At 47.8% G+C, this 63,261-nt stretch overlaps 1 protein-coding gene and 1 pseudogene across 2 annotated transcripts; one reads left to right on the top strand and one right to left on the bottom strand.

Annotated features, from left to right (window-relative positions):
* Window positions 1–7,666: 7,666 nt before the first annotated feature.
* PGF (placental growth factor) lies at window positions 7,667–21,828 on the bottom strand. 2 transcript variants are annotated; one of them, XM_006865522.1, is made up of 7 exons: window positions 21,751–21,828; window positions 20,361–20,403; window positions 14,566–14,762; window positions 13,722–13,798; window positions 11,358–11,387; window positions 11,182–11,244; window positions 7,667–7,991 (listed from the first exon to the last, which is right to left on the bottom strand). In XM_006865522.1, the coding sequence occupies exons 1-7, from the start codon at window positions 21,823–21,825 to the stop codon at window positions 7,964–7,966; spliced, it is 513 nt and encodes a 170-aa protein (XP_006865584.1). In that variant the 5' UTR covers window positions 21,826–21,828; the 3' UTR covers window positions 7,667–7,963. The 2 variants fall into 2 exon arrangements, with proteins under 2 accessions (XP_006865584.1, XP_006865585.1); XM_006865523.1 differs by lacking the exon at window positions 11,182–11,244 and having other exon boundaries at window positions 21,751–21,825.
* A 13,718-nt stretch (window positions 21,829–35,546) lies between these two features.
* Window positions 35,547–36,547, top strand: LOC102827148 (annotated as a pseudogene).
* Window positions 36,548–63,261: the final 26,714 nt, after the last annotated feature.

Genomic DNA, 63,261 nt, shown 5'->3' with positions numbered 1-63,261 from the left:
TCTTATACTTTGGACATATTGTCAGGAGGGACCAGTAGCTGGAGAAGGATATCATGTTTGGTAAGGTGGAGGGTCAGAGAAAAAGAGCAAGATCCCCAGTGAGACAGTTTGGCCAAGTGGTAGCATCCAGGGGCTCAAGTGTGGCAACAATTGTGAAGCTGGTGCATAGGGTTGCTATGAGTCGGTACCGACTTGATGGCACCTAACAACAACAACAACAGGGGACTTCAAAAAGTTCTTTGGAAAAATTCCATATTTTATTTAATTTCCCATGAACTTAAAACAATTTTTTTTTTTAATTTTTATTATGAACTGAGTGATAGATTACGTGGGAGATCATCGGCTTTACACCATCGTTTCATTGAAATGATTACAATCTCCTCCATGCAGCATTATTCAACAGTATTTGCTTTCATTCCCTCTGTTTTTCTTTTTTGAGGGGGTGGGGTGAGGAGATGTACACAAAAACACTTAGGAGTATATAATCATTGAAACAACCAAAGGGCACATTCTGCAAGTCTGCCTTTGGCTGCTAGCACTCAGTCTCTCTCTTTCCATGAGTCTAGAGTCCTCAGCTGCTCCCTTTCTCCTTGTCCTTATCTCTGCCTCCATCTCTGGTGTGGCTGCTTCTCTGGATAGGGCCCCACATTTTGCTTGTGCTCTTCTCCCTTGATAACACTGGGGGCAGTTTTAATAACCAGAAATTTAATCTCCCACAGTTTAGGATGCTAGAAGTCCAAATTCAGAGTGCCGGCTCTTGGGGAAGGCTTTCTCTTTGTCAGCTCTGAGAAAATGTCCTTGTCTCCTATCAGCATCTGTAGGCTTGGCGATCTCCATACACCTTGTCATCAATCTTCCCTTGGAACTAAAAGATTCACAGTACGGGGACCCCAGGACGGACTCCACTCCCAGCTCTTCTGTCTTGGTGGTAGTAGGTCCCTCTGAGTTCAGCTCACTTTTCTTTCCTTTTATATCTCAAAAGAAATTGACACTAGGCATAGCCTAATCTTGTAGATTACATTTGATGTCATTAATACCATAGAACTGAAGATTTACAACATGGTAATTACATCAGATCAGGGTTATCACCTACTACTCTTCTGTCCATTTGTTGTACTGCAGTGGCTTGTGTGTTACTGTGATGATGGAAGCCATGCCACCAGTATTTTTTAACACCACAGGGTCACCCATAGTGGACAGGTGTCAGCTGAGCTTCCAGACTAAGACAGACTAGGGAGAAGGAGCGGCAGACCGCTTCTGAATGTTTAGCCACTGAAAACCTTATGATTAACAGTGGAACACCTGAACATTGAATATTGTAACATGATGAATAGCACCAGAAGATTGTCAGATATAGCACCGTAAGATGAGTCCTTCAAGTTGAAAGACACTCAGATATGACTGAGGAAGAGCTGTTTCCTCAAAGTACAGTTGATCGTGATGATGTGAATGGAATAAAGTTTTCGGGACCTTCATTTGCTGATGCGGCACAACTCAAAATGAGGAGAAACAGCTGCAAGCATCCATTAATAATTGGAACATGGAATGTACAAATCTAGGAAAATTGCAAGTAGTCAAAAATGAAATGGAGTCAAAAATATCATAAAGGTTGATATCATATGCATTAGTGAGCTGAAATGGACTAGTATCGGCCATTTTGAATCTGACAATCACATGGTTTACCATGCCGGGTATGACAAATTGAAGAAGAATGGTGTCGCATTCATCATCAAAAAGAGCATTTCAAGATCTATGTTGAAGTACAATGCCATCTGTGTTAGTATATTATACATATGCCTACAAGGAAAACCAGTTAATACCACTATTATTCAAATTTGTGAACCAACCACTAGCGCCAGTGATGATGAAATTGAATTCTACCAACTACTTTAGTCTGAAATTGATCAAACATACAATCAGGATATATTGATAATTGCTAGTGATTGGAATGTAAAGGTGTGGGCGGGGACTGGCCACTCCCTCGAGTACCAGGAGGGCACAGGGAAGTAAGGGAGAACCAAACTCCCTTGCTGCCCACAAAAAGCTTCAGATGAAGTGTCAAGTCAGGCCAGCTGACAGCTTCTCCCTCACTGCTCCTGTTCAACTTCCTCTTCCAGTGGGCACTCAGTCCACCTCTCTGTCCTATCCTCTAAAGCTCAAGATTTCAGGATCATCATCCATATCTATTTCATTTGGTTTCTCATGTTCTTTCTGTGGAAGGTCTGCTCAGTGCATCTGCCTACTCTGCCATCTTGTCTCTCGTTTACTTCTTTGTTGTTGCTATTAGGTGCCTTTGATTGGATTCCGACTCCAAAGACTGCAAATCTTTACAGGAACAGAAAGCCTCATCTTTCTCCCATGGAATGGCTGGTGGGTTTGAATGCCAACCTTGTGGCTAGCAGCCCACGTGTATCCTACAGCGCCACCTCGTACTTCTTAAGTAATATAACTTAACCTCTCTAGCTAACACAGCTCTTCTTATTCTTTTCATTCCTTGAAGAATAGAATTTTCTTTAGCAGGTGGGGAAACTGGGAAGACCTTTGTATGCTATTTTGCCCCATCACACACGCATCTCCTACAAAGTGCCTGGTCCTAGGAGACTAAAAATATTTCTTGTGAATAAATGAGTAACCAGGTTAACCAGCTGACATCTATAATTAAGACCAAATTATTTACTTCTTTCTCCCTAGATCAAGCCACCATAATTGCTTGACTGGATTTACCAGTCTCCTGTTGTTGTTGTTGTTAGGTGCTATTGAGTTGGTTCTGACTTATAGTGACCCCATGTACAATAGAACCAAACACTGCCTGATGCTGAACCTTCCTCACAATTGTTCTTATGTTTGAGACCACTGTTGCAGTTACTGTCTCAGTGTGTCTCATTGGGGTCTTCCTTTTTTTGTCCAGTCTTCTAAATGGTAAGGAGCCTTGGTAGTGCAGTGGGTTATGAGTTGGGCTGCTGACCACAAGGTCAGCAGTATGAATCTGCCAGCTGTTGCACAGGAGAAAGGTGAGGCATTCTGCTCCTGTAAAGATTTATAGCCTCAGAAACCTTATACAGAACCGACTCCATGGCATATAACCACCACCACCACTTTCTAAGTGGTATTCATACCTCCAGTCAAAAATGTAACTGAGGTCTCTTCACTCCTCAACTTGAATGTTTTTCCTCATATCATAACAAAATCCAAACTTTTTTCCCCGGCTGCAAAGTCCTTCATGATCTGGCCCTTTGCCACCTCTAACATCACACCTTCCGTCCCTTTCTCCCTACCCATAATGCTCTAGCCATAGAGGGATTCCTTTCGGACCTTTGCATCAATTATGTCTTCTGTTTGGAATATTCTTACACTTGATCATCACATGACCTATTCCTTGCCTTTTAAACTTCACCATAAATGTCATTATCATAGAGAGGCTTTTTGTGACCTCATGGTATAGAGTATCTATTTCATTTCCTTTTCATATTTTCTATTCTGGCTGCCTATTGCTGTATAACGAACTGCTCCAAAACAGTTTATTCTTATTATATATTTCATGATTCTGTGGGTCAGGAGATCACACAGGGCATAGCTTGTCTCTTGCTGCATCATGTCTGCAACCTGAGCTGAGCATCTCTCTCTCTTGTTTCATCTCTCTATATGACTAGGCTGGGCTTCCTTCAAATATGGTGACCTTAAGAGTAGTTGGACTTATTACATGGCATCTCAGGGATTCAAGAGACCAAGGAAGAAACTGCCAATCCTCTTTAAAGTTAAGCTTGGGACTATTATATCATCCTTTCTTATATACACTATGATTAAAGAAGACCGTGTCAGCTTTAGACCATAGAAGAATTGATGCATTTGAGTTACGGTGTTGGAGGAGAATATGAGAAGTAACATGGACCATGAAAAGAACAAACAAATCTGTGTTGGAAGAAGTACAACCGAATGTTCCCTAGAAGCCAGAATGGTCAGACTTCACCTCTCATCTGGAGGGATCAGTCCCTGGAGAAGGACATCATGCTTGTTAAAGTGGAGAGTTGGAGAAAAAGAGTAAAATCCCAACGAGATGGATTGGCACAGTGGCAGCAGCAATGGGCTCAAGTGTATCAAAGATTGTGAGGCTGGCACAGGGCAGTGTTTCATTCTGTTGTCCATAGTGTCGCTATGAATCAGTACTGACTCAATGGCACCTAACAACAACAATAACATCAGCTCAGATCCAAAAGGAGAGTAAATAAACCTCACTCTCAAAAGGAGTGTCAAAGATTTCAATGTAATCTTTGATATGTCCAAACCATCATCAACTCTTCCTTATTTATTTAGGTACTTATTTATGTAACTTGCTTATTGAGCAAACTGGGATGCAAGCAAATCATTTTTTCTGCTATCACTGCTTCCAGATGAACTAGGTAAGTTCTCCTTGCCCCCCAACAATATCTCAGGCAGATCATCCAATGTTCCCAACATTTTCATTTCATCTAGGTCGGTTCGTCCAATTGAACACAAATTCCCTTCCTGCCCCGAGGTATGGCCTGGATTTGGGCAAGGAAGTGGGAAGGGGCATGGTCTTGTACTTTTTTTTTAAACACAGGGTCTGAAAGGAAAGATTGGGGCCAAGTTCTCAGCTGTGGCCACGTCTTCTCTGGGGATGAATGTACGGGCATGACAGGCACTTGGATGCCAACTCTCTTGTGAGCATGGCTCAGGGCCACCACAGCACACTTCCCTGATGTGGACACTCATCTCCAGCTCTATACCCCCTACTTAGCTCTTGCTCAGCCTACACTCCACTACCTATGTCCTGTGAGTTCTCCTTACTTGCAGGCTAGAGGTTAAATAAGGCAGCTTGATAGAGGTTAAATAAGGCAGCTTATGTGATTCACATTCTGCCATGTGCACGGGACCCATGGGGAACTCCTGCTGGATGTCCCCAGGGGTCTTCTCTTTCTCTCAGTCACTCTCCAATTTTCCACCCCCAACTCCCCATGGGCTAATCTGAACAACAAATCTAATGTCAGGGAGAGAGAAGAAAAGGAACCAAACCCCAGGATTCCTATGACCCATCCCCTTCTCTCTCTGTTTCCTGGTCTTCTGCTTGTGTGGACTTGGGAAAGGGTCACTGGTATGATGTTTGGGGACAGAAAAATTGCTACAACTACCTCTTAATAAATCCTGTAGACAAATATGTTTATTATTTTTTAGAATGTTGGCTACTCAAGACCCCTTTCTCCTTAGCTTTGGGTTCTGTCACAAACTTAACAGGAAAAAGCCATCTAGTAATACATGATTAAGGTCTGTTTCTTCCACTTGAATGTAAGTTACATGAAAGTAAGGTCCTTGTATGCTTGATTCACCACTGGGACCTCAGTGACCAGAACAGTGCCTCGAACACAAATAAGTGATGAACAAAAGAAAAGGGTCTTTGGGAGTCTAAATTATCCGAAAGGGTTGTGGATTCCTTTCCTACTCATTCCTGCTGGGAGGTCCCTAGCCATGGGTGTGGACTTTTGCTTCTGGCCACCAGGAACTACCTGCTTTGTCTAAGCTGTCTGCAGGGGTCACTGGCCTGGGTGGGGAGACTGACCTCCATCTGGGTAACCCTGTGGAGCTGAAAGTCTTGGAGATACTATTGGGGCTGGACTAGGGTCCCTGAGGCTGAGCCAGAGGCCTGACCAAGGGGTGGAAATGCTCTTCTCAGCTTTCAGTCGGCCAAAGGCCACAGCTCTCAGCTCACAACAGCTGTAGCCAGAGTGCAGAGAAGCAGAAGTATATTTCTTCTGCAAAGTGAGTGTCCCCAGGGTTTGCCCCACACCTCCGCTGTGATCACCAGCCAGAAGCACATTCTGACCAGAGTGTCCTCCAGAAGACTCCCGCCCTGGATAAACAGGTCACCAAGAGCAGCTGCCTCAGCAGGGCCACCCCACCCCATCCCACTGGACCCTCCATGGCTTCCCTCCAAAGCTCAAGTCTGGTCTCTGGCCTCCTGGGTCCCTACAGGTTTCTCTGTACAACTCAAAGAGGAAACAGGACAGAGGAGAGGGTGGGGAACTCTCTCCCCACAACATCAAAAGACAAGTACACACACTTTGGGGGCAGTCTGGTACTAAATGGTTTTGTTGTTGTTAAGTGCCGTGGAGTCGGTTCCGACTCATAGTGACCCTGCACAGGGTTTCCGAGGCTGTAAATCTTTACGGGAGCAGAACGCCTCATCTTTCTCCCGTGGAACCACTGGTAGTTTCGAACTGCTGACCTTGCGGTTCACAGCCCGATTCGTAACCACTACGCTACCAGAATGGTTTTAGAATAAAAAAAAAATTAATAGAGTATTTCTTCTTGCTGTTCCACGCTAAGACTTTAAGGAGGAAGGCAGAGGAAGATGGGGAGTAAAAGGGAAGATCAAATGAGCAACCTTTGGCCCTGGAAACCTGAACATGCTGAGGGGATGGTAACTCAGTGCCTTGTGGCCCAGGTCAGGAGATCCCCTCTAAGAGGCCTGGGAGTTCCAGCTGGTCATGGTCTCAAGGGCTGGGTACCAGGCTGGCTTTGGAGGCGAAGGACTGTGTGTCTGAATCTGATGGTGTGTCCGGAGATTGGGGCCAGGTCTCTCCCCAACTTTGGAGACAAGACTACCTCTTGTGAGTACCCTGTTAGGGTTAAAGGAAGGGTGGACTCTGGGGTTTTCCCTAAAACATCTGGTAAAGTTACCCTGAAGGCAGGCTTGGACCACTGAGACTTGAACCTGGGCCCCACTCCAACTTCATTCAGCAAGAGGTATCTAGCTAAGCCCACCCACATTTTCGGGATGAAAAACAGAGGCAGAGGGAAACCCAGTGTCACTGGGTGAGTTAGGGACAAAGCCCAGGCCTCTGCCTCCCAGCTCAGGGATCTTTTGAGTCTCTCAGATCTCAGGAAAGTCATGTCACTTTTGGGGCCTCAGTTTCCTCAGATGTCAAAGGGAGGAAGGGAGGAGGAAGCTAATGTATAGTCATGTGATGTGTTTTCTCACAGCCTGATGAGGCAGGTACTACTTTTGGCCATGTTTTTCAAATGAGGAAACTGAAGGTCAGACAACTCACCTTGTTTCCATTTCCTCTATCTGTCTTTCATTTTCTGCAACTGCCCACTGTTCCCAGCAGATACACTCCCCTGGGTAAGCTGTTTCAGGACTAGAATACTTTATTCAAGAGAATCTGGCTTGGCAGTCAGACAGCCCTCCAGGGGCAGCTTGTGTCGTGGGGGGAGGGGCCCAGGACCCTCAGGGAACCTGTTCCCCTTGCCATATGTCAGGGCCCTCTCCCCGCAGTGGAAACCCATCCCCGTTGATGGGGCGGCTCCTTGTCCAGCCCAGAGCTCACCCTTTGCCTGTGTCCCTGTGAGGGGCAGCTCAGCAGTGTCTTGGTCAGAAAGAACAATGTCCCAGCACAGGCAGTGACAAATGTGAGAAGAGACTGTAAGGGAAAAGGAGCAGCGTGGCCCCAGGCTGAACGTTTCTATCTCTGCGGTGACCATCTGCTGCCAGGAAGAAGAGGAAGCAGCAGATACCTCCAGCCTTCCCAGCTTCCATCCAGCCAGAGCCACAACAACCCAGAAAAGCCTCCTTTACCCTCACCAGGCCAGGAGCGCCCATAGCGAGGGCTGCTGTCCATGCACAGCCCAAGGCCCCAAACAGAAGGTGGGCGAGCCCCAGGGACTCTGAGGCCTGGCTGCCTCCTCACAAGACCACGTGTCCTGCTTCTTCTCAAGTGGAAGCATCCCCTGGTCTGTGGTCACCTTCTTTCTTTCTCTCACGTTCTGTGTAAGGCATTGAATTCCTGAGGGTCCTGTCTTCCTGGTCCCTCATCTTGGAGGAGTGAGTCATTCAGCAGGGATACAATTGGCTAATAAATAGGGTGCAGGTGCCAGTAGGGAGGTAACTGAGTGTGACGGTAATAAATACACGAGCCGGGAGTGGGGTCTCTCTCCTCCAAGGGGCTGGTTACCTCCGGGGTACAGCATCGCCGCACCTACCAGGGACCAAACACAGACGAGGGGTCAGCAGCTGGCCGAGGCTGGGGTCCCCTCCTAAGGGTGGGGGACAGACCCAGAGGAGAAGCGTGGACAGGGAGCGTGGGGAGAATGCAGCCGCCCTGAATCCCTGCTTGTACCAAGGCAACTAAAAGCTAAGAGCTACCCTTCACCAAGCACTTACCCAGGGGCCCGGCCCTGTGCTAAGCGCAGTCTCTTTTATCTTTAACAACACCCATGAGGAAGACACTATTATTGCCCTTCTCTCACAGATGAGGAGACTGAGGCTCAGAGAGGTTAATAAACTTGCCCCAGGTCACACAGCTAGTCAGCGGCAGAGTGAGGATTTGAACCCAACCTGACTTCATGCTATGATGCCTAATGTTACTTTAGCACAGCCACCTTCAAGCAGGGAGATACATGAAGATTGTCCAAATCACACTTCACATGGGTTCTGCTAGTTTTAAAGAAATTCATTTGCTGCCGCCATACCTACTCTGTCGTAAAATCGGCTGGGTGAGTTAGTGCCTGTGGTCATCCTTCCCACTGCCCTTCTTCTTTTAGAAAGAAAGAATGGCTTCTTGCCCATTTCAAGTCCTTAAGTGCTTTGCCCTAAGGTAAAAATATTCAGAAACACTACACATAAGAACAATTTGAGCTATTGGTTGGTATAGATGTTGAAAAAGAAAAGAAATAAGGCTAATGACTGGGTAACCAATCATGAGTTGGTTTCCAAGTCTTTGTTTTCAACAAAATTGATAGATCCTTAAAAATAATTTTTGCTGGCAGATCACTATGAGTTCTTTGGCAAGTAATTTAGAAGGAAACCAAGTAACTGAGTGACGCTGGTAAAGCAAGACCCCTTTATAGTCCCACTGACATGTTTACGTGAACAAGCTTCCTCAAGCTTTCCATCTATAAAAATGGTAAACAGAAATGGAATTAATGTTGAATTCATGTTCCTTAATGGACACATTGACTAACTGAAAAGAAAGAAGTGTCCACATCCTTCTCACTGGTTTCCCAATAAGATTCACTCGTATGTTTCACATTTATTAAAATGTGCATTTGTGCTGTTTTGATCAGTTGATACTACTAACTATTTTGATAACTCATTAAAAAGAAATTTTACCTTAGAGCTTTATGCTCACAGGAAATCTACAATAATTCAAATTTACATGCCTTCTTTGTGGCAGAAGAATATGATAAAAGATCTTTAGCATAAGAAACATTAAATTAGGCTTAAATTCTGTGGGGGAAGTGAAGTGGAAATATACAAGCTCAAGACAAAAAGAAGTAATGTAAATACGCAATGTGTGTTGTTAAGTGCTGTACGGTCAGTTAGAATTCATAGCAACCCTGTATATGGTTTCCAAAAAGCGGCTGGTTGCTTTAAACGGCCAACCTTGTGGTTCAACCCGATCTTGCGGACCTGTGCTTTATCCTACAGTGCCACACCAGAACTCCTAAATATGCAATGTCAACTATTAAAGAAGAGAGGAGCTGTGGGTTAGACAATGGGCTGTTAACTGCAAGGCCAGCGGTTCAAACCCATCAGCTGCTCCTCAGGAGACAGATGAGACTGTTTGTTCCCATAAAGACTTACAGTTTTGGAAACCCTATATACTTCGGACATGTTATCAGGAGGGATCAGTCCTTGGAGAAAGATACCATGTTTGGTAAAGTGGAGGGTCAGAAAAAAGAGGAAGACCCCACAATGAGATGGATTGGCACAGTGATGGAAGCAATGGGCTCGGGTGTAGCAACCATTGTGAAGTTGGCCAAGGACCGGGCAGTGTTTTGTTCTGTTGTGCAGAGGGTTATTATGAATTGGAACTGACATGATGACACCTAACAACAATGTGAATGGCAGGAGATTTGGTTTCATGTACTTTATTGGGTGGGGAGCATGGTGGCCCTGTAGGATGAGCACTGAACGATGAAACACAGGGTCAGCCAATCCTCTGGAGAAAGATGAGGTTTTCTACTGCTGCAAAGATTTACAGCCTCAGAAACCCCATGCAGGGTCATTATGAGTTGGAACCACCTCGACGTCACTCAACAGCAACAACAGCCACTTTTTGGTTGTTGCTCAGTTTTTAAAAAACTGGATAATGGTGAACCTTAAATTAGGTTAGCATCTAGATTCCATAGGATACACCTGAAGAATTATGTAAATAGTTCTATTAAAATTAAAACAGAAATGTTTATAAAAGATCAGAAATTATATCCTTTGTACCTATTTATAATTATGATGAAAAGGATCAAGGCCAACTTTAAAATGAGCAAGAGAGCATATGGTTTTTTTAAATTCTTTTTGGATGTCCCCAAATAAGATGTGTTAAAGATGTTGTCCTAGAAAACAGGCCAAGGGACACTGGCATCTGGGTCTGCCTGGACGTCTGACTTCAGTGCTATCTCCTTCCTCAAATCCCCACTTAGGCCCAGGGCAAAGAGTCCCTGTTTCCACAGAGGTATGTGTGGGTGGAGGAATCTCGGTCTGTGTGTGTGTGGGGGGGGGGGGGGAGCAGCTCCCACCCAAAGATGTGAACTATTTACTATACACAGGAAATATATTTTTTTTAAAAAGCAAAAAACTACTCTTACAGATTTGGGTTTAGACTTTTCCTTCTCTAATTCTTCTCTCCCAGACACACACACATGGGATTCCAGCCTGCTGCCACCAGGTGAGATACCAAGATGGGGAGGGTAAGAGGAAGAAGCAAGGAGACCTCAAAGCCCCCTGGGGTCCAGTGGCAAGGTGCACCTTCCCTAGATAATTTTTCAGTTGCTAGAATTTTCTCCTCGAACATAAGTACCATAAGAACAGGAATCCTGTGTTTTGTTTATTGATGCACCTGGCATACAGTAGGTATTACATAAGTGTTTGAGGAAAGACCATATACTTGGCAGATCCCTTGCTCCCTCATTCTACAGAGAGAGAAAAACTAGCCTCAGAAAAGTGAAAAGATGTGTTCAAGGCTAAGCCCGGACAAGAACCACGGGTCCGCAAGGCTTCCTGAGCCCTAGAACCTCTAGGAGATGCAGCTCCTTGCTCTGACCCTGAGCCTGACCTTTCCCCCTCCCGGATCTCTACCCCCTGCTAGCAGGCTGGCTGGGGCTCCCCTCTGGCCCAGCCACTTTGCCATCCCTGGGCCCCACCCCACCCCCACCCCCCTGCACACTCACAGATGGCAGTCTGTGGGTCTCTGCTTCTCTCTCTTCCTCTTCCCCCTGCCCTTGGGTCTCCTCCTGCAATAAGCCAAAAGCGTCAGGACAAGGTAGCGGTGGGGGTGGGGTGAGGGGAAGCCCATGCTAGGACAGAGGCTGGTAAGAATAGCCCCAGCCCCAGCCAGGCCACTTACCTTTCTGGCTTCATCTTCTCCCGCAGAGGCCTGGGAAAACAGAGAGAGGGGCAGGGGAGAAGCAGGAAAGTGGTCAGTGGGGGCTTCCTGTTGCCCCCATACCTCCCTTCAGACATCCCAAGTCCCGGACTTGAAGTTAACTCTAGGGCCACTAGGGGGTAGCATGGAGCTAGACAGGGATCTATGGTCAGAGGCTTCTAGGCTTTAGTTCCCACTCTAATCTCTAAGGACCCCAGTGCGAGAGGGACTTACTTCCCTTTTGGGACCCTTTCCATACCCTTACACACTCTTTGGATTGTTGACATTAAATCAGGGTACTTCTGAATCTGTTTTCTGCTGTCCCACTAAGCCTGTCTCTATTTGCTTCCTCCCCTTGCTCCAGCCCTGCCTTCCAATTGCATTCTGGGTGTTTCCTAAAGAGTGGTAAATGGCAGGTCAGGCCATAAATTGGGAATGGTTGCCTTGCTGCCAGGTAAGGCTGCCTGTCAATGCACCCTCCCCTCCCCACCCTCCAAGGCTGTGTAATGAGAGTGGAGAAGGGGAAGGGGAGTTGAGCACAGCCCACAGCCACCAGCCATGTCCCGAATTGACCTCCCAGTGCTGTGGCTGTTGACCCAGAAGAGAGAAGAATGGTGTCCCCACTGCCTGGCCCATTGGAAGGGGACAGACCTCAGTATCCCCTGAAGTGAGTGGAGGGAGCATAGTGTAGCTAGGTAAGAGTCCGTCTCAGGGTCACGGACTGCTACCCGAGGCTGGATGCTTCACTGGGAGCCAGGGCAGGGAACCGAGGCCTCTTAAGGCTATCTTCGCTGTACTTCTGCCACCTTGGGCAAATCAGAGACACTCTCAGAGCCACAGTCTCTTCCTCTGCCTGCTCCAACAAGAGTGGCTGAGAGCAACAGTGATGTAGAAGAAGGTGAAAGGTCACCATCCAGCATTGGTCCGGAGGCTTAATCACTGAACTACTGTTACATGGCTAAACCCTAACTGGGAGGAGTGGGAGGAGAGAGATGGAGGCTGTGCCCCCAACATTGATTCAATGAAGATGACCTGGAGCCTGGGCTCAGGGCCCAAAGGGACATTGTTGTTGTTGTTGTTGTTGTCAAGTGCTGTTGAGTCGGTTTCGACTCATAGTGATCCTGTATAGTGTTTCCAAGGATTGGCTGGTGGGTTTGAACCATTGGCCTTGTGGTTAGCAGTCCAGTGTTTATCACTACACCAATCCTAAAATAGTACTGGGGCTCTTAGAGAATGTGGTAGCAGCCATGAGAAAAGGGCAAACTTAGGGGTCAGCAGGACTGGGGTTCCAATCCCTCCTGCCACACTTACTAGCTGTGGAAAATTACATAACCCTTTTGTTGTGGTGGTGAAGTGCCATTGAGTCGGTTCCGACCCATAGCGACTCTGTATAGGGTTTCCAAGGAGCAGCTGGTGAGCTTGAACCGCCAACCTTACAGTTCAAACGGCTTTGCGGTCTGACGCATTAACCCACAGCGCCACTACTAAGCCTCAATTTCCTCATCTATAAAATGGGAGTGACAATAGTACCTACCCCCTAGGGTTGTTAGGGGAGCAGAGACCTTATCTATTTTGTTCATCATTTTATCCCAAGCATCTAGGACAATGTTTGACAAGCAGTAGATGCTCAATAAATACTTGTTGAATAAATGAGAAAACACCCCCTAATGTGTGAGGTTGGGCACAAATTAGTCAGCCCTTCTCTTCTCCCCCAGAAAAGAGCTCAGTTTCTCTAACCTCAGCCCACTTCTCTCTTCTCTGAAGCTAGCTGGAAATGCCAGGATTGCTGTTCCTAGTAGCTAAGGTTCAGAGTGTTCCTGGGCTGAGGTGCTGCAGGGCAAGAGGGGGTGGGTGTCCTCAACCTTGAAGAAACCACACTGCCTCATCTCTTGTGTCCCTTTCCTCCCTCCAGGCCTTGTCCTGCTTTCTGTTCCTCAGCCCACTCTGCCACTCCCATGGGCACACAGTCTGGTCCTGAATGGGGTCCACACTTGCAGTATCTTTGCTCCCTGGTGCCTCTCCCTGGAGCCTATGGCAGGTGGGGAAGGGAGGATAGACTCCCAGCTCCTGCAAAGGGATCCAGGTTCCTCTTCTCTGAGGTGTCTTGACAGCTGCACTCCAGCTGCTGGGAGCACCACTCAGGCAGTACCGGCTCGGGTCAGGGACAAAATGAAAGGCAGTTGCTATGCCTTGGAGTGGGTTCCCAGTTTTCTACTGGGAAGGAGGTGCCGCCCACAGCAGGGATGGACAGCCACGGCTTGGACCCAGGATCCCCTCAGGCCCACCTTCCCTGAGACTTCCAGGTGTGTGTGGGGCCTGTCCCTGCTCCCCTCGGTGAGGACCTACCTGCACTCACAGAGCACGTGCTGAGAGAATGTCAGCTCCACATAGGACAGTGGGTCCCCAGAGCGGATTTTCAGGAGCTTCAGGGAGAGAAAGGTGGATGCCTGGGTTGGGGATTGTCCCATGGGTTTCCAACAGCCCACTCGCCCCCGCTCCCCTGTGGGACAGTCCTGAGCAAGGGAAAGGACATCTCTAAACCTTCACTGTAAGAAGAGGATAGCACCTGCCTCAAAGGACTGAATGAGGCAAGCGCCTGGTACAGTGCCTGGCATTCCAAAACCTCTCTCTCTCTCTCTCTCTCTCTCTCTCTCTCTCTCTGTGAGTGTGTGTGTGTGTGTGAACCTAGCTTGCTTGCTAGGGCACCAAGTAGCAAACAGAAAAGAACTAAAAGAAAACCCAGTTGCCATCAATTACCTTCTGGCTTGTGATAGCCCCATGCATTCTAGAATAGAATTACATTCTATAAGGTTTTCAATAGAAGCAGATCATCAGACCTTTCTTCTGAAGCACTTCTGGATAGATTTGAACCACCAACATTTTTGTTAGTAGCCCTGTGTTTAACTGTTTATACCACCAAGAACTTCTCAGTATAAACAAGGTCGTTAAGGTGAATAGATTTCTTTTCCAAGGACTTTCAAACCTCCTGGATTTTGGGATAGGGCTAAACTTGGATAGGGCTTAGCATGGTGTATGGCTCAGAAGGCAGGCTTGGTACTGGGCTCATGAGGGCAATTAGGAGTCAAGTTCTAGGTCTGGTCTCTTTCTCTCTGGGTCCCTTCAAGGCTTGGTGACCTTAGCAGGGACGTGGGCAATGGGGTGATGGGAGGCATCTGGAGTCCTTCCCTACCTGCATGGTGACATTGACTGTCTCCACGGGCACACAGTGCAGGGTTTCATCACCACAGCAGCCTGTGCAGCGCAGCAGGGAGACGCAGGACGGGCTGAATATATGCTCCACCTCGTTAGGGTACTCAGACACGACGTCCACCAGCCTTTCCAGGGCCCGGCAGTAGCTGCGACCCCACACCTCCTGGAAGGGCACCACTGTAGGGAGACATAGACCACAGGGTTAGGCCAGAGGGGATCCTTTCCCCAAGACACTCTGTCCCCCTCCTCCAGGAATCCCCAGTCCTCTCTTCACTGGCCTTGAACTGAGCTCGTGAGGATGATGGCTGGACCCTTAGTTCATCAGCTGGATGGAAAGCTCAGTGATATGGAATGTCCCCCTGTCCAGGGTTCTCTGCAACAATTTTACGTCTAGGCGCTAGAGCCCTGGCCTCAGTGCCAGGAGCTATGAAGAGTATGCACCTGGCAACCCCCAAGACCCTCAGGGTCTTTCTCAGGCCCGCCCTGGTGGTGTCTCCTCTATCTTGAGGAACTGGAGGAAACCAGCCAGTTCTGGAGTTTCCCAGGGAGGGCTGACTTTCCTCTTAGTCTTCTCAAAAACCTCTCACAGTGCTCCGATTTCCTGCCTCACTGGGTGTCAGCAAATCTTCCCGTTAACCGAGACTTCACTGTGCCCCACTCTGACCCTTGTTTTCATTCAGCCAGCCCTTACCTGAGCCAGCACAGTATAACAGGAATTCCCATCTTTAGGCTTACCCTCTTCATGGTCCATTTCTATCCAAATCCTATCCCTCATTTCTCCTGGCCCACCTCCTCTTGGAAGCTTTCTCCAACATTCCAGTATGAACAGATGTTCCTCCCTTGAACATAACATGGTCCCAAGGGCTTGTCTTATCTCGGTCCTTGGTGGCTCTTATCTCCTTTACGACCTAATCGAGCCTCTGTGAGGACAGGGACTGAGGTGCCCAGTAAACACAGGCTAAGTAACTACTGATTGGTTCGAGGATAATTCACTGAGGAGAATCAGTTACATCCTCAGTGCCCACAATGTCCCGGTGGTCGTGAATGGAATCTTTTAGAAGCTGATCTGGAATACCTCAAAGAGTGACATCACTAGAGAGTGCAGACCACACCAGGTGACACTGTTGGGGGGGGGAAGGTGACACCAAAATGACCATCTACAAAGATTTTTGTGTAGTGTTTCAGCAGAAATTTATTATGTTTTAAAGAAGTGTCCCCGTAGTTAGTTATAACAACAAAAACATTTTTCATAAACCCAGCTTGCATGTATTAATATACTTATGTTGTTGTTAAGTGCCATCAAGTCAGTTCTGGCTCATAGCGACCCTGTATAGGGTTTCCAAGGAGCGGCTGGTGAGTTTGAACCACTGACCTTGTGGTTCACACCAGGACTTCATCAATATTCTAACAAGGCTAAAATTCTATGCTAATTTACTTTTTGAACCTTCTAATGGGAATCCTGGTGTGGCGCTGTGGGTTAATGCGCCAGACTGCAAAGCCATTTGAACTTCAAGGTTGGCAGTTCAAGCTCACCTGCTGCTCCTTGGAAACCCTATACACGGTCGCTATTGGTCGGAACCGACTCAACGGCGCTTCACAACAACAACAAATCGGTTGGAATAGACTCAACGGCACTTAACAACAACCTTAACAACGACAACAACACTGTTCATTCATCTGCATTCACTACAAGCACATGTTTTGTTGCTTTGTATAACCACTGCCTTTGTCAAATTTCCTGTTGCCTTAGCTCCCATATTGTGTTAAGTAGTACTTGTGAACCTCTATCAAGAACTTTTATTGAGAATGAAGCAGTAATTAAAGGAATAGAAGAAGAAAAAATTTCAAAGGTTTCCACGGTTATGAATAATGTAACTAATAAGGTTAAAAGATTTTTACAAAATGATTTTATTGTTAGTGTTCATATAACCCAAGAAAGAAGACATGTAAGCAATTTACAACTATATTTATCACATATTATTCTATAATCAAAGCTGACAATAAACATTACGAAGGGAGTCCTGGTGTGGCGCTGTAGGATAAGCACTGGACTGCTAACCACAGTCAGCAGTTCAAACCCATCAACCACTCCTTGGAAGCCCTATACAGGGTCGGAACTGATTTGACAGAACTTAACAACAACAACCACACAACAACCAGGATTCTCTATGGTTTAGTATTGGAGGAAGTTCATGGGTGGGGTGACATCATTAGTTATGCACTGGGTGACACTAGTCCTCAAATCCCCTGTTCCTTGAGGAAAATGCCTGAGACCAGGTTCTGAACAAGCACAAAGGTAGTGAGTGGCTAGAGCCAGCAGACCTGGCCCCTGGCCCAGGTCCTATGCTGCCTGTGTGGTCTTAGGGAGGTCCCTAAACCTTTCTGGGCATATCAGTTTCCTCAGCTGGGAAAAGAGAAGGTTGGGAACAGATGGTTGCTAAGGTCTCTCCAGCTCTGGCTCATGGACTGCAACCCAGCCCAGCCTTGAGACTATTGCACAGAAACCTGTCCTGCCTGGGTCATTCTGTCCGCTCATTCCAGACAGTCACTCTCTGCTGGTGGGGAAGCGTAGGGGGGCTGGGTCACCTAGGGACCCTGAGCCTCTCTACCTCAGAGCAATGGCCTCTCCTAGAAGCTCCCCACTTGTTCCATGGCTTTTCCTAGGAGGCAGAAGGGGTCAAAGTCCATTCCACTAAGCCTAAGAGGGTGTGAGTCCCGGGTAATCTCAGAGGAAAAATAAGCCTCGGCCCTAGCAGAGGCCCTCAGGAAAGGTTGGGAGCTGGTGGAAAATACCCAAGAGGCGGTGTGTCCACGTGGAGCTGGCCGAGGTGGCCAGAGGTAATAAACTGTGCTTATCTGTGTGTCTGTTGCTCAGTTCGGCCCTGCTCTGCTTAGGGGGCACTAGGGCTGGGCTTGTGCTGGAAAGGGGCCCCAGGGCCCTCCCCTGACTCCACCTCTCCAGGCTGCCGGGACACTCCTACTGGACCCAAGTGGGAAACAAGCCCTCTTTCCCCAAAGGCAGGCCTGAAACCAGGGGAAGCCTGCCTTTGCAACAGCACCCCCTGTCATCAACTCTGCGAGCTCTGTGTTTAGTCTAAAATTTTCATAAGTATTAAATTAATGTGACTCTGGACGTTTAATCTCCTTCTTGGAGAATTTAAATAACACCAGAGGAAAGCACCACAGGAGGCTGGAGCCCTGCCTGGGACCAGTCTGCAAGGAGAGGGACAGCAGCACTCCAGCCCCCTACCATGGCGCAAACAGACACCCACCCAGCTGGGCTGTGAGGGCCTTGGTGACATTAAGCAGAGGTGGCAGTAGAAGGGACTTCCTTTTCTCAGCTTCACTCCTGGCCATGCAGTCTCTGTCTGTAGGACCCAGGCTCCTGAGACCCACCACTTCCTGGGTGGGTCAGGTTGGGGAAGGACTGAGAGGGAGATGGGCCTGGGGCTGGGTCACCTGGCAGCCACTAGGAGAAAGGATGAGCCATCCCCGAGGCCCTGTCGGGTGTGTGAGAGAAAGAGGGGGATGGGCCAGGGGCCTGGCTGAGGGAGCTAGCAGTGACCGCTCCCAGATGTGGGCTGAGCCCCTCAGGAAGAGCTCTGCTCAGCCGCTCCTGAGAGCACTTCCTCTGGCCCCAGACCTGCTCCAGAGGCGGGGGCAGGGTGAGGGAGTAAGAGCTACAGCCCAGTCGGGCGCCTGGCCAGGCCTGGGCGGTACTCTGGGGCCACGAGTGGGCTCTTAGCTCTCTCTCCAGCCCTATGGGTAAGCCTCCCATCTGGCTCCAGCTGCCTATAGCCCAGAAAAGAGGAGCCCCAAGAAGTTTAATCCTAAAAGCAAGCTCCTGAGGAAGTCAATGGGGCGGGGCCACAGGGCTGGGCAGAGCTGCTGGCCACTGTCCCGAGCCTGGCAGGTGTCCTCCCCATGGTTACGGGCAGCAGCGCCGCCGGCTCACAGCCAGCCTGCCTGCCTAGAGGGACACCCTGCTCATTGCCTGCTCAGCCACTGAGCCCTTAGGAGCCTGCTCTCTTCTGCTACATACACGGGAAAGAGAAGGTCTCTCAGGGCCTCAGGCTCCTCGTCCGTAAAATGTGGAGACAGATACCAATGCCCTCCTAGTTCACAGCCTTGTGGTCAGGGCAGAATTGTTATTGCTAAGTGGGGTTGAGTCGATTCTGACTCATAGCGACCCTGCATAGGGTTTCCAAGGAGTGGCTGGTAGGCTTGAACCTCTGACCTTGTGGTTATCCTACACTGCCATACCAGGACTCCAGGATAGAATTACAGTATGGTCATCCATGTCTGAGACTAGAAAGCCTTCCTCCTCAATATGGACCCCGTTGTCCTGGTGTGGAGCTGTGAGTTAATGTGTCAGACTGCAAAGCCATTTGAACGGTAAGGTCAGTGGTTCAAGCTCACCAGTTGCTCCTTGAAAACCCTATAAAGGGTCGCTATGGGTCGGAACCGACTGGACGGCACTTAACAACAACAACATGAGCCAAATCAACTCGATGGCAGCGGGTTTGCTTTGCTACTTTGAGAGGGTAACACTTTCAGTTTTGATCACTGGGAGCTAAAGCTCATTGGAATTCCCTGGGCGGTAATACTAGCTCCCCATTGATCAGAATGACAGGCCCTCACCCTGATCCCTGGGGTCCTCCAAGGCGTTACAATACCTTATCATCTCAGGTGTCATTGATTCTATTGCCCCCATATGACAGATGAGAAAACTGAGGCTGAGACTTCTCTGATAACCACTGCCCAAACTACACAAGGGGTGGGAGTGTGTGTGTGGGGGTGTCTCTCCAAATCCCAGAGATCCCAGAGAGCATACTATTGTGCCAGTTCCAACGGGCATACAGAGGTGGGGGTGGGCCTGTGAAGTCAAGAGCAGCTACATCGCCCACCTCCTCAGGTGGCCACTGGACTGAGACTCCGCTGAAGGAGCACAGACAGATCTGGGAAAGGCTGCTGCCAGGCAGACAGACGGGTGGGCGGGCAGGCGATAAGCCTGAAGAGGGTGTTCCCAGTTCCCAAATGGCTATCACGCGTGTGCGTGTGCACGCCCCTACACGCCCCCTCTCCCACAGCACCGTGGAAAACCTCGGCAGTGGTGTGTGGCCACTTGGCACGTCTCAGAGAGTCAAGGAGGGTGGAGGAAGGCAGGGGCCCTGGCATGGGCCTCCTCCCTTCTGTACGTATGTCTCTTAGGCAAACGTCTCATTGCCCTTTGAAGATTCCCTCTTGATGCAACCCTGAGTGGGGAATGAAGCGGCAGAGTAGGGCCAGACTCCTGTTCTGTTTGTAATCAATGAAAGTCTGGTCAGATGCCTGCAGCTCCGTCAGGGCTGGGTTGCTGGGAAGGTCCCTTACCCCTCCCTGACACTCTTGACTGCTTGCCCACTGACTCCAGTTACCAGACCCCCACTCTGGCCCCTGACATACACTTCCTGACTGACCCTCTAAGACCTGATCTGTCCCCTCACAACATGCTGGGACTAGAATACCCAGCCAGTTCAGCCCTGGGTATTCTAGTCCCAGCTTTGTTCCCTGTGTTCTGGGTGATGCTGACCTGAACGCACCTACTCTAGCTCTCTGGGTCACAGTGGGGGGAATCTCTCAGGTCTTATCAATTTCATTAGCCAGGATGTCTAGCTGGTAGACTCTCCTCAGCTTAGCCTGCACTCACCCATCATGCTCAGCATCTGCCTTGACTTGGGAGGAACGAGGAGAGGGGCTCAGTGAGTAGGTGCACCCCTAGCCCAGTCAGCTTACCTTCCATCTCTGATGAGCCATTCCCAGCAGACAGGGCCCACTGCTGTGAACAGAAAGATGCAGAGATTAAAGGGACTATCTTGGGGCTCTAGTAGCAAAGTGGTTACGAGTCGGGCTGCGAACCTCAGGGTCAGCAGTTCAAAACTACCAGCTGTTCCACGGGAGAAAGATGAGGCATTCTGCTCCTGTAAAGATTTACAGCCTCAGAAACCCTGTACAGGGTCACTATGAGTCCGAACCGACTCCACAGCACATAACAACAACAAAAAAAAGTCTGCACGCTGGCAAGACAGTAGTGGCCCCTCTAAGCCTCCTCTCACTGGCTCCACACAGGCTTTGCCCAGTCTCATATCTGCCTCTTTCCAGGAGCAACTAAAATCACTTGGTGAGTCTTGCCTATCTGTGCCCTCAGTTTCCTCATTTGGAATAAGGTAGGTTACAGTGGCTTTTTAGAGGTCCTTTGCCTTCTGTGTTCTAAAGGTTTTGCAATCCTTTGGGGGGGTCTCCCTTCCATTCAGACCCCAGCCCAGCCCTGCTGGGCCCTATACAGCCTGCCTTGGCCTGTTGCCAGAGCCCAGGGGGAAGCGATCAGCTGGTGGGAGCTGAGGGGCTGGAGCGGTGGCGCCAGGAGCTGGTGGTGCCGGTAACGTTACACCTCTGGCCAGCCCCTCACCAGGCAGGCGGTGGCGGGCTTCTGGGCCCCTGGGGCTGAGGCTGGGGACTCCCAGGGCAGTGGGGCAGCACAGTGGGAAGGGAACTCATTGGCTTTGTCAGGATTTCACTGCCCATGCTGGCTCCCAGCCAGACTCACCCAGTTCCTGGGAAAAGGGCCCTGCTGACTTCCCAGGCCCCACACTCAGGACCTCCGGCCACCCACCCGGGAGACAGGACACAGTGAGACCCCTTGTCTTGTCTTGTCCCCAGCCCACCCAGGAGACCAGAGCCCAGCCCTTCGCCCTGGTGGGGGCAGGGCCTGGCTTCCCCTCAACCAGGCTGGGTCAGAGGTCCTGGGGGGTGCCTGTCTGGTCACATCGCATCGACCCTGACCAAAAGGCCAGGGACCTGTCTGAGATTAGTGAAGAGATGCTTTTAGCAAAGCTGCTATGGCTCCAGGAACCAGACAAGAGACCTCTCTCCCTTCTCTGTGGCTTCCCCTCCCCCACCACGACAGCTACGGGGTGGGGTGGGGTGGGGGGCTGGGATAAGGGGTCACCCATCTTGAGATGTCCTCTTCAGGGACGAGGGTCCAAACTGGCTTCTGGGAATGGATGGGGCATCCTTGGAGGTGCCGCTCCATGGAGACGATCTGTGATCCCACAAGTCCCTACTTTGGGTGCTTGCTGGGAACAGGCAACTCAGGACAGCCAGGCTTGGGATGGGGCGTGCTTACCTGGGGGGGCACAGCAGGCAGTGCCAGCCCAGCCAGAAGCTGCAGGAAGCAAGTGAACAGTCTCATGGCAGGCATCTTCTCAGATTTCCCAGGCCAGGGGGCTCCGAAGAAAAACCACCATGCTCATCCCGCAGGGAGCCCTTGGTACAGGAAGAGAAGAGCCCAGTGGGGCACCACTCACTGCTGCCCCAAGGCCCCTACTGGGGGTTCGAGCATCCTTTGGACGCTCTAGGAGTCAGGAGCCCGCAGGTGAGGCTGTGCTGGGGCACCTGTGGGGAGAGGCCGGTGGGACGGGGTGGTGTGGGGCAGGAGTATTCCTCGGAGGCTCCGTCAGGCACCCAGCGCGAGCCCAGGTCCTCCCGTGGCTGAGCAGGAGTCTAAAGATACAGTGGCCTCCTCAGACAGCAGCAACCTTCTGGGACTGAAGCTGGTCGGCGACTGGGTTTCGGGGCTGGGAATGGGGGCGGGGCTCCAGGCCTGTCCCGCCCACGGGGGCGGCTCCCGGCGGTCGAGGCGGGGCGTCGGGACCCGGCGGCCCTGACCCCGGAGCGCGTAGAACTCCCGCGGAGCCCAGCCCGCAGCCTTCTTCGGGGTCACTGGCTGACCGATAGAACATCACTGCCAGCCAACCGAGAGGGCCACAGACCGGTTCGGGCTCCTCCGGGCGCCCATGTGTGGAGCCCAGAGCCCGCCTCTGAAGGGTCCTGACTTCAGTGCCATCTGCCAGGAACTGCGGCCCCACCTCTAGGAAGACAGCAACTTAGTTTGGTCCTTCTTCAGGGTGACACTTTATGCCATCCATACAATCTCTGGGGGTGAAAGGCTTACTAGTCGCCTTTATAGTTGAAGAAATTGAGTCTTCCAGCATACCTGTGCCTTTTTATGTTATATAAACAGACACTCGTGAAAAATGTGTGTGTTCAAGAAACTGGCAAAGATGAAACCCAAGCCACCTAGCTCCAGAACCACCTTACCCCCCAGGCTACCGGCTTCCTAACCAGGCACTCAGGCAGCAGGGTAGCTCAGCTGTGGGTGGCCACCGGAAACACCCTAGGGCACTTGGTGGGAATTGGGATCAGTTTCCAGGGGAAGCAGTCCACTTAGGGCTGTGATGAGTATAGTGTTTCCTCCTGGTCCCTGAAGCAGGAGGAAATTCTCCAATGTGACAGAGATCGGCTGACAGGGTGTGTATCTCTGCGTGTGGGGGTCCAGACTTGTGGTCTGTCTGTGGCTGTGTGTGTACACTGTCCGCTGGGTCTCTGGGAGTATTTGGAAGTGTGTGTGAATGTGTTTTCCAGACATGGTGACTTTGCGTGCCTGCCTGTATCTCTGACTTTTCTGTGTGTGATCTTGCAGCTCTGTGCACCCTCTCACAGTCCTCATCCCCCTCCTCATCCTCCATGCCAGGATCCTAGCTCCAAGAACCTGGATTCCCATAACTGGTTGGCCTGGGGTGTAGAGCCGGTGGGTGGCTGCAAAGGAGGAGGGAGGTGTGGGAGGCAGCCCCCTTCCAGCTCACATTCCATCCAGGAGCAGAGAGGCCAGAGCAGACGCAGATCTGACCCCAGTAACCTCTGCGTCCACTGCCTGCCCACCCACACTGGCTGCCAGAGAAGCTGCCTCTCTGCCTGGCCAGCCCCCAACTCGGAGGTCCAGGAGCCAGGGGCCAGTCACCAGCTGGCTACGCGGAGGCTGCAAGGAACGTTCTGGCGAGCTCCAACATGCTAGGGCTCTTGGGGCAGACAGACTCCTTCCTGGGCCCAGAATCTTGGTGGAGGGTATTTAAAGATCGCTGTGTGTATAGATGGGGGTGAGTAGGTGTATGTTTGTGATTTCTGGATCACGTATGCTTACCCTTAGCATGTGTGTATGTACACGTGTGTTTATGTATCTTTATTTGGATGTGAGCATGAGTGTGCATTGTGTATGAGTGTGCACAGATATAATTGTTGTTGTTAAGTGCCGTCGAGTCGGTTCTGACTTATAGCAACCCTGTATAGAGTTCCTGAGGAGCAGCTGGTGAGCTTGAACTGCCGACCTTTCAGTTCAAACCAACCTTGCAGTCCAGTGCTTGACCCACAGTGCCACAGCAGGATACAAGAAGTATCAATATTTTACATGATTGTCTATAACCGAATGTTTTAAGCATTTATGCATTGTATGTTTGGCTTATAAGTATATACAAGGGGGCTTCAAAAAGTTTGTGGAAGAATGAAATGAAAAGATAACGGATTTTTTTCCATCAACTTTTTGAAGCCTCCCTGCACAGGGATGTGTATGTGTATGTTTGCATTCATTCATCCCTCCATTTATTCAGCACTCATTGCTTGAACCCTGCAATGTTCAGACACTGTCCCAGGCACACAGGAGGTGTGGTGTGTGCGGGAGTTTCCCTGGAAGTTTACATTCACGTGTGGAGAGGGGTACGGATGGCTGGGGAAGACAGCTCTCTCCTATGATCCTGAGTGAGCTCAGTACTTGGGGGGATGTCTGTGATTCCTGCAAACTCAGCTTCAGCCTTTTTGTTAGTTAACTCGGAACTGTATCCTTCTGAACCCAGTGTTCTGGGATGTGAGATGAGTTAGCTAAGGTAGACTCAGTGGCAGAAACAATGACTACAAAATCCACTCAATAGAAGGCTTTTCTTATTCACATATAGTACAGGGCAGATATTCAAGGCTCTGCTCCTCTGTATTGTGGCTCCACTACTAACTAGCCATATAGCCGCAAGTAACTTCCTTTGGAGTCCCCGGGTGCTGCAAACTTTTAACACGCTTGGCTACTATAACCAAAAAGTTGGATTTTCAAGTCTACCCAGAGGCACCTCTGAAGAAAGGCTGGTGATTTACCTCCAGTATAAATAAGCCGTTGAAAACTCTATGGAACAAAGTTCTACTCTGACAAAGGTGGAGGAATCATCATACACAACGGGGTTTCTAAAAACTTCTGTTACTTCTCAGGGCCCTTGTTTGCTCCATCTGTAAAATGGGAATACTAACAGTTTGTATATTCCATACGGTGTGTGAGAACTGATAAAGCACCAGGGGACAAGAAATGGTAAATGTTGGGCATGATTCTTGTCAGGAGAAATAAAAACACTGTGGTTACAGGGCAGAATGTTTGCCAGCATGGACACAAGTCAGAAGATAAGAATCTTATGCTTCTTCCAGGTGTGAAGGAGGGATTCTTTCTCTCTACCTCTATCTCTCTCTCACATACACACACACATGCACACAGAGTAATTCTCCGTCATCATCCAGGTCATCTTCAGGGGTCATTTGTTGTTGTTGTTGTTGTTGTTGTTGTTATGTGCCGTGGAGTTGGTTCCCACTCATAGCGACCCTGTACAGGGTTTCCGAGGCTGTAAATCTTTATGGGAGCAGAAAACCTCATCTTTCTCCCGCGGAACAGCTGGTAGTTTTGAACTGCTGACCTTGTGGTTCACAGCCCGATTTGTAACCACTATGCTACCAGAGCTCAAGGGTCATTGTTGTTGTTGTTGTTGTTAAGTGCCGTCGAGTCGGTTCCGACCCATAGCGACCCTGTACAGGGTTTCCGAGGGTGTAAATCTTTACGGGAGTAGAAAGCCTCATCTTTCTCCCGCGGAGCGGCTGGTAGTTTCGAACTGCTGACCTTAAGGTTCACAGCCCGATTCGTAACCACTACGCTACCAGAGCTCCTTAGACCTCAGTAAATCCAAATCCTAAGGGAACAGCAGAATGGGGGTCCATAATTCAGCACTGAGCTGTTTATCATTGCTATTATTTGCTCTTGTTTCAGGGAGAGAATTAATATTTATTGAGCACCTACTATGTGTACCTGGCACTTTAAACACCTTAACTCATTGAAATCTCACAGTCGCCCCATGAAGTCAGTTTTAATTATTCTCATTTTGAAGATGAGAGAATGGAAGCCCAGGAAGTTGAAGTAACTTGCCCATAGTCACTTTAGCTACTAATTAAGGGGCAGAGATGGGAATCAAACCTAGGTCTTTCTCCACAGTTCTCTCCATTAAGCTTGAAGACAGGACCAATACGTCAAATCCTTTCAGGTCTTTCCCTTACTGGGGCAGAGTGGGGCTTGACTATCTGATTGGTTGACATGTGGGAGGGAGAAGCCCGTATCCCAGGTCTGGAGCCAACCCTCTCACAGGGAGTCAGGCAAATGCAGAAAAACAATAGGGTCTACGTCATAGAAATATTGGATCATAACAATGACCACCAAAACAGCCACAATCACGAGGGGTCCAGTCTTGCATGGCTCCTTCAGCTGCCTGGCTAGCCCGTGGCTCACGATGCCACCCACAGACTTTGCATTAGTCACGGTCTTAGTCCTATAACACCTGCCCCAACCCATTTTAACTTCTTGCTTTCGGATTCATTTTTCCATTTTGGTCTAGCCTGTTCATTGTTCTTGCCCTCTGACCTGTTTCCCAACAATGACCTTTTCCTTCTCCCTTAGTGACCGTTCAATGTCTGTCTCTGGAAAGATATCTCAGGTGACCCACATTCTTCTTTTGATCCTGTCCTTGAGCTCCAGATAAGGCCAGAGGTGGGTGACAAGTGGAGCGTCCACCTTCCTGACTGACTGAGAGAACAACAGAGGGCAGCCTCCTACAGGAGACCTTCTGGTCCCTTTATAAGTTGGACCTGCTTTGTAGTCCACAGCTACCCTAAGTATTCCAGTCTAGGATTCCTGCAAATCCACCCAAGACTTGGCTCTGTGGTTCAGCTCCCTTTATCCAGACTCTTTTCAGGCAGGACGCAGTGATTTCCTTGACCACCAACACTGGGTGAGATACCGTCAACCCGGTTCTTAGAGAACCTCAGATCACCCCACCATCGTAATATTTGCCAAATTGCTTGTCTGTTTCCCCTCAAAGACTGTAAAATCTAAAGGGTTGATATTGTGTCTCTTATTCACCTTTATTAGGAGCTCTGGTAGTGTAGTGGTTACGAATCAGGCTGCTAACCTCAAGGTCGGCAGTTCAAAACTACCAGCTGCTCTGCGGGAGAAAGATGAGGCTTTCTGCTCCCGTAAAGATTTACAGTCTCGGAAACCCTGTGCAGCGTCACTATGGGTCGGAACCAACTCCACGGCACATAACAACAACAACAACAACATTCACCTTTGTAAACAAGTACCATGGGCAGTGCTTAACATACATCAAACCAAAAAGCAAACAGTTGCTTTCAAATCAATTCTGACTCATGGTGACCCAATGTGTTTCAGAGTAAAACTTAGGGTTTTCACAGAGTTGGCTGTGATCTTTGTAAAATAGACTGCCAGATGGTATTTCCCAGACACCTTTGGGTGGATTTGAACTGACAACCTTTAGGTTAGTGGTCAAGGGCTAAACCATTTTCCCCAGCCAGGAACTCCCTAGCTAACACATGGTAGGTGCTTGGTGGGTGTTTGTTGAGTTGGGCCAATCCCCAGAGCACTCACCCCTTTCTGTTCAGGGACACTGTCCCAAGACTGCCCATTTCACAGGTCTTCAGAAGTAGTCCTCTTAGACCCCATACTCAAGACCTTTCAACTTGGGTGGGCCTTTCTGGTGGGGGTAAGTGTGGGAGAACAACCTCTTGTTACTGTGTAATCATGCACTGGGTTGGTCACCGCAGCCCCACCAGGTCCCAAGGGACAAGGCTCGTGCCCAGAGCCCAGTGGGAGGCCAGGGTGGAGCTGAGCTGAAAGTGGGCCAAGAGAAGAGCCCATGGGTGACCAAGTGGGTTGCCAGGAGTGGGAAACAAGATGGCACCCGCCACGAGGGCTGAGAACAAGGGAAGCCAGGCAAGGTGCCCAAGGCATTGTCCCAGTCCTTTGGGGCGACATGTCGTCACCAGAGGATTGGAAACCTGTACTTTGGGAACTTGGCAGCCAGGGCTGGGTTTTTCGTGTTTTCTGTAATTATTTCCCTTTTATTCTCCCTTAGTATTTAGTAAAGCCCTTTGTGAAAATGCCAGCTGGTCTCAGCTGTGTTCTAATGACAAAAGAAGACTCTGTGCCTGCTTGGCCCAAGGCTTTAATGGTGGGGCCTAGCTTAGTGACAGCAGCAAAGTGAAGGACCACTAAAGAAAAAGAGAGGTTCTGGGGGCCTCAGCTCGCTCCCCTGTCCAGCTGGCCACCCTGATGAGTCTCCTGGGCTTTCCAGAAACCCAGAAGGGTGGAGGACCAGCCAGTCACGGTGCCTTTGAGGGAGGGCATTTGTTTGGGTCCCAGATGTGTCCAAAGCTCTCATGAAATCCAGAGGCCTGGCACCTGCTGCGCTTTGGTTCCCCAATAACGGGAATGGGAGCACCCCACCCAAGCTGGGTACTGCTTGGCAAACTGCTATGGAAGAATTGGGCTCATGAACCGGGCGCCTGTAGCTGTCTCCCCTTCCTGCCCTCAGGAACCTTCTCAAGCTTTCCCCTGCCTGTCTGCTGCCTAGTGGGGACGGACTCTCAGCAGGTCCCTTCCCACCTGTCTGGGACCCTCTACATCCTAATTTCCTGTGGCTACACGCCCCTCCCCTCCTAACCCGCCTCTCATCCCCTTGAGTTTCTCAGCTGCTCTGGAGAACAGGCTGGGAGACCTTTCTCCTCAGGAACAATCACCCCATTCTCTCTGTTGTGTAAGTGATACACCAGGAGAGGAAGCTATTTGCAGCTAATTGGCTGTGATGTGGAACGGGGCCTTCTGAGAACTGGAAAGCCCGCCATAGCTTGGGGCCGTCCTGCCTTGTGCAGACAGCTGGAATGGTTCTGGATGGTTCGTGGACTCCATTCACCTCCCTCCCCCTCTCCACAGGCTGGGGGGTGGGTCCAACTGGATGATGGCAGTTGGCAGCTCCTGCCATAAAGTGCCTACTAAGTGCCAGTCTCTGCTAGATGCTTTGCATACTCAGTGTATGGAAATCTCCCTGCTACCTGCAAGGGAAATATTCTCGCTCACATTTCAGATGAGGAAATAGGAGATGAGAGCGGTGAAGTCATTCATGCCAGGTCCCACCATTAGCAAGCAGCAGACTGGAGTAGGGTGGACATGGATCAGAGGAGCTGGGCAAGGAGGATGTGTCAAGCAAGGATTAAGAGTCTGCCTCTTACAAGCTGTGTAACCTTGGACAAGTCTTTTCACCTTTCTGACTCCTGGTGTGGGGCTGTGAGTTAAGGTGCTGGACTGCAAAGTCTGTTTAAACTATCAGGTCAATGATTCAAGTTCACAAGCCACTCCTTGGAAACCCTATACAGGGTTACTATGGGTTGGAACAGACTCAATGGTACTTAACAACAACAACAACAACCTCATATCAGAGGCTGCTTGTGCATCTTAAAGGAGAAAGTTGAAGGTGGTCAGGGAGCACAGTGTCTGGCATGTTGTAGGGACATGCAATCGTTTCCTAGGGAAGGGCGAGGGGGAGGAGGTGGGTCACCAGAGCCCTGCCAGACGGGGTAGAGCCAACCTCAGAGATCCCCTTTTCTATGGAGTGGGAATCTGGAGAGAGAATGAATGGAGTGAAGGGGACACCCACATCCACTGGACCCATTCTCTGAGCCAGACACCAGAGGAGCTCACAGACCATTATGAATTAGCATCTGAAGAACCCCAGTCAAGTTCACGCACTATGGGAACCTAAGAGTGGGGAAGATGATGCTGGGGTGTGTGTGTGCATAGGAGTGGGATCAGAATAAATACTGGGCCTCCCTGGCCTGGGAATCTGGATTCCCCTGCCCCACCCTCACCACTCTGAAGGAAGCACCCAAGTCCAGTTAGAAAGGGGAAGGGGAAGGAGGCCCTAATGCCCTAGCCTTCAAGGAGGCAGTGTGACAAAAACCTGCAGGGAGCTCCCCAAAAGGGAAAGGAAAGTCATGTTTGCCTGCCAGGCAGGACTGGGGCACATGTCTACATATGGGGGAGAGGTGTGGGGAGAGAGGGACACATCTTCAAAGGTACAGAAGGCAACAGCCAAAAGATCCCTTCCCAGCCCTCACCCTCAGGACACTGTCTGGGAGGGAGCCAGTCTGGCCCTGAAGGCCTTTGTAGGAGTCTGGGAGCTGGCAGTCTCAGCTTGGCGGGAGATACAATGCTTACTCTGATCCTGAGATCCCACGGGCTTCTGTTCTCATCAGGATCAGCGTTGTCTCTGTTATGGACCCCAAGGTCAGTAGGAACGGTATAGACTAAACATTCATAACTGGAACAGCGTGGGTCTGCATACAGATCTGTTCCACTTTAATGTCATCTCTTGGCGTGTCAGCCCCTGGTCAAGTTGTCATTCTGCACTTCAGAGAGAGGGGCTGGTACTGTAAATCAGCCAGACTGAGGATTTGTGGTGGTCCAGTGAGGTGGGTGGTTTCCCATGCAGAGGCCTATAGCAGGGTAATATAGCAGAGGCCTATTCTCAAGCTAATAATGGGGAGAGACGGATATACCTCCTCTGTGGGTCATTTATTTGGTCCTCCTCAGTGCCAGGCCCTGAGCACAGTGCTGGGGACAGCAAGATGCCGAAGGCTCTCAGGAGCTTCAGATCCTGTGGAAAAGGCCTTTTGTTGTTGTTGTTGTTGTTGTTGTTGCTAGGTGTTGTCAAGTCAGCTCAGACTCATGCCAAATAAGATGTCGCTGCGTCCTGCATCATCTTCCTGTTTGTTGGCATGTTTGGGTCCACTCTTGTGGCCATTGTGCCAACCCTCTTCATTGAGGGTTTCCCTCATTTTTACTGATCCACTACTTAACCAAGCCATCAGGTCCTTTTCTGGCGACTGGTCTTCCCTGATGCTGTGTCCAGATCTCTAAGGAGCATTCAAATTGTATTTCTTCTAAAACTGATTTGCTTATTCTTCTGGCAGTCCATGGTGTATTCAATATTGTTGGGCCAGCAGCACATTTTAAATACATCAATTCTTCTTCTGTCCTCCTTTTTCACTGTCCAACTTTTACATGCATAAAAAGAGATTGGAAGGCCTAATGTTGTGCAAAACAAAACCCTCAAGAACTCCTCTGATAAAGACTTAGGGCTGCAGGCAGGTGAAGAGTCCTGAATCTTCTCAAGAGCCTTCAGGCATGTAGAAGATAGAGTGTTCCAGAGACTTCCAAGGAGAGCCACAAAGGAGCAAGAAAAGAGTCAAGAAAGACTTCACATGGCAAAAGTCATGCTTATACAATGTCTTACAGAGTGAATCAACGTTTATCTGAAAGAACATTTCAGAATATGAATTGTTTGAGAAACATCAGGGGTGAGGGGTCGTGACTGGAGATGAGGCTGAAAGGGAAGGCTGGATGGGGTCAGATCATGAAAAGCTTTGGAGACTACTGTTGTCATTGTTAAATGCCATCAAGTCAATTCTGACTCACAGCGACCCTATACAGGGTTTCCAAGGAATGGTTGGTGAGTTTGAACCACCAACCTTGCATTCAGCAGTCCAGTACTGGCCATGCTGTTAATTCCAAGTGCTGCAGGGAGCTATTGTGGCTTTTGGAGCTGGGGAGAGATATGGCCAGATGTGTATTTTAGAGAAACAAATTGGGAGGTGAAGGGTATGGCCTGGAGGCAGAAAGACCAGATCTGTGGTTATCACAGTGCTGACAGTGGTCTGTGTTAGGCAGTGGCTGTGAGGGGAGATGGTGTGGAACTCAATGACACCCAGATGAAAGAGTTTATTTCATAGCTCCCTTGGGAGGTGACTGTGGCCATGTGCCTAAGTTCTAGGCAATTCTTACCCCCAGGGCCCCTTAAGATTCCAGGTGTAAGTGGAAGTGTCAATCAAGGCTGATCTCTGAGAAGTCTCCTTAAAGGAAGGGGCATGCCTTATTCTTCCCTATTACCAAACTTTGCCTGAAACTTGACTGCGATGGGAGACACTCTTGCAGTTCACTGGATTATGAGGATGAGTTGGAAGGACATTGGATCCCTGAAAATTTTGTGGAGTTGCCACAGAGCCCTGACCTGTTTTCATCCAGAGTTATTTTATGAAATAGAATAAACTTCTATCTTGTTTAAATCACTGATATTCTGGAACTTTCTGTGAACACATGCTATTCCACATTTTGCCTTATAAAGGTGAGACAATGAGTTCTACAATTCCATATCAGTTTCCTTGAAAAAGGTTACATTCTTCCATGACTTATCCTAGAGAGTGAGTCATAGCCCTATTTCCTGGGAAAAATTGGAGATCCCCCATCATCCCTCCCAATTAGAAGCAGTAACATGGAAGCCATTGTTAAGGATACAGATGTTGCAGCCCAGCTGAGCTTGACTAGCCTCCCCAGCCACATTCCTCCCTTCCCAGCTCTCATTTTCCCCCAGAATATGAGCTGGGGTGAGTGGTGTAGAGGGGAGACAGATTGGTTGTTCTCATGACTGGATTGCCATGGGTGGAGGATACAGAAAGTCTAGAGGAGCCCACAGCAGGCAGACAGTGACCTCCCACTATTCCCTGGGCTCTAGGCTCTTCTATGAGTCAAAGAACACTTGGATGCTTCTCCAGCGGTCCTCCTCTGCTCTGTCTCCAACTCCCTCATCTTAGAGACATCCAGAGGCTATGGCCCAGAAGGCCTAAGGAGTAGAATTGGCTCATATGTTGCATGTAATGAGGTGGAGTGTGGGAGAGGAGGAGGAGTTGGGTCTGGAAGCTGACATCTGCAATTTTAATCTTTAACTTTCCAGCTCTAGATTTGTGTCAAGAAAGCTTTAGAAAGTGCACGTCTTCAAAATTATGAATCAAATGCTCCAGTGACATCATACACCTTGAATCACTTTTTATCTTCCTTCCAGGAACCTGGAGGAGTTCCCTGGAGCCCTATTTGTTGAGCACATACTATGTGTCAGACTTCATGTACACATTTGTGATTTCATTGGAACCTCACAACAGCCCTGAGAGGCTGGCTCATCAGCTCCACCTCCGACTCACGGAGATCTGATGTATGTATAACATTGCCTAGTCCTTCAGGATCGTGATTGTGTTGGAGTCCACTGTTGAAGCTATTGTGTCAGTCCTTCTCCAAAGTGAATAATGAGGTACAGAGAGGTTAAGTAACCTGCCTCAGACCACCCAGCCAATAAGTGGTAGCACCGGAATTAGGGTCCTAGTCATGTGACTTTGAAGACTGTGCTTTTAATACTGGATGGAATGAGGAGTCTCCATAGTGGGGAAGCCTATGTCTGAAGCCACAGAGGACAGTTTTCCAGGTCATCCCCTACTTGGAGCAGATTGTGAAGGGGGATGACCTGGAACCCTCCTTTCCAGCTCTCCTGGCCCATATCCCATCTCACCATCCATCCCTCCAGCCCCTTTTTCACCTCTGGTTGTCTGCATTGAAAAAGGTTTCAGTGATATTGGCTTCATGATGCAAAAAAGAATTTTTTTTTTTTTTATTAACTGATTTCAAACCCCTTTCACATGCTTTGTGTGGTGAAAACACCTCATAAAGGCAGTTGAATGAAGAGACAGAAGCTCAGAGAGGTTAAAGGACTTGTCCAGAGCCACACAGCTACAGAGGGTAAGAGTGAGAACCAAAACTCAGTCTCCTGGCTCTCAATTGGAGTTCTGTCGGGTAGTCTGACCTCTGACCTCAGACCCCTTAGCACTTCTGCATAACACCCGCTCTAGAATAATGCCTTGTTCTGAGGCCTAAGACACAGAGGAGCTCAAACCCTCCCCAAAATAGAGAGAAAGCCTCCTAAGAGCCAGTACCAGGGGTGTCTGAGAAGAGGAACTAAAGGCATCACTCCTATCGAGGATGTCCGCATCTGGTTTTGGGTGCCGCCAAGTTCATTCTGACTCACAGCAACCCCATGTAGCCCAGTGGAGCTGCTCACAGCGTTTCTAAGGCTGCAAATCTTAGTGAAAGCAGACTGCTACTTCTTTCTTCTGCAGCTGCTGACCTGTTGAGCAGCTGAGCGCTCAATCACTGTGACACCAGGACTCCCACACATCTCTCTGTCCCTGTTGTTAGATGCTGTCTAGTCAGCTCCGACTCATAGCAACCTTGTGCACAACAGACCCAAACCCTGTCTGGTCCTGTGCCAGCCTTACAATCATTAGGTTTGAGCCCATATCTCTAGGGGACCAAAAATCTTCAATAACCACCTACCTGCCACATTCATGATTTTTGCCATATCCAAACATGCCAAGAGTATTATATTTTCATTGATGCTTTTTTTGTTGTTGTTTTTAAATTTAAGACAGTATTTTAAAAAGAAACTTTTCATAACTACCGTAAATAGAAAATTAACTGTCAAAATGAGTTCAATTGCAGAGGGATGTCCAGGGAAGACTCTTTTCCTGAGGCCTGATCTTTTTGTTAAAGAGGAAGCTTAGTGAGGGTTAGAGACATTGTTGATGCGGTTGTTAAGTGCCGTTGGGTCACTTCCAACTCATAGTGACCCTGTGTAGGTTTCCGAGGAGCAGCTGATGAGTTTGAACCTCTGACTTTGCGGTTCAAGCTTACCTCGCAGTTCAGCACATTAACCTTCAGTGCCACACCAGGACTCCATTAGAGACATACATATTAACCCCTAGTTGAAGCTTGCTCTTTGATTCATTAGGATGAAAAGCCGATTGGAAAGGAGACAAATTTCTCACTCAATGATTCAATATTTTGCAGTGCTGTGTCTGAAAGCCCCCTAAGAGCCAGTACCAGCTAAAATCATCTGCTAGACTGTCCATTCTTTTAAAAACGTAGGAGAATGAACATTTTGAGGACTGTGGTCAGGGTGGGTATGATGTCTGGAAGCAGACCCTTAACTGGTAAACCCCATAAAACAATCTGGAAAGTTTACCTCAACTTTCTGAGAAAAGAACAAAAAAGATGAATAGGCTTCTTGGCTTTGGTGCATCATTTCACACCTTACAAAGAAATTTCTTTAACCACTTGAAGCTCCCCACCTTATGAGGCCCACAAAATGATATTTTATCTCTCTCTCTGGATGAAGAAATTCAGGCACTGAGGTTTGTAGGACCTACCAATAGCCACCCAACAGGCTAACCCACAACATACTGAGCAAGTGCTCGGCTGGTCTCTCTGAAGTCACCCCAACCTCAAATTGGCGAATGCAGTGTTCACTTTGTATAGTCACCCTCCCCATTGAAGCAAAATTTGGACTCTCAGAATTTGGCTTTGGCAGAAGAATTTCTGGGAGCGCCACCCTGGGAGGCTGATCTCTGCCCTTGAAACTGGATTCTCCTTTCCCTCCGGGGTCTATCTTCACTTTATTCCCACTGCTCTCACCAAGTTGATCCCAGTGGGTACTCAGCAGAAGGAAGGACAGAAGGAAAACAAGTACCAGAGGGACAGGTGCAGGTTGTATCCAGAGCCTGAAAGATGTGTCCTCCAAGGCTTGAATAGGTTGGCAGTGCCTTATTCCAGCCCATCAGAGGTGTGTGTGTGTGTGTGTGTGTGTGTGTGTGTGTGAGGGTCTCAGTTCCTAGTATGCACACTGCCTCTTATGGATGGCCTGTTTTGGTGGACCTCTCCTAGATTTTATAGCTCATTCATGATCCAAGTCATATAACACGTTTTTCTTCATTTAAGAATAGTTTGGAAATTCCTTTCTATCTCAGTAGTAACCCCAAGGTTGTATCCTTTCACCATACTTATTCAATCTATATGCTGAGCAAATAATCCAAGAAGCTGCATTATATGAAGAACATGGTGTCAGGATTGGAGAAAGATTCATTCATAACCTTACTTGCTGGAAGTGAAGAGGACTTAAAATGTTTAATGATGAAGATCAAAGAATGTAGGCTCTTTGCTCCTTTCTGTTCAACAGGCAGCCTCAACTTCTCTTGCAGTATCAGCCGCATCCCTGAGATAGGATGGTGACGGTCAGAGTCAATGGATTTGGCAGTATTGGGCACCTGGTCACCAGGGCTGCTGTTAACTCTGGCAAAGTGGAGGTTGTTGCCATCAACAACCCCTTCATTGACCTTAACTACATGGTCTACATGTTCCAGTATGATTCCACCCATGGCAAATTCAACGACACTGTCAAGGCTGAGAACGGGAAGCTTATCATCAATGGGAAGCCCATCTTTATCTTCCAGGAGTGAGATCCTGTCAACATCAAGTGGGGTGATACTGGTGCTGAATATGTTGTAGAGTCCACTGGTGTCTTCACAACCTTGGAGAAGGCTAGGGCTCACTTGAAGGGTGGTGCCAAAAGGGTAACATTTCTGCCCCGTCTGCTGATGCCCCCATGTTTGTGATGGGCGTGAACCATGAGAAGTATGACAACTCCCTCAAGATTGTCAGCAATGCCTCCTGCACCACCAACTGTTTGGTCCCCCAGGCCAAGGTCACTCATGACAACTTTGGCATCATGGAGGGACTCATGACCACAATCCATGCCATCACTGCCCCCCAGAAGACTATGGATGGCCCCTCTGGGAAACTGTGGCGTGATGGCCGTGGGGCTGCCCAGAACATCATGCCTGCATCTACCGGTGCTGCCAAGGCTGTGGGCAAGGTCATCCCTGAACTGAATGGGGAACTCACTGGCATAGCCTTCCGTGTCCCCACTCCCAATGTGTCTGTCGTGGACCTGACCTGCTACCTGGAGAAAGCTGCCAAATATGTTGACATCAAGAAGGTGGTGAATCAGGCATCAGATGGACCCCTAAATGGCATCTTGTGTTACACTGAAGACCAGGTTGTCTCCTATGACTTTAACAGTGACACCCACTCTTCCACCTTTGATACTGGGGCTGGCATTGCCCTCAACAACCACTTTGTCAAGCTCATTTCCTTGTATGAAAATGAATTTGACTACAGCAACAGGGTGGTAGATCTTATGGTCCAGATGGCCTCCAAAGAATAAGAGCCCTCTGGACCACCAGCCCCAGCAACAGCACTAGAGGAAGAGAGAGACCCTCAGCTGCTAGGAGTCCTTACCCCAACTCTAATCCCCCTACACACTGAGAAGCTACCATCCTCACAGTTTCCATCCAGACCCCCTGGAGAAGGGGAGGTGCTTAGAAAGTCCAGTCTTGTCATGTACCATCAATAAAGTACACTATCCAGCCAAAAAAAAAAGATCAAAGAATGTAGTATAGATTGCACCTCAGTGTAGAGAAAATGAAAAGCCTCACAACTGGACCAATAAATATGATAAATGAAAGAAGGATTGAAATTGTCAAAGACTTTGTTTTACTTGGATCCATAATCAATGTTCATGGAAACAGCAGACAAGACATCAATGCATTACATTAGGGAAATATGCAGCACACAACCTCTTTACAGTGTTAAAGAGCAAAAGATCATTTTGAGAACTTAAGTGCCCAGACCCAAGCTATGGGATTTTAAATAGTCTCATATGCATGTGGGAGTTAGACAATGAATAAGGAAGAACGTAGAAGAATCGATGCATTTGAATTATGGTGTTGGCGAAGAATATTGAAAGTACCATGGATTGCCAGAAAAAGTATTGCCAGAATGCTCCTTAGAAGTGAGGATGGCAAGACGTCATCTCTAGGACTTTGGAAACGTTGTCAGGAGAGACCAGCCCCTGAGAGGGAAATCATGCTTGAGAAAGTAGAGATCAGTGGAAAAGAGGAAGACCCTCGATGAGATGGATTTACATAGGAGCAGCAGCAATGAGCTCAAATATAACAATTGTAAGGATGGTGCAGGACTGGACAGTGTTTTGTTCTGTTGTGCATAGCTTCCCTATGAGTTGGGCCTGACACAAAGGCACCTAACAATAACATTAGCAGTGAAACTTCCACAGCCTTGCTGGTGAAGTGTGTGGTCCAGGTACTAGCCTCATCGGCTTCACCTGGGAACTTGTAACAAATGCCCCACCACAGACTATTGAATCAGAATCTGTATTTTAACATTATCTTGTACACTTCAAAGCTTGAGAAGTACTGTATTTGGAATAATTATTAATTGCAATGTACCATTGCATGGCTAAATCAAATACTTTTTTCTTTTCAAACCCACCTCCAATGGTCCTGGGAAACCAGGACTGTGGTTTTGAGGGACACCAAGGTTGTGGGATGATATCAACAACATCATATAGGAAGAAAGCAAAAGGTCATTAAGAAGATAAGGAAGAAGAAAAAGACCAAAATGGATGTCAGGCGAGACTCTGAAACGTGCTGTCAAGCATAGAGATGCTAAAGGAAATGAAAGAAATGAGGAAGTAAAAGTACTGAACAGAAAATTTCAAAGGTCAACTCAAGAAGACAAAGTCAAATATTATTATGAAATGAGCAAAGATCTGGAGTCAGAAAACCAAAAAGGAAGAACACGCTCAGCATTGCTCAAGCTAAGGGAACTGAAGAAAAAATTCAAGCCTCGACTTGCAATATTGAAGGATTCTATGGGCAAAAACTGAATGATGCAGAAAGCATCAAAAGAAGATGGAAGGAAAACATAGAGTCACTGTACCAAGAAGAAATGGTGTATATTCAACCATTTGAAGAGGTAGCATATGATCAAGAGTCAATGATACTCTTACACTCCAGGAACAGAGGACCCTAGGACCATCAAGGGAGAAAAACACGAGCAGAATGTAGGACCCTATCCAGAGAAGCAGGGACACCACAGATGGAGGCAGAGATGAGGACATGAGGACAGCTGAGGTCTCCAGACTCATGGAAAGAGTCATGTGTGCTGACAGCCAGGAGACAGGCTCGTAGAATGTGCCCTTTGGTTGGTTGTTTAAATGATTATATATTCCTGAGTGCTTTTGTGTACATTAAAAAACAAAACAAAAGGAATAGACACAAATACTGTCAAATGATGATGCATGGAGGGGATCGCAATCATTGCAATGAAATGAAACACGATAGGTTGAGTATAAAACTGATGTTTTCCCATGTAAACTATCACTCAATTCACAATAAAAACTTTAAAAAAGAGAGCGAATGATACTGAAGGAAGAAGTCCAAGGAGCACTGAAGGCATTGGCAAAGGACAAGGCTCTGGGAATTGGTGGAACACAAACTGATATATTTCAACAAACTGAGGCAGCATTAAAGGCACTCACTCATCTATGCCAAGAAACTTGGATGGCAACTAGTTAGCCAACTGATTGGAAGAGATTCATATTTGTGCCCATTCCAAAGAGAGGTGATCCAATAGAATGCAGAAGTCATCTAACAATATCATTAATACCTCATACAAGTAAAACTTTGCTAAAGATAATCTAAAAATGCTGCAAACATTCATTGATGGAGAACTTCCAGAGGTTCAAGCCAGATTCAGATGAGGACCTGGAATGAGTGCGATCACTGTTGATGTCAGATGGATTTTGGCTGGCAGCAGAGAACACTAGAAATACCTGTGATTTATTGACTATGCAAAAACTTTTGATCGTGTAGATCACGACAAGCTATGGACAATATTGTAGAGAATGAGGATTCCAGAACACTTCATTGTGTTCATGAGGAACCTGTACATAGACCAAGAGGCAGTTGTTCGAACAGAAAAAAGGAACATTGAATGTTTTTATATCAGCAAAGGTGCCCACCAAGGCTGTATTCTTTCCTCATACTTATTCAATCTGTTTGCTGAGCACTTAATCACAGAAGCTGGACTATAGGAGGAAAAACGTGGCATCAGGAATGGAGGAAGACTCATTAAGAACTTGTGATATGCAGATGATACAATTAGTCCAAGGACTAATAGGTGACATGAGCACCAACTTCCATGACCCTGAGACCAGAAGAACTAGATGGTGCCCAGCATCAATGCTGTCTGCTAGGAAAGAGATCACAATAAGAGGTCCTGGTTAGAATGGGAGACAAGTAGAACAAAACAATATAAAAAGACCAGGCTGACTGGCGGGAAAGAGACTGGTTGTTGTTGTTAAGTACTGTGGAGTCTGTTCCAACCCATAGAGACCCTGCACAGGGTTTCCAAGGCTGTAAATCTTTACAAGAGCGGAAAGCCTCATCTTTCTCCCGCGGAACAGCTGGTAGTTTCAAATTGCCGACCTTGAGGTTAGCAGCCCAATTCGTAACCATTACGCTACCAGAACTCCTTAAAGAGACTGGTAGAACTCTGGAAACTATGGCCCTTAGACACTTTCCAGTCCTGGAACTGAACTCACCTCTGTGGTTCCACTTTCAGCCTAACCCACATCTGACTGGGTATTTAGGTTGAATCTAATGTTTCCTCGTTATTATTAAGGCTATGATGAGCGTCTTTGTGCAAACTAATGATCCCGTGTCCCTTCAATGCCTAGAAGATTCCTAGAAGTAGAATTTCTAGGTCAAAGATTTTTTATATGTATTGTCATCTTACACTATATGAAGTTTGTCCCAAATAATACTTCTCCCTGCAATGTCTGAGAATAATTATAACCCTCCGCCTTGGCAGTCGCTGGTCCCATCATTGTTTCACATCTTTGCCAGTCAGATCTGGGAAAACCTTGTTAGTTAGCTCTGGAGGCCATTCCTTGATTACTAACGAGCCGATTGAGTCGAGCATTTCTCCCTATGTACTGGTCATTTCTCCTATTATATCCTTATATCTGCTTATATCCTATGTCCACTAAGACAGTAAGAGATACTGTCAGTAAGGACAGCAGGGAGGCTGGTCCGAGCCCACCCTGGGATGGAGTTCTACACATAGGGAGACCTCATCTTGCTGCCTGGCTAAGGGCCCAATGGACTTCGGCCAAAGCTCAGAACACTCTTGGCTCTCTTGTTGGCCACAGCCTTGCACTGTGTTCAGACCCCACAACAAATGCCTAGCCAAGCCCTCTAGCCTGGTAGGACCTGGGCCACAGACTGCCACCCAGGAGCGTGCCCACAGACTGGCTGGGAGCCCTATGGTTCCCTAGGCAGGCAGGCCAGGTGTGCTGGAGGGAGGACAATTCAGGGAAGTGACCCTGCCCCACCTCAAAGCTCCTGCCCCAGCAAGCATTGTGAGCCACCCACTGGCCACTGTTGCAGAAGCTGCTGACGGTGGAGGCAGGAAGTAGGCGCTTACTCAGCCTCTGGCTGCATGGGGTTGTGTTTTCTGCCTCCCTTTGCCCAGTCTTCCTTCCAGGCTTATCCTGCCCAGTCAGCAGCTGGGGGAAGCAGTGTGTGGGGAGGAAATGGGTGGGTGGGACCACCCCTCACATCCCCTGCAAGGCTGCACCTGTGCTTCCCCTGCCCTGCCACCTGTTGCCTGACTAGGACCTCGAATCAAGAGACGAGGAGTGAGCTGGGTATGGGTGTGCCCAGGGCCTGAGTGAGCAGGCTTGAAGTGAGACCCTGTATGGCTTCCTCAGAGAGCCATCACCTCGTGAGCATAACTCAACAACACAGCCACCAGGACTCTTATTACTGCTGCTGCTGACAGGGGCTGTCGAGTCGATTCTGACTCATACCAACATTACTGTCTCTTTGACAAGTAAGAGTATTACAGCTCTGAAAGTAAGAGGAAGACTAGCTGAACTTCAAACCAAAAGACCAAACCAATCGCTCGCTGTCAAGTTGATTCCGGCTCCCAGTGGTGACCCCATCCATGTGTGCAGAGTAGAACTGCTCCAAGGGGTTTTCAAGGCTGTGACCTTTTAGAAGCAGATCACCAACCAGGCCTGTTTTTTGAGGTGGTTTCGAACCACTGTGGGATGCTTACTTGTTTGTGCCTCTTGGGGACTCCTTAGACATTACTTACCAGGTGCCAGAAACTGGGCTGAACACTTTACAAACATTGGCTCACAGAAAAGCAGGTGCTACCATAGCCCCATTTTCCAGATGAGGGAACCTGTGAGGAGCAGATCTAATTGTCAGACTCTAAAGTTCCCGCCCCTCCAGCTGACCCTCCCAGACTCCCAGATTGTCCTTAGATTTTCACCTTCCCCAAGAAGACCACCCAAGTCGACCTTCTCAGGGTCCTGCTCAGCAGGGAGTCCCCAACCCTGAACCTTTGCCCTATTCTCCTTTTCATCTCCTTTCGCCCTGTATCCTTGGGGTTAACTCTCAAAGGTCATGTCCTCTTGGTGTCAGTTCCATGGAAAGGTCCACTCTGCCTCTACCTCATCTCCTTAGTGGGCACAAAGACAGTGTGGGCAGTGGAGAAGTCTTTGGTTCACAGCTGACTGGGAGAAGGAACTCTCTTTGTGCTGAGGGGGTCTAGTAGGCTGGTGTCTGGAGGACAAGCGGTCCCCACTACCCAGACCCTGGGCCCTGCACCCAGCCCCCTTTCACCTTTCACAGTGGTGGTGCGGCCCCTGACTGCCCCTTGGGCTATAGCAGCAGCTGCTGCTGATACAAGCTGTCGACCCCCCAGAGGAAGGGTGGGTGGGAAGGGAAGAAGGAGTTATCCTCTAAGTGAGGGTCCTCTAACTTTCAGTCTTCAGGTTCTCAGTGGCTGTCCCAAGTGGAGCTCGGGGCCATGGCCCAGGCTCTCACCATCAGAGTGGGGTCTGGCAGTCAGTTGTCATGGTAAACTGTATCTCTCCAGGACTACCGAGAAAGGCCAAGAACCCACAGTCCCAGGGGCCAGAAACTCAGAAGAAGGTGGAGTGGGCACACTCCTGGGTATGGCAGAAGGAAGCCTACAGACTCCAGAAGGGAGCCCATGTTTGGCCCAGACCCTTTCTTCTAATCCTTGCCTGTTCCCGGCAGTGGCTCCTGGGTTTGGCCTGAGTTGGACTTCAGCCAAGCTGGCTGGCTTCCAGGTGGATTTGGGACAGACAGCTGGGATGTGGTGTTTCCCGCTCTAATGAGATAGAGGCTAGAGATGGGGCCGTGGTGGGACTGGGACCGGGGTGTCCAGCCTCTGGCTACTCTACCTCTCTGAGCCCTCCTAGTGTTCAGCAGGATGGTGGGACTGTGGCAGGCAGGAGGTTAGCAGGAATGTCTTTGATGGGGGTGCTCCAAGGGAGGGCATGTGTCAAAGGAGCAGGGCCAGCTGGGCCCCGTCCACCTCCACCGGTTCTGCATCCAGGTGGGAAATTAAGGGGTGTTGTCACTGAGGCCTGAGTGGGTGCCTCTGGAAGGGCAGCTGGCTCTGATGCCTCTCCTGTGTCCTCACACCAAGATTCTCCCTCATTTAGGAGAACTGGTACTTCTCCCTGGGGTCAGAGCAGTCTGTCCCAGGGTAGCACCAGGCACTCACCACTCGCCTCTTTCTGCATGTCCCAGGGAACACTTTCTGTATTCAGCTTCTCCACTTAACCTGTGCCTGGCTCTGTGGGCACACATGTATGGCTAACACAGGCTCTCCCCCCGGGTACCCAGCTACCAGGCTCAGCTCCCAGCATTCTTCCTGTCATTCCTTGTTGGACAACTCTGATCCATCCTTGGCCCATGTCAAATGTGAACTACTTTGTGAGGTTATTCCTGGCATCTCCCATCTCCTTCAGGCAAATTACTCATTCTCCCCTCTGTGCTCCCTGAGTGCATTTTAAAAAGCCATAATAGATGCTGAAGGGATAATAGTTCCCAAGTAACCTTGCTGAGCTCAACACTGTCCTGCTCACACATGGACTGTAGCTTCTCATTGCAAAGGTCCTTTGCACATTTCAACTTCATCAGCCCGGAGACCCCTCTACTACAATCAAGGGTCTCCTAGCCTTCCCCCTGACACAGAAGCCTCATCCCTTGTGCTCAGCTACTCAGCCCGTCCCTCTTCTTGGAATGCTCTGCCACCACATTCACCTGTTAAGATCCTACCTGCTCTGCAAAGCCAGGGCCTCCTGGTGCCCTGGGATGGCCGATAACTACTGAAGAGCATGACCCCAACACACTCACACGGGGTCAGGACTCCTCTGGCACCCCTCAATCCCTACTGTCTACTGTCAACAGCTTTTGAACAACTTCTATGCATTTCATACATTTGAACTGGGCTGAGAGACTCCCAGGAGTGTTCCCGTGTGTGCATATAGAGTGTGTCATTGTACATAGATGTCATTGTACATGAGGGGTTTCAAAGAGTTCATGGGAAATTTTCATGATCCTTCTATTATCTTTTTCCACAAACTTTTTTTTCAGTTTTCATTACCATTTCTCTTTATTATCAGTATCTTTATAAATCTGAGATATATATATATATTGTTTTTATTGTGAATTCAGTGAAAGTTTGAAAGTTTACAGGGTAGGTGATCAGTTTTACATTCAACAAATCATACACCTTGCTTCATTACAGTGATTATAATCCCCTCCATGTACCATCAGTTAAGAGTATTTCTCTCTATTCATTTTAACTTTTTTATTTTTTTAAACACTCAGGCATATATAATAATTTACACCATCAAAGGGCACATTCTGTAAGTCTGCCTCCTGGCCACCAGCTCTCAGTCCCTCTCTTCCCATGAATCTAGAGTCCTCAGCTGCTCCCTCTCTCCATGTCTTCTTCTCCGCCTCCATCTCTGGTGTTTCTCTGGATAAGGTGTCACACTCCACTTGTGCTCTTCTCCTTTAATGGTTTTAGGGTCCTCTGTTTCTGGACCATAAGATTAACTACTCCCCCGTTTTTGTCACAAAACTTCTACCTTTACAATTGTTCCACAAACTTTTGGAACTCTCATCTATGTTCATGTGAAGACATGAGCAAGCGTGTGCATGGGGCCTATGTGAGTGTTCAGCCATGTGTAGAAATGAATGTCCCTATGCTCATGAAGGTAATCACAGGTGTACGCATGTGTGAACCTGTGAATGCATGCCAAAGCATGTGTATGAGTATGAGTTTGTATGGGCATGTCTTGAAGGTGTGTGCTGGTATGTGCAGATGAGTCCATATACATATGGGGGTGTGCTTCTTCCTGTCCAGTGCAGGGCATTGCCCCTCACCCCCGACAGCAAAGTCTATCAGCCGGCCTCCCTCCCCTGCTCTGGGGACAGTGAGTGAGGAAGACTACACACTGCATCCTGACTTTTAACGGAGACAAATGAAGCATTCCTGGGAGCAGCTGTGAGTGGCAGGGTCTGGCCCAGCATTCACCTGGCCCCTGTCCTCCTGTCTCCACCAAGCTGGTGATCAGTACTAGGAGGGCTCAGAGAGAGTCCAGTTGTCTCTAATCCTGCAAAGACCTGTTGGTAGGGATGGTGAGGGGCAGGGGATGCCAGCTCTGGGATGCTCTTGCCACTAGGAAGTGGACATTAGAGGAACAAGCAACAGGTTAAAGCAAAGGGAGGAACCCATGATTTGAATTCATTTGAGATGGACCAAGGAGACACAGATTTCTAGTGCAGCAAGGATGGCTTCAGCTAGACCAAGAATGGTCCCTTCATTGACCAAGGTCACAGAATCTGCGTCCTCAGAGATCTGAAGAACAGAAGGCAGGTCTGGAGGTTGAGTCACAGGGCTGGAGGAGGTGACTGGAGGCAGGGGACTGGCCTGGATGACTTTGAAGTCCCTCCATCCCATTGTCCTGGATCTGTATCTCTGAGGGGTTGCAGAAGAGATTTTGGGGAGAGGATAGACCATGATTTCCACACAATACTCCCCAGATCTTCTCCCTCTTCCAGAACCTTCTTATCCTCCATTTCCTGCTGCCTTCCCTTCACCTCCAAGTCATTGCTCCAGCAGTCCCCCCGAAGTGGCTTCCTCACTCCCTCCCTGCTGCTCCAGAATTTGGGAAAGAAGCCACAAATTCTCCCATCAGACCACCCCTAAAGGCCCAGCTAGTTCCTCCTGGCTCCTGGAGAACAGTCCTGGCCCCTTGGCCCCTGCCTCCCACCACAGCAGGGGTATCCAGAGGCCTTGGGAAGGCAGAGGAGACAGCAAGCCCAGCAGAGGGTCCCTCCACCAGGGTGGTCCTGAGAACTCTGGGAATGCTGCCCTGGGGCCACCTCAGCACAGTGCAGAAGTCCACCTTCTGGGTGTTGGGTTCTCCTCTCTGCAGGGCTCTAAGACCCTGGCTGCCCTTTCCCATTGGTTTTCTGTTGGTCCCTAAGAAGTGACATGCAGGATATTCAGGGAGAATGTGAGGGAGTGGGGGTTCCCCTGTGCCCAGCTCTCTCTGGTAGCTCCTGGGCCTTCTCAGGGAGGTCTGACCCAGGCGCGCCTGGGGGTGGGGGAGGAGTCCATTCATCACCGTTATTTATTGTTTCTTATGTAACAGGCTGTTATGAAACATGCGTCCTTGTACCAGGCACCACTGGGAATATGGGAAAAATGGTCCCTACCAGTAAGAGCTTCTCATGACCAGGTAGGCCTGGAAGCTATAGGGTGACCAGCAGGCCAGCCTGGAAAGCGGAGTGCAGGCTGGGCTCTGGCTGGAAGTGAACTGTCTGGAAAAAGTCAAAAAAGGAGGTTGATAGGGTAGGATGTAGCCTCCTACATGATGTAGCTCAGCCTCTCTCAGAGCCCAGCCAGGGACAGGGAGCCAGGTTTAGGGCCCTTGCACCACACCCAGCCCGGTCCATCTCTGGCTCCAGGGTGGCCTGGGTCACAGCTGGAGTTGTCACAATATTGACCCAGGAGGAGATAACATCCAAAAGGCTCAGGAGTCCCCATCAGACAAGGAGGGGGATGTCGCCGGAAAAGATCCCTGGCCCCCAGGGAGATCTAACTAAATGGGCCTTTAATAGGTTTCTTCCAGCTCAGATTTCATGGGTAATTGGAAGCAGGTCTTGAGCTAAGCAGAGGAGACAAGTGGGGGCTTCAGTGGGGCTGGAGGATGCCGTCTCCGTGCTCCAGCCCCCCCCCCCCCCCATCCCACTGTGGCTCTGCTGGCCTCTGGCCTCACAGCAGTGAGGGGCCCCTGGACACCCTGGCTCTGCTCCGGAAGTGCTGCTGTTTTAACTCCTCCAGGGAAAGAAAGAGAACACATGGGAAGAAAAGCTCTGCATTAGCTCACAGGGAAAAGAGCAGATGTGTAGCTAGGATTCATTCATTCATTCATTCAGCAAATGTACATTCACATTTAAAGCTGACAACAATGCAGTAAGAGTATCATCATTTCTTATTTTTTTTTTGAAATTATAGAAGAGGTTGCTGTTGTTAAGTGCCGTCAAGTCAGTTCTGACTCATAGTGACCCTGTATAGGGTTCCTGAGAAGCAACTGGTGAGCTTGAACTGCCGACCTTGTGGTTCAAACCGACTTTACAGTCTAGCGAATTATAGAAGTACATACTAGTTCAAAGAAAACTCAGATAATACTGAGATATGTTAAGTAAAAAGTAACATTTTTTTGTCCATACTTCTTATTCTGTCTCCCCTCTACACTCCTGACTCATTCATGGGTAACAGCTGTCCCAAACTGTTGACTTGCTGAAGAACCTTCCAGGCCTTCTTCTTTGGTGCATTCTGTACTAGCACTTGCTGTTTTCATCTAGCTTGTTGTTAAGTGCCGTCTAGTCAGTTCCGACCCATAGCAACCCACTATATGGTTTCCAAGGAATGACTGGTGAGTTTGAACTACCAACCTTGTGGTCCTGAGATCTGACAGTGCCACACCAGTTCAACCAACTGTCGTTGTGAAGTGCCATCAAGTCGGTTTTGACTCACAGAGATCCTGTAAAGGGTTTCCAAGGAGTGGCTGGTGAGTTTGAACTGCTGACCTTGCGGTTCAGACCATCCAAGTAGGCATCCTTAATATCCTCTCAAGGCAGTCAGTAGAATGGGAGTATTCCTCATTCCCATTTTAGAGATGAGGAAACAAAGTTCCAAAAGGTTTCATGACTGTCTTAGACAGCACAGCCAGGCCTTGCTCTTCTCCCCTGCCATGGTCCCCAGTCTTTCCCTGGGAAGGATGGGCATGATGCAGCAGAGATGCTGGAGTCTCGCCAAGGAAGAGCTGGGATGGAAGGGAGGGGTTGGAGAACAAGAGCAGAGCAGTGGGCTGGGAAGGGGGTTCCGTGATAGCCCCTCCTCCAGTGTCCTCACAGGAATGTACTCATGCAGAAGAGCTGGGAACCTGGGAGGCCTGGACTAGGCAGCTGGCAGTGGAGGGGATTTCAAGCCAAACCTGTCAAAAGAGAAGAAGGATGCATTTGTGCCTGAAAGTGCTGGGTCACACTGGTTCCTCTATGACAGCCCTCCCTCTCCCCAGGTCTTAGGGGACATTGTTAGCCTAACACTCCCAGTGGGTATTGGTCCTTGCCCCTGCCTATGAATGTAGACCAGGTAGGCCTCAGCTCTCCCATAAAGCTACGTGGCTCCAGAAAGGTGCCCTTCAACCCAGCCATGCCCATGCAGCCAGGAGTTGGTTCCTCCCATGGAGGAATGGGACAAAGGGGAGGTGGGTCCAGTCCATGCCTCCGCTTGAAATGTAAACAAGGTAGGCTCCAGAAAGATTGTGACCCCCACACCTAGGCTTTCTGCCCATCAGATGAGGCTTAGGGTTACCAACAATAGAGGTAATAGCATGGCTTTAATGGCCTCCGAGGGGTCTCAATTTCAGAAATTGCCTGGGAAAAGGCTCTAATACTCTACTAGACTTTGGAGAGCATCACAGTGATTTTCCCACCGGTCCGTTGGAGAAGAGGATCTGGATCCATCCACTGTGTTCGCCAATATCCATGCAATATCCTGCAAGGTTGGGCTTACATCAGGCACCACTGGATTCTGGGGGAAAAGGTCTGTGTTTCAAACACCAGCAGGGTCTGCCATGGTGGACCGGTTTCAACAGAGCTTCCAGACTAAGAAAGACTAGGAAGAAAGGCCTGGCAACCTGCTTCCAAATATCATCCAAAGAAAACCCTGTGGATGATCATGACGCTGGTTCAGGATTGGGCAGTGTTTCTTCAGCCCCTGAGTCAGAGCTGACAACTCCGACAGCTAACAATAAAAATTAAGAGCCACACCCTCCCTGAGGAACTGGCTGAATAGTCCTTAAGGGTGTGCAAAGCAGTCCTGGGCCAAGGTCAGGCCATTCATTTGTAGGATGGAGACCCCCCTCATCCCTGCTAGTGCCCATCTTGAAAGGAAACTGTCTCCTCTCTGCCCACACCCCGCTTTGCAAAACCCCATGACCACCACCACCAACACACACACAGACTTCACTCTGGCTGGGGCCCCAGAAAGGAAATCACTAAGGAGGATTGAGTGTCAATTCACAAACTAATCCGATCAGCCCAAACAGCTTCAGCACACGCTGTTCCTGCCTGCCCAGCCCCCTCCCCTGCTCTCAAGACCCTGGCGGCTGCCGGCTGTCAGGCCCAGTCCCTGTTTAGCTGTAAGGCCAATTACTCCAGCCTTAATCACCACGGTGGCGGCGGCGACGCGGCGTTAACAACTGTCTGCCCATCAGTCTCCTTCCTGGGGCGTTGTGGAAGGGATGACCCCTCACAGCTCTCCTCGAAGGAGCGTGAAACTGGATCCCAACAAAAGTCCAGTGGCCTCATGCCAGGGTAACGCCTAGCTCCCTCCTGCTGCCTGCTGGTCGCCAGTGTGTTTGCCCAGCTACTCCAGCCGTGGGGTGGAGGGCCCACAGAGACGGGCCTGGGGCCTGTGCATCCCCCAGTATAAACACTGGGCTCCCTCCCACATGGCGTTGCCAACAGCTAAGCTGGGGGAGACCAGTGCTTTTTGCCAACCAGAGCAAATTGGGTGCCCGGACATTGAGGTCTGCCTGGCATTTCCTGTGTTGGCTTTGGCTGGTGAGGCCAGGCCAGTGGACCGCTCTCTTGACCCAAGTAGAGTCCAACAGGCATGTCTCAGACTCGTGAACCTACTGACAGCTGCCCTGCGCTCCATGGGGAATCCTGTACCAGAAACAGTCCCCCGCCTGCCTGGGTGCATGCTGGGCTGCAGTGCTCAGCCTTGTAGGGGGCTCTGACTGCCTGGGGTCTGCCCTGCCCCCAATCTAGTGAGAGCTCATGGCTCTCAGGCCCAAGAATGGTATCCCCAAAGCTTGCAGATCCCTGAGCCCCCCAATCCCCAAGCTCCTGGAGGTGTGAGGCCATACTGTACACAGACCCTGAGCGTCTCTGATCTCCTTTCATCTCTGTAAATTAAGTTCCCCAGCCCAATACCCGTCCTTTACTTGAACCTTATGAATCTGTAGGGACTGCTCCTGGCCTTCAGTACCTGGTTCCAGCTTGAGGACCCACAGACGTGCCCATTTGCCAAGTGCTGGCTTCACCTGCAGGCTTAAGCACTGCTGGCCCCAGTTCCTCAACCCATGTTTTCTTTGGCTTTGGTTCACTGGGACACCAGATTGTCTCAAACAAGACAACTTTGTGGTAGTTATTTTCCCAAAGAGCAATGTCTGTAACACAGTCGGGCCCTTTGTGTGCTGAGCTGTCCCTGTTACATCCCCTCCCCAGTTGTTCCACCCTCGCCTCAACCCTTGGAGTATGGAGCACACCTCATTCCCCTGGCCAGGGGTCTCTGGCCTAGTTTTGGCAGGGATAGGCAGAGAGGGCCAAACCAAATCCCATAGACCATCACAGTCCATAGATCTCCCCTCTCCCTTCCTCAACCTCAGAGTGTCAGCAAAACTTCCATCGAAGAGATAAGAAATGGCACTCTAGGGCACAAGCTCTAGAATCAGAGGGACCTGGGTACAAATGTCACTGTGTGTCTTAATGAGGTACCAAATCGTGGTGGGATTTGGTCTTATCAGGAAAATGGGGGTAATAGAGACGCCTTCTACATAGGGTTTATAGGCCTGTTTCTCAATAAATGACCAATATCAGTTGTTATTGATTCCAACTTATGGCAACCCCATGTGTGTCAGAGCAGAATTGTGCTCAACAGGGATTTCAGGGTCTGATTTTTTGGAAGTAGATTACCAGACCTTTCTTCCTGAGCACTTCTGGATGAACTGCACCTCCAGGAACTCCAGCTCACTTAAACGGGTATCCGTATTGTGCAGAGTTGGCTGAGTTCACTGGGGGGAGTCTCCAATGTGGTGCTGGGCCAAACTTAGACAACTCCCAGGATGAAGACCCTTGACCTCCGCACCCTTTATCTTCCACCCAAGCTAGCTGCAACCTTGTTCACAGACTGGTTCTCTCCTGAACTACTTTACCTAGTAGTCACTAGAACTTACCACCTTGACTAGACAGGCCGTCCTTCCAGGATAAGCAACCTCAGGAAGGACTTAAAGGGAGATGGCTGAGTCTCTTGAGTTCCTGCATGTTGAGTCTCTTCCTCCTGGAAAAGATAACAGCACAGGCCCCTAGGCACTGGGGTATTGGGAATTGCTGCAAGTGCAATGGAATTAAAAAATGCCTACAGGTAATAGATCTAATTTTCTTGGAAAGTTTGTGGTGATATTTATCAAGAGATAGAGACATGGTTTTCACTCTGATCAGCAAGTCCACTTCTGAGCCTTTCCCTTGGGAAATAGTCCACAACACCAGAATCTGGGGCAGCAGAGGGATTGTAAAAATGTCTACAAAGATGTTCTTCTCAGTGTTGTTTAGAATAGCAAACAAAGAAAGAAAAGAACCTTAGATTCTAAAATTGGTTAAGTAGCTGATGCTATATATTCACTCATATAAGGAATTCAAAAGAAAACATTTAAAATTCCGCTTAGGGATAATGGCAATGGTTGAACACATCTGATGTTGTTCTGAAGTGTCGTTGAGTCGGTTCCGACCCATAGCGACCCTGTATAGGGTTTCCAAGGAGCGACTGATGAGCTTGAACCACCGACCTTGACCTTGTAGTTCAAACAGCTTTGTAGTCTGGCGCATTAGCCCACATAGCCACACCAGGACTGGAACAAATCTGATAGGTATAGCTAATGTCACTGAATTGTACTTGTGTAAGGTGTTGAAAAGGCAAAGGATTTGTTACATATCGGATTGACCACAGTTAAAAAAAAAATCTATTCATAAGCGGAAAAAATTATGTTTAAGAGAAAAGTTTCACGACACGTCAATATCTGAGTAAAAGGCTCAGGATATCTAACTACTGACAAAATATGTCTTAATTATGTGAAGAATAGGTTATAGGGAAATCTATGAAAATATTCATAATGATTATTTTTGAATAGAGGGTCTTTGAGGGATGTTTGTTTTAATCGTTTCCGACATTCTCCACCCAGTAAATGAGATTTGTCTTGTTTTGTTCGTTGTTTGTTTTAAGGAAGCTTGCTCCAGCATCATCGTGTCCAGCTGCAGTTAGAAATGACGCGCAGTGCAGTCTGCAGGAGGAGGGGTGCTGAGAGCCTCCAGACTCCACCTCTGCTCCCTCCTTACCCGCGCGGGCCTCTGCCGCTGCCCGCCCTCCACACGCCGGCCCTGCCCGGGAACCTCTTCCCGGGAACACCTCGGTCACTCGCTTGAAGGGGCTGCTCTAGCCATAGTGGGAATGTGGGCTCGGGGCTTTCTCAGACGGCCAGTACCCGAGCCGCCTTCCCGCTGCTGCTCCTCCCCGTCCCAGCTGCAAAAACAACAGCCCATACCCAAAGTCCTGTTATTGCAGCGGAAGGAGCAAGGAGAAGGGATGGGACCTGCCAACCCAAAGCAGACCTAGGGCAGGGGCGTGTTGGGGAGGCCTGTGGGATGCGGGGACTGAGGGCCGACTCTGGCAGGGGCCTCCCTGGGGACGGCAGGGGGTGGGAGGTGGGGTGGAAGTCGAGCCACTTGGGAACTCGTTGAGCCAAGCCGTGGGCAGGAGGCGGCACCATGGTGGCTCCCGCCAGGCCAGGGCCAAAGCTTTCCCACGGAGTGTGACTGGCCACTGGACTCTGCGGAGCCATCCACCCCAGGCTGGGACCTACGCGTGCTGGGAGGTTTCCTTTCGTAGCAATCCTCCTCTTAAAGGGTTGGGGCTGGCAAGCCCACCCAATAAGAATCTTCCCTCTCCAGCCCCTAGTGCCCTGAGTGTGTGGGAGCATCCCATCAAGGCCCAGCTCTTTCGGAGCCCTGTCACTCAGCTTTCTCAGCTCCAACTGCAGTTTGGTTTCTGGCCCCCTACCCTGTGTCGGGCCGCTAATCTGGTTGCGAGTCGGGCTGCTAATCTCAAGGTCAGCAGTTTAAAACTATCAGCTGTTTCGCGGAAGAAAGATGAGGCTTTCTGCTTCGGTAAAGAGTTACAGCCTCGGAAACCCTGTACAGGGTCGCTATGGGTCAGAACCGACTCGACGGCACTTAACAACAACAATAATCCTGTGACCCAGAATTTACATCACCAAGACTGGAAGGCCTCAGAGACATAGAAGCCTGGCCGCTGTTTAACTTCTAACTCTATTCCTCCCACACCAACAGAAGGGTGCGGGTGTTGTGGAATAGAAGGCCCCGTGCAAGTCTCTGGAGAAAGACAAACCGGGTTACAACCTCCACTCTGCCCCTACTAGCTGACTGTCAGCTTCCTCAACTGTAGAATGAAGATGCTAACACTTATCTTGTAGTCTTGGGACGTGTAGGTGTAATCATCTCTGGCACAATGTAAGTGCTTAATAAGTAGTTTTAAGTGCCGTTGAGTCAGATCTGACTCACAGGGACCCTGTATAGGGTTTCTGAGGAGTGGCTGGCTGGTGGAGTTTGAACCGTTGACCTTTCGGTTCAAACCAACCTGGCAGTTCAGTGCTTATCCTACAGCGCCACACCAGGACTCCTTAATAAGTAGAAGGCACTGTTATTCCAGCCCCCCGAAGTAAAATGAATTGAGATTGCAGAGAAATTTCTGACCTCAATTCTCAGCTCAGTTTTCCCTATGCCAATTCTGTACAATGTGGAGAGGATGCATCGAAAGATTTCCCTTTTTGTCCACACTTTGGCCATGAACCAGTTAATTAAACTACTCCCTGAAGCTGACAATGACTGTCTTTTTCTAAGGATGTTCCTGACCACAGGCATCAAACCAGTCACAGAAAGGATTCCTGTGACAAAGAGCAGCCAGATTGGGGAGGGTAAGCCAAATAACCTCTGTCGTATGAGGAGTTTTTGAGCATCACTTACCCAACAAGAATGGCAGGGAGATGCTGGAATGAGGACATGGGCTCCCAGACTGGGCCTCACCATCACTCGAAGTATATTGTTGTTCAGCCCCCTTCTCAGTTACAGTAACTGACTAGTCTTTGAAAAGGGAGGAGTTACAGACATAAAAGCTGGAATTATTTTTCTTTGGATAATTTGGTCATTGAAATTACACGCAGGTCCTTATTAAGTGCATCAGAATCACCTTTGATGAAAATTTAAAGCAATTCTTTCTATTAGTGTTAAGTGCCATAGAGTTGGTTCCGACTCATAGTGACCCTGCATAGGGTTTCCGGGAAACGGCTGGGGAATTTGAACCTCCAACCTTGCGATTCAAACTGACTTTGCAGTCCAGTGCATTATTCCACAGCGCCACAGCAAGACTCCAATTCTTTCTATTGGTAATGAGTATTGAGATGTACTACTTTAAACGTGGATAGAATACAATGCTGTTTTATTCTATCACCTCCATGTGTATTCTCCACATTTTCTCACTGCAATGATCATCTCCACTAACATGGGGCTTGTGAGGGGCAGTCCCAAGAACTACACTGAGATCTGTTTGATTTCCAAATACTGGCTAATAGACCAAATGCCTGGTCTCATCTCTTTTTCCCCCCAGAACCACAAACTGTGTTTGCTTTTGTCTATGTACTTGGCATATTCTCAATTAGCAAAATGAACACACTAGTTGTAGAATAATTGATCTATTGATCAGAACCAGCTCATCTAGTAGGGCTGTTGTGAAGAGAAGGCCATATTCTCGATAATGTAAGGGATGATGCTATTTATTATTATTGAGTTTCACCTAGTACACTGGGGCTGTTTCCAACATGTAATGTGGTGCTTGGTATCAAAATGTCAAATAAATATTTGCTACATATTGAATATATTCACCCATGAAGAGCAACTGTTAATATCCCATCCTAATAACCATAGTATAGTATTCTTGTCCAACCACCTACCCTAGTCCACTACCTGTCTATCATTCCTCAGAGTTTCTTTCTAAATTCTTACCAATTGACCACATTCAAGTAATGGGGACTCTCCAAAACAGCCAATCCCCCAAACACAAATCCACATTTAGCTTCTAGCCTAGTAGAATCAATACAATAATCAGTATTCATTAAACTTCTACCATTGGCTGAAAGGAGCCCTGGTAGCAATCAGGGTTACACGTTGAGCTGCTAACTGCAAGGTCAGCAGTTTGAATCCATCAAGCTAATCCATGGGAGGAAGATGAGGCTTTCTGCTCCCCTAAAGATTTACAGCCTCGGAAACCCTATACAGGGTCACTATAAATCAGACTCAACAGCACACCACCCACCACTTCGCTTAGGGACTTGGCCACTGACAGTCTCAAGTCGACTTCCTTACAGCAGACAATCTAAAGGAGAGAGATTTGCTCTCTTCCGGGCCTACACCGCAAACTGCAGAGGACTACCCAACCATCGTGAAAGTGTGATGACCATCCAGCTCTTGTGCCATCCCTGGGCTAGAGCCCATTTAGGGCACTGAACTTGACACCTTCACCCAAATCACAGGAAGAGGTACAGCCAGAATGCTCCTCAGAAGCCAGGATGGCCAGACTTCGTCTCTTATACTTCATACATATTATCAGGAGGGACCAGTCCCTGGAGAAGGACATCATGCTAGGTAAAGTGGAGGGTCAGCAAAAAAAGAAAACCTCCAATGAGATGGATTGGCACAGTGGCAGCAACAATGGGCTCAAGTGTAAAAATGATTATGAAGATGCCACATGACCAGGCAGTGTTTCGTTCTGTTTTGCATAGGGTCACTATGAGTCAGAACTGATTCGATGGCACCTAACAACAACAACAAATGCTAAAGCACGGAGAATCCTGGCCCAGTCAAGTTGACACAAAACCTTGACAATTATACACAGTAATAGAGTTTTCCTGGTGTGGCGCTGTAGGCTCAGCACTCGACTGCTAACCACAAGGTTGAGTGCAAATACACCAGCCTCTCCTCAGAAACCCTATACAGACAGGGTCACTGTGAGTCAGAACTGACTCGATGGTACTTAACAGAGTTTTATCTGGACACATAGCCATTCACCCTGAGTAAAGACTGTTGGCCACAGACTCAGTTACTTCCTGTGTGCGGAGTGGAACAGTTCCATAGGGTTTTCAAGGCTGTGAGCTTTGGGAAACAGATCACCAAGACTTTTTCCAAGGCACCTCTGGCTGAGTTCAAAATGCCAATCTTTCAGCTAATTGTCAAGCATTAACTGTGCCACCCAACTACCTGAATAAAGAGTGTGTTTTCTAATCTCTCTAGTAGGTTGTTGTTGTTAAGTGCCATCGAGTTGGTTCCAACCCATAGCAACCCTGTATAGGGTTTCTGAGGAGCAGCTGGTGAGATTGAACCGCTGACCTTGCAGTTCACGTGGCTTTTCAGTCTGGCGTATTAACCCACAGTGCCACACCAGGACTCCTCCCTAGCTACTAGATGCAGCTGTGTGACTGCATTCTTACCAGTGGGATGATGTGAAATGTTGTATTGCAGCTTCGGAGAAGTCCTTAGCCTCTTTATCCTTCCTCTTTCTTGCTGACTTTCTGCTCTCCCAGCTTGGATGAGGAGGAGGCAGGTTGCTCGGTAAGGATGGTAGTGCAGCGAGCTGGAAGGAACTTGCGTACCTCGAGACCTTTGTTTTTATCCACTATGGAGCACAGAACCCATGCTATCCTAGATGACCTACCTTTGGGCATCTGTACCTGAGAATGAAATAAACTCGTCTTGTCACCTGTAGTTACACTTAATCCTAACAAACACATGAGTGATTTTTTTGTGTGTGTGCTGTTCAGTATTCCCCCAAATTTCAATGATAAGCATGTTGTTGTTAAGTGCTATCAAGTTGGTTCTAACTCACAGGCGACCCTGCAGTTCAAACTGACCTTTTGGTCCAGTGCTTTGCCTACAGCGCCACGCCAGGATTCCATATAATAAGTATACCCCACTTACAATTGGAAAGAAAGTGATTTTTTAGAATGAAAATAAGAAATCCTTCATGAGGTCACTCTCTTAAGTTGGCTGACTATGTTGATTAAATCGCCCAGATTTTCCCAAACTGTCTCAATTTCAAACATTTTTGGCTTATTATGTAAGTATCTAATCACAATTTCCTGATTTTAATTTGGAGAACAAGATGATGATGATGATAATTCTCCATTAAGGAGCAGGGAGGAGACCCTACAAAATCTCTTTTAGGCCATGGGATCACTTCCTTTTCCTGAAGGACTTTGACTCAACACTTGGGCATTTGAGTCCACTACTGTTTTTATCCTCCTCTGATTGTTTTTGTGGCTACGTCATGTCTCTATGCAACCTGAGAACAAGTGCTATTGTAGTGGACACCTGTTGTTTTTTTTCTACCCTGCATGCCCTTTCCGTTGGAACTGCCCCTCCCCACCCCCTGCGATTTGGGTTGTTGTTGTTAGGTGCTGTCGAGTCTGTTCCGACTCATAGCAACCTTATGTAAATGGAACGAAACACTGCCCAGTCCTGGACCATCCTCACACTTGAGCCCATTGCTGCTGGTTTCTATGGAACATTCTAGTACTTCTTCCAACATGAGTGTGTTTACTCTTCTTGCCATCCATGGTGCTTTTAAAAATTTAGCAGTTAAGATGCAGTTATCACCTCCATGATGAGATTTAATATAATGCAATCAACCCATGATATGATCTCAGGTGATCTGCCTTAATCTAATGTGTTGAAAAGTCTCGCTTCTATAATATTAATGAGGTTCAATGCAATCTGCAGGATTAGGTTGTATCCTGAGGCAATCTCTTTTGAGCTATAAAAGGAAAGAGAAGTGAGCAGAGAAAGAGGGACCCACTAACATTAAGAAAGAAGAGCCGAGAGTGGACCTGGGGGTCCCTGCACTGGAAATCTCTTAGTTCCAGAGGAAGATTAATGCCATGACACATGGAGAACTTTAAGGAATGCTGGACCTATAGATGCTGAAATGAAACAAGGACCTTTCTCCTGAGATGGTGTTCTGAATTCAGACTGCCAGCACCCAAAACTGTGAGGGAATACATTTCTATTGGATAAAGCCATCCACTTGTGGTATTTCTGTTATAGCAGCACTAGGTAACTATGGTAGCATCGTGGTTACAAATCGGGCTGCGAACCGCAAGGTCAGCAGTTCAAAACTACCAGCCGTTCCGTGGGAGAAAGATGAGGCTTTCTGCTCCTATAAAGATTTACAGCCTCGGAAACCCTGTACAGGGTCGCTATGAGTCAGAACCGACTCCACGGCACACAACAACAACAAGGTACCTATGGAAGAAAAGGCTTTGGGGGCAATTTTGTTGTTTGTTGCTGTTAAGTGCCATTGAGTCGGTTACAAATCATCGTGAGTCTGTATAGGGTTTCCAAGGAGCAGCTGGGTAGGTTTGAACTACCAACCTTGTGGTTTAAAGCCCAGTGCTAATCTTACAGTGCCATACCAGGAGTCCTTTGGGGGACTGTTTCTATTGCTGTTAAGTGCCTTTGAGCTGGGTTCGACTCATAGTGACTCTATATAGGGTTTCCAAGGAGTGGCTGTTGAGTTTGAACCACCAACTTTGTGGTTCAAACAAACTTTGAGGTCAAGTGCTTATCTTATGGCACCACACCAGGACTCCCCCAGTAAATTCTGCCACTTGAAGTCTTGGTTAAGCCTGTTATTTTGGGACTCTGTTACTTGCAGTTACGCTTAATCCTAACAAGCATCGGAATGGTTTTCATTTTCATTTGTGAACTGTTTAGTATCCCCCAAATTTATATGAGAAGCATGTCTCACCTATAATCCAATGTATGCCACACCTGTAATAGAAATACTACTCAGAGCCAGTTGTTTATATCTTGATAAACAAATATATAAATATGTATGTATTGTTGATGTTGCGAAGTGCCAACAAGTCCGTTCCAACTCATATAGACCCTGTATAGAGATTCCAGAACTTTAAACTTCATGGCCACCACTTGTCTGTCAGTGTGTCTTACTGTGGTGGCTTGTGTGTGGCTGTGGTGCTGAAGTTACGCCGTCAGTATTTTAAATACCAGCAAGGTCACCCATGGAGCACAGGTTTCAGCTGAGCTTCCAGATGAAGACAGACTAGAAAGAAGGAGAGGCGGACTACTTCTGAATGTTTAGCCACTGAAAACCTAATGAATAGCAGTGAAACATTGTCAGATATAGTACTGGAAAATGAAAACATTATGAATAGTACCAGAATATTGTCGGATATAGTGCCCGAAGATGAGCTCCTTAGGTTGGAAGGCACTCAAAATACAACTGGGGACAAGCTGCCTCCTCAAAGTAGAGTTGACCATAATGATAAGAAAGGAGGAAAGCTTTCGGAACCTTCATTGGCTGATGGGGAACACCTCAAAATGAGGAGAAACCACTCTAAACATCCATTAATAATCAAAACATGGAATTATGAAGTATGAATCTAGGAAAATTGGAAGTTGTCCAAAATGAAATGGAAGCATAAACATCAATATCCTAGGCATTAGTGAGCTGAAATGGAACTGGTATTGGCCATTTTGAATCAGGCAATCATATGGCTTACTTACTACACCAGGAAGGACAAATTCAAGAGGAATGGTGTAGCATTCATCATCAAAAAGAACATTTCAAGATCTCTTTTGAAGTACAATGTTGTTTGTCACAGGATAATATCCATACTTCCATAAGGAAGATAAGTTAACACCATTATTGTTCAAATTAACCCATCAACCACTAAAGGCAGTGATGATAAAGTTAAAGAATTCTTCTTTAGTTTGAGATTGATTAAACATGCAATCAAGATAATTACTGGTGACTGGAACATGAAGGTTGGAAACAAAGGGAAAGATCAGTAGTTGAAAAATATGGGCTTGGTGATAAAAATGATGCCAGAGGTCACATGATAGAATTTTGCATGACCAGTGACTTATTCATTGCAAATACTTTTTTATAACAACTTACAAGGCAACTGTGTACACATGGACCTAACCAGATAGAATATACAGGAATAAAATTGACTTTATCCAATGCCCTTGGATAGCTCTTTAGTGAGCATCTCACTGTAATGAACACAGCTGATTGGTGAACCTTTATTCTGACAGTATTCCAATTCTGGCCCTTAAGAATCTCAGAAAACTGTCAGCATCCATTTTCCAGCTGATGGTTGACTTTTGAACTTTTTCTTGGTTGGCGATTGAGGATGCTCCCACTACATATTCTGCTTTTACTGTCATGGTCCTAGTGATGAATCCACGTCTTGATACCAATAATGATTTTTTTTTTCTAAAGTTTTTATTGTGAACTGAGTGGTAGTTTACATGGGAGAACATCAGCTTTACATTTATCCTATCATATTTTGTTTCATTGCAATGATTACAATTCCCTCCATACATCAGCATTAACAGCATTTGCTTCCATTGTCACTGTTTTGTGGGGTTTTTGTTTTGTTTTGATGTACACCGAAGCACTCAGGAATGTATAACCATTCAATCAACCAAAGGGTACACCCTCAAGCCTGTCCGCTGGCCATCAGCACACAGCCCATCTCCTTCCCTGAGTCCAGAGTCCCCAGCTGCTCCATCTTTCCACGTCATCGTCTCTGCCTCCATTTCTGGCATTACCGCTTCTCTGGATAGAGTCCCGCACTCTGCTCTTCTCCGGTGATGGTCCCAGGGTCCTCCACTTCTGGACTGCAAAGTCAACCACTCCCCTCCTTTTGTTACAAAACATTTACCTTTGTATTTACAACACCACCGTCAGTCCTGATAGCAATTATGCAGGAGTGCAGATAATTTTTGACTCACCCTTGTAAATAAGGGAACTACAGAAAGTTTGTGGGGACATTCCATTATCTTTTCATTCCATTTTCCCACAAACTTTTTGATGCCATTTTATAGTCTGTGTGTAAGTATACGTGTTTGTGTAAACATGTAATATGTATAAATATTCAGTATTTCAAAATGAACTGGGGAACTGACTAAACATATTATGTTTGCATCCTGCTTTTTTTCTTTAAATTTCATACTTCAAAGTAAGTGTCTTTCTTATGCATTTTAGCATTGAGCTGCTTAATAATAACAGTTCAGTTATTTAAAAACCCAACCAAATGTAATGCTTTATCATTTTCTTTTTAATAACTTTTTTAAAGAAAAAATGGCGTACAAAAATTTTTGAAGCTATTTATTTTTAAATAATTATAGACTTACAGGAAATGTCTTAGGCTGGGTTTTCTGGTGTTATAGATGCCCTCGATTTGGTTCCAACTCATAGCGAACCTACACACAATAGAACCGAACACTGCGCCGTCCTGTGTCATCCTCACTGGTGCTGGTATTCTTGAACCCAGTGTTGCTGTCACTGTGTCAGTCTGTCTTGTTGGGGGTCTTCCTCCTTTTTGATGACCCTCCACTTTAACAAGCATGATGTCATTCTCCAGGTAGTGGTCCCTCTTGATAATATGACCAAATTATGAGAAACAAAGTCACCATCTTCACATCTAAGGAGCATTCTAGCAATACTCCTTCCAACACAGATTTGATGGTTATTTTGGCAGCACATGGTATTTTCAATATTCTTCTCCAACATCATAACTAAAATGTCTTCTTTATTCATTGTCCAACTTTCGTGTGCATATGAGATGATTGAAAATCTTCTGGCTTGGGCCAGGTGCACCTTAGTTCTTAAACTGACATCTTTGGGTTTTTTTTAACACTTTCAGTAGGTCATTTGCATCAGATTTGCATAACGCAATAAGTCGTTTGATTTTTTTTTTTTTTTTTTTTACTTTTTATTGTGAATTGAGTGAAGGTTTATAGACAAGATCATCAGTTTTACATTCAACAAATCATGCATTTTATCTCATCTCAATAATTGAAATCCCCTCCACGCAACCACAGTTAACCCATTTCTTCCCTGTGTTTCCTATTTCCATTCCACCCTCCTCCCAATCCTTTTCCAACTTTGTCCTTAAGTAAATGTTGCCTTTTTGATTTTGAATGATTGGCCATTTCATAGCAAGCACACATCACTAGTATTGTTGTCCCCTATATGTCTACCTACTGCTGGGCTGAAAATTGAGCTACAAGGGTAAGTTCCCTTCTAGACCTGAAGAGTGATTAAGGGCTGTAATCTCAGGTTTCTCCAGTCTCTTTCTGACAGTAAGCTTGGTCTTTTAAAACTAATTTTGTTTTGTTCCATATTTTCTACCACTTTATTTGGGACCTTTTGATGTGATCCCTTTCAGAGCAGTTGGTAGTGGTAGCTGGGCGCCATCTAGTTCTGATCTCAGAGTCATGGAGACTGATGGTCACATGTTCCCTTACTCTGGTCGACTAATTAATTCCAAGCATCTTCAATTCTCATCACTCTTTTTTCTTCTACACCATATAGGTATTCATTTGATTTCTTGACTGCTTCTTCCACAAGCATTAATTGTAGATTCAAGTAAAAGGAAGTCTCTGACAACTTCAATCTTCTCTCCATGTATTATGATACTATTTTTTGGTCCAGTTATGATGATTTTTGCTTTTTTTACATTGAGGTGCAATTCTTATTGATGGCTGTAGTCTTCAATCTTAATCAATAAGTATTTCAAGTCCTCTTCACTTCCAGCAAGCAAGACTGTATCATCTGCATATTGCAGGTTGTTAATGAGTCTTTCTCCAATCCTGATGCCATGTTCTTCTTCACAGAATCAAGTTTCTCAAATGATTTGCTCAGCATACAGATTGAATAAGTATGGTGAAAGGATAAAACCCTGCCACACACCTTTTTTGATTTTAAACCATTCATTGTCCCCTTGTTCTGTTCTAATGACTGCCTCTTTGTCTATATATAGGTTCCTCATTAGCCCAATTAAGTATTCTGGAATACCAATTCTTTGTAATGTTATCCATAATTTGTTATGAACAATGCCTTAGCACAGTCACTAAAGCACAAGTAAACATCTTTCTGGTGTTCTCTGCTTTCAGCCAAGATCCAGCTGACATCAGTAATTGATATCCCCTGTTCCACGTCCTCTTCTAAATCTGACTTGAATTTCTGGCATCCCCCTGTACAGCTGTACTGATCACCTGTAAATTTATTCTCTTTAGGGTATCCCATATAACTCTTAGTATTTCTTCAGATTTTTTTTCTTTTTCTTTTCTGATTGTTCTTCTAGCATGGTAGTGTTGGGAGATTTATCTTCAAGCTTACCAATTTTCGGTCCATTGTATTAACCCACAACTCCACAGTAGGACTCCTCTTGTTTCTTAGTTAGTTGATTGTGTGCCATGGAGTCGGTTCCAACTCATAGTGACCCTGTGTAAGGCTTCCAAGGCTGTAAAACTTTACAGGAGCAGAAAGCCTCATCTTTCTCCCATGGAACAGCTGGTAGTTTTGAACTGCTGACCTTGAGGGTAGCAACCCAACATGTAACCACTACACTACCAGAAATCCTTTCTTGTGTCTTAGTGTGAGCTACAATTTTCTGTTGTGTCCGGGACATTGTAGTGTTGTCTTATATGTATTTAGTTGATGATTGTGCTGGGGTCTGGCCGCGACAAGGGGGTGAGGACCCGAAGATGGGGTGTCCGGTGATGATAGCAAGAGAGAGAGAGATAGAGAAAAAACAGACACAAAGAAGACAGAGTAAACAGATACAAAGAAGACAGACATATAGGCTTGATGCAAGCTGCCAGACAGACTGCTCAGTGGCTGACATTTTCCCTTCTCGGACTAACTCTAGGTGGGATGTCTGGA

This window comes from Chrysochloris asiatica, unplaced genomic scaffold, assembly GCF_000296735.1.
Source record: "Chrysochloris asiatica unplaced genomic scaffold, ChrAsi1.0 scaffold00079, whole genome shotgun sequence".
NCBI lineage: Eukaryota > Metazoa > Chordata > Mammalia > Afrosoricida > Chrysochloridae > Chrysochloris > Chrysochloris asiatica.
The sequence above is the reverse complement of the archived record's forward strand: the minus strand, read 5'-3'. Positions and strand labels throughout refer to the sequence as shown.

Excerpts from the sequence above, each read along its gene's own strand:
- PGF (XM_006865522.1), bottom strand. The coding sequence starts at position 21,825 with ATGCCTGCCATGAGACTGTTCACTTGCTTCCTGCAGCTTCTGGCTGGG. Across the intron at positions 20,404-21,750 it reads TGCCTGCTGTGCCCCCCCAG|CAGTGGGCCCTGTCTGCTGG; the intron begins GTAAGCACGCCC and ends TTCTGTTCACAG. Across the intron at positions 7,992-11,181 it reads AGACCCACAGACTGCCATCT|GTGCGGCGATGCTGTACCCC; the intron begins GTGAGTGTGCAG and ends GGTCCCTGGTAG.